General features: G+C 42.6%; 4 protein-coding genes across 4 annotated transcripts in view; 2 read left to right on the forward strand and 2 right to left on the reverse strand.

Moving 5' to 3' along the window:
- Positions 1 to 24,459: 24,459 nt before the first annotated feature.
- LOC133901318 (pentatricopeptide repeat-containing protein At5g10690) lies at positions 24,460 to 31,138 on the reverse strand. The gene is made up of 12 exons (XM_062342633.1): positions 30,793 to 31,138; positions 30,506 to 30,703; positions 29,171 to 29,303; positions 28,378 to 28,469; positions 28,116 to 28,277; positions 27,943 to 28,011; positions 27,311 to 27,443; positions 26,997 to 27,229; positions 26,129 to 26,206; positions 25,595 to 25,663; positions 25,327 to 25,503; positions 24,460 to 24,890 (listed from the first exon to the last, which is right to left on the reverse strand). The coding sequence occupies exons 1-12, from the start codon at positions 31,012 to 31,014 to the stop codon at positions 24,603 to 24,605; spliced, it is 1,854 nt and encodes a 617-aa protein (XP_062198617.1). The 5' UTR covers positions 31,015 to 31,138; the 3' UTR covers positions 24,460 to 24,602.
- Positions 31,139 to 31,251: 113 nt separating this feature from the next.
- LOC133901319 (transcription initiation factor TFIID subunit 10-like) lies at positions 31,252 to 35,160 on the forward strand. The gene is made up of 6 exons (XM_062342634.1): positions 31,252 to 31,566; positions 31,649 to 31,713; positions 32,780 to 32,842; positions 33,897 to 33,954; positions 34,054 to 34,104; positions 34,865 to 35,160. The coding sequence occupies exons 1-6, from the start codon at positions 31,408 to 31,410 to the stop codon at positions 34,943 to 34,945; spliced, it is 477 nt and encodes a 158-aa protein (XP_062198618.1). The 5' UTR covers positions 31,252 to 31,407; the 3' UTR covers positions 34,946 to 35,160.
- Positions 35,161 to 67,241: 32,081 nt separating this feature from the next.
- Positions 67,242 to 69,019, forward strand: LOC133901250 (transcription factor MYB36-like). The gene is made up of 3 exons (XM_062342548.1): positions 67,242 to 67,527; positions 67,625 to 67,754; positions 67,896 to 69,019. Exons 1-3 carry the CDS (start codon positions 67,392 to 67,394, stop codon positions 68,653 to 68,655), a joined length of 1,026 nt encoding a protein of 341 aa, XP_062198532.1. The 5' UTR covers positions 67,242 to 67,391; the 3' UTR covers positions 68,656 to 69,019.
- Positions 69,020 to 69,399: 380 nt separating this feature from the next.
- LOC133902169 (glutamate receptor 2.9-like) overlaps positions 69,400 to 72,089 on the reverse strand; it is a 5,332-nt gene continuing 2,642 nt past the window's right edge. Inside the window, exons 3-4 of the mRNA XM_062343767.1 lie at positions 70,749 to 71,456; positions 69,400 to 70,100 (exon numbers count right to left, since the gene is read on the reverse strand). Of these exons, the coding sequence (XP_062199751.1) occupies positions 69,558 to 70,100; positions 70,749 to 71,456 (1,251 nt within the window). The 3' untranslated portion in view covers positions 69,400 to 69,557. The remainder of the gene's footprint in view (positions 70,101 to 70,748; positions 71,457 to 72,089) is intronic.

A 72,089-nucleotide genomic window follows, 5' to 3' on the forward strand; every position in this document is an offset into this window, starting at 1 on the left:
TTTACATTGATTTAATTGCTTGTATACTTATATGTATGTACATTGAATTAATTTTATGAGATTCAATCTAGCTATTTCTAAATATATCGGAACATCTTATGAACAATACAGAACATCTGATCAGTAGGACCAAAACTCCCAATTAGAGTTTATTTTGTATCTTGCTAGATTTGAATAATCTTTGTCACCCTACGGTTGTAACCTTTATATTTATTTAGGGTTATTGTGCACTAGTTGAGCCTATCATATTTAGGTTTTTTTACATATGAAAAATCCATTAGTTTATTTTCGCTACAAGTTTAAGTCAACTATTGAACAAGGGGACGAAGTTTTCAAAAATGCCTATTCACCCCCTATAGGCGACATCATTGTCTTTTCAATTGGTATCTGAGCCAAGTCTCTCGTTTAGGGTTTTACTGCCTAGAGAGTAAATATATCGACTAGTAGATTAGTGCATATAGAACCACTCCTATTGGATGGCTCAAATTATTATGAGTGGAGTACTTGCATGCTTAATAATTTTAGGACAATGAGTCCTCGAATAGAGCGAGTTGTAGATGTGAACATATATTTCAACTCTTGTGATCAATTCATATTATTCGATGAGGAAGCAAAATGCATACATCACAATGCTCAAGCTACTAATGCCTTATTAAATGCTTTGAGCGAAGAAGTATTTGAAACGATCATGGTTCTTGAAGATGCTCACCTCATTTGGATAACTCTTAAGAAAGATATGATAAGCCTAAATGGGATGTAGGTCTTCTTTCGGAGATATTATTTGAAGAGTGCTCTACTTTATCATCACATCATGAAGAGCACCAAATTACTTCCTCCTTTGTTCAAAAGGATTTCAATTTTGTATTCTCCTCACTAACATACAAATCCAAGCAATGTAATGATATGGTGAGTGGGATTAGTAAGTGTCTAATCTTTCCTTTGGACTTTAATAACACTAGAAATGAAATTTTCGTGTCTACTAATGTTATTAACCGTTTGCATATCATCTTGTATTAAATGCATATTTATCATGACGCTATAGTTCTTTGTCCTTATAGTGATGCATCTATTTCCACTAGTACTTGTGAGACTAATATTTTGAAGAAAATAGAAGCATATGGGAGACAAATTAGGTGGAGAGGCCACAAAGAAAATCAAGAAGAATGCTTCACCTAGGAGAAGATCAAGGACAAGTAATGATGAGGACATCCCAGCCATCCGTAACCCGAGTGCATCGGTTACGCCGGCTGTGTTACTTACACCATCGGTTACGCCACAAGTTACACCAAGTCCAACTAAGGTTACACTTCAAGAGACAAGTGCAACACCGGTTACACCAAGCAAAGCCATGGATACACGCGCTCAAGCCTATGAAGGACCCGTTACATGCAGCCGTACAAAGTTACTCCAACAAGAGGTGCATACTTTCCTCTCTCGGTTACACCTTGATATTGATGAGAATTATATACTGCCTAAATCGTGTACTCTTATGTTACTTAGGTTTACACAAGAGGCGACAATGTCGGGTTACATCGAGGACGCTGAGGGTTACGCCAAGAACACCAAGGCGGCTGCTCCCGAGGAGAATGGGTTACGCGCCAAGACCCAGTGTTACACAGTAACTGCTCCAACTTCCAAGGCAAAACTGTACCATCTCGGAAAGAGACGGGGGTCATAATATACATGGTTGGAAAGTGCTTCAAGTCTAGTTTCCAACGCAACTGACGGCACGTCATTTGGACTTCCGAGCTAGGAGTAATGGCCATTTTCGTGAAAGACTGCGCAGAAGACCCCGAGACGCGCGGGAATTAAAGACCATCTCGGGAGTGCTTCACCTGTTGGCCTTCCACTTCCCAATGTGGAGACTTCAGTTCATACTTATCTTAGAGACTTGTTACTAAGTATAAATACCCCTATGTACTGCTGCAAAAGAGAATTAATTTTGATCATTTTGAATGAACACATAACCTGTATAGTTTGCAGCCGAGCTGCTGAGTGCCTTGCACACCCTTGTTCTTCCTTGTTCTTCCTGGACTTGTGAAGAGATCCCTCTGGGGTCCTCTACTTCGTGCTCTACGGTTTCCAGTACGGCTGCACCGTTTTGTGTGGATTAGTCCCGGTTTGTGGTTCTGCGGTCGTTCGGAGATCGAGTCGAAGTCTTCGCGGTTTCGGTGCCTCTCTCCCCTTCGCTTGGTCGCATCCAACCTTGGCAGGTATAAAGCTAGTTATCCTCCGCTGTTCGCAGCAAGTTATCTTGTGATTTCCAACCTACTGTCGTGAAGATCGGGCCACCCCGAGGAGGTTTCCATCGGTATCTTGCTGTTGGTGATCTCCGACCCTTATCATGTGGTAATCAGAGCTATCGTTGTCACGGTAGGTTTTGTTATCACCTACTTATCTATCTATTCGTTTACCATCTACTACTGCTTTTATCCATCACATATATTTGTTTCGCCATATCCTACAGTCCACTAAAAAGCCACAAAAAAAAATCCTATAGCCATTTCGTGGTACTGTTACTTTGTGTTCGTTTCGTTCATCTTGTTGCTAGTCACCATCTTTGTTCTTCCGCCGTACTCTTGTTTAACTTTTATCCGCACCCCTCATATGTCATCGTGTGTTTGCTGAAAAAAAAATCTGAAAAAAAAGAGTGTGAAAAAAGTATCAAAAAAAAAAAAAGAAGAAGAAAAAAAAAGAAAAAAAGCAAAGAGGGTTGTGGTGCACTGACAGCAGCATTTACACATCATTTGAACGGTTACGCCACTTTGTTACAGTACCATAGCCTCCCTTGAACAGCCACCTATAGCTCCACAAAAAGCTGTAAACCGGACCTCTCGTTTCGTAATCCTTTCGACCGCTTAATCACAGCTGTGTTATACCACTTTGAGCACATTCACGGTCCTTGAGAACGAGCAAGAACTTGGGTAAGCAAGAGGTGAGATTGTGTGTTTCCACAAATTTACCTATTCCACTTTTTCTTGCAACTAGTCTAACATGGCAGGATCCAATTCGAGTGTTCATGGTGGGAACCACGGAGATGAAGAACCCCCTGCTGCACGGGCTGAGCTACGCCAAATAACCAACTCGCTCTTGGAGGTGATGGAGAGGATGTTCAACGAACGTCTTCCTGCAGCGGGTGGTCGAGGTCCACAACATCAACATAAAGACAATCACCGTGAAGAATTTTGTGATGAAAATTCTGGTTTTGGTGCTGGATTTCATGGCCGCGACGGCAATGGTCGTGGTGGTCATGGTGGAGGGCGTCGTGCTGATTTTGATCAGCGCGGGGGTGGACGGCGTGCTGAATTTGATTATCAGCGTGGAGGAGGACGTGGACGTGATCGTCGTGTACATTTTGATGATGAAGATGAAGTTCATGATGAGTATGAGGAGGGATTTGATGATAATGAAAATCCTTTTGGTCACCATGGGCATTTTGGACAGCCACATGAACATCGTCGTGGTGCTGGTCATGATGGGGAAAATCATCGTGGTCGTCGCAATAGAGATGATCCGGATAGCATTGCTCGTGTAAAGATAAGTGTCCCAAAATTTTCAGGGAAAGAAAATGCTGATGCTTATCTTGAATGGGAGGAGCAATGTGATCAGATTTTTAGAGTGCATAATCTTTCTGATCAGAGGCGTGTCAACCTTGCTTCTGTTGAGTTTTCAGGTTACGCTCTCACATGGTGGAACCAAGTTCAAGAAAATCAACGTGTGTTGGGACGTGATCATATCAACACATGGGCTGAGATGAAGAGAGTGATGAGAAGACGCTTTGTGCCATCAAGCTATCAGCGTGACCTCCGCAATAGGTTACAAACATTGAGACAAGGATCAAAATCTGTTGATGACTACTTCAAGGAGATGGAGTTACTCTTGGTGAGATCTGGAATTAGAGAAGATGAAGAGTCAAAAATAGCAAGATTTTTGAATGGTCTCAATGAAGAAATTTCAGGTTTTGTTGAGATGTTTCCATATCATAATTTGCAAGACCTTGTTGATCAAGCTATGCGCACCGAGAGGAAAATTCAGCAAGAGGGACGAAGAAGGTCTTATGGGAGCCAATCAATTTCAGCCCCATGGCGTCAGCAGCAGCCCGGTACCTCTGTTAGTGGGGGAAGATCACAAGGAGTTGCTGCTAGGCCTTCTCCATCCATTGGTGCTGCAAAGACAACGGTTTCTACTGCTTCTTCACCTGCAATTCAGCAAGAACAACGACGTCCTGCTGCAAGTACAGCAACCCCTTCTGTTGCATCAGCTGCTGCTTCTTCTTCCCATACCCGAGGCATTGTTTGTCACAAGTGCCAAGGTCGAGGACATGTTGCTGCTCAATGTCCTAGTCGAAGGACCATGATTATGAATGAGCAAGGTGAATGGGAATCTGAAAGCGAACCTGAGGAAGAAGCTCCAATATATGATGAAGAAATTATGCAAGATGAAGGTGATGAAATTCAACCTGATGATGGAGACAATAATTGCTTCATTTCTCGCCGAGTGCTTAGTGTTACTGCTGTCCAAGAAGAGAATAATCAGCGGCACAATCTTTTTCACACCCGGGCATGATCAAGGACAAGTTGTGTCGAATCATTGTTGACAATGGCAGCTGCAATAATATTGCAAGTCAAGAATTAGTTGAAAGATTGGGACTGAAACAGCGGCGCCACCCTTCTCCATACAAGATACAATGGTTAAATGATTGTGGTGCGCTGCGTGTAACAAACATTGTGACCGTTCCCTTCTCCATTGGGCGGTACAATGATCATGTGGAGTGTGATGTGGTTCCAATGAAAGCATGCCAATTGCTGTTAGGAAGACCTTGGTTGTATGACCGAGATACTCAGATTTGCGGTCGCGCCAACAAGATTGTTCTCATGTACAAAGGAGAGCGCATCACTTTGCTTCCTTTGTCACCGGAGGAGATTGTGAGAGATGATCTGAAAAGAAAACAGCGAGCGAGCGAGAACCACTTGCGAGTGACCCACAAACATAGTGAAGGAATGTTTCCAAAGCCAAATAAAACTCCACAGCTGCAAAGAACCGAGCCAAAGGGAAAAGAGGGTTTAGTGATGATGGCTAGGAAGGGGGATTTAAAAGAATTGAGTGAACCCAATGCTGTGTTCTATGTACTCCTGTACAAGGACAATTTTCTTGTCACTAACGACTTACCCTCTACTTTGCCTAGTGCTGTTTTTGATGTGTTACAGGAATATGAAGATGTGTTTCCTGAGGAAGTACCACCAGGGCTGCCACCAAAGAGAGGGATTGAACATCAAATCGATCTTGTTCCTGGTGCTCCACTTCCTAACCGTGCACCATATCGCACCAACCCGGAGGAAACAAAAGAAATTCAGTGCCAAGTGCAGGAGCTCATCAACAAAGGTTATGTAAAGGAAAGTCTATCACCTTGTGCTGTTCCTGTCCTTTTAGTTCCAAAAAAAGATGGCTCTTGTAGAATGTGTGTTGATTGCCGAGCCATTAATAACATCACCATAAGGTATAGACATCCCATACCTCGACTTGATGATATGCTTGATGAGCTTAGCGGTGCTATCATTTTCACCAAAATTGATTTGAGAAGTGGCTACCACCAAATCCGAATGAGAGAAGGAGATGAATGGAAAACAGCCTTCAAAACCAAGTTTGGGCTGTATGAATGGTTGGTAATGCCATTTGGTTTGACCAATGCACCTAGCACCTTCATGAGATTGATGAATCATGTGCTTAGAACTTTCATTGGCAAGTTTGTTGTTGTTTACTTTGATGATATCTTGATTTACAGCAAGTCTCTTGATGAACATGTTGAACATATAAAATGTGTGCTTGCTGTTTTGAGGAAGGAATGCTTGTATGCTAACCTTGCCAAGTGCACCTTTTGCACCGACAAGGTTGTGTTTCTTGGTTTTGTTGTTTCAGCTCATGGCGTGGAGGTGGATGAGGAGAAGATCAAAGCTGTTCGTGAGTGGAAGCCTCCACAAAATGTGAGCCAAGTGCGAAGCTTCCTTGGACTTGCTGGCTTCTATCGTCGGTTTGTGAAAGATTTCAGTTCTATTGCTGCCCCCAATCAACGAGTTGACAAAGAAGGACATTTCATTCCAATGGGGGGAAGCACAAGAGAAGGCATTTGAAGAGATGAAAAAGAAGTTGACATCAGCCCCACTCCTTGCACTTCCAAATTTTGGTAAGACCTTTGAGATTGAATGTGATGCAAGTGGTGTAGGGATTGGAGGCGTGCTCATGCAAGAAGGAAGACCCATTGCATACTTCAGCGAAAAGCTAAGTGGTCCAACTCTGAATTATTCAGTTTATGATAAAGAACTTTATGCTCTTGTGAGGAGTTTGGAAACTTGGCAACACTATCTATTGCCCAAAGAATTTGTGATACATTCAGACCATGAATCTTTGAAACATTTAAAGGGCCAATTAAAACTGAACAAAAGACATGCTAAATGGAGTGAATTCATTGAGTCTTTTCCTTATATTGTCAAATACAAGAAAGGAAAGGAAAATTTTGTTGCAGATGCTTTATCTAGACGTCATGCTTTGCTGTCCCAACTTGATGTTAAAATTCTTGGTTTGGAGAACATAAAAGATTTGTATGCTACTGATTCATTCTTTGCTGAACCATTTGCAAAATGTTGTGATGTCAAGGGATGGGAAAAGTTCCATTTACATGATGGATTTTTGTTTCGAGCTAACAAACTTTGCATTCCAGATTGCTCTGTTCGCCTAATGCTTTTGCAGGAAGCTCATGCCGGAGGACTTATGGGCCACTTTGGTGCCAAGAAAACGGAGCAAGTGCTGGCTGATCATTTCTTTTGGCCAAAGATGCGGCAAGATGTGGAGAGACATGTTCTTCGTTGCATAACATGCCACAAAGCTAAGTCACGCTTGAACCCTCATGGTTTATACACCCCTTTGCCTATTCCTAGTGTTCCATGGGAAGATATTTCTATGGACTTTGTTCTTGGTTTACCTCGAACAAAGAGGGGGAGGGATTCAATCTTTGTTGTGGTTGATCGTTTCAGCAAAATGGCACACTTTATTCCCTGTCATAAGAGCGACGATGCTTCACACATTGCTCAATTGTTTTTCAGGGAAATTGTACGTCTACATGGAGTGCCACGTACCATTGTGTCTGATCGTGACACCAAGTTTTTGAGCTACTTCTGGAAGACCTTGTGGGGAAAACTTGGAACAAGGCTGCTGTCCTCTACAACGTGTCATCCTCAAACTGATGGGCAAACCGAAGTTGTGAACCGCACGCTATCAACTTTGTTGCGAGCTGTCCTAAAGAAGAATCTGAAATTGTGGGAAGAAAGCTTGCCTCATGTGGAATTTGCATACAACAGGGCGGTACACTCAACCACAAAATTTTGTCCATTCGAGATTGTCTATGGTTTCAAACCTACTGCTCCCATCGATCTTTTGCCTTTGCCTATGCAGGAACGTATGAACTTTGATGCAAGCAAGCGAGCTGAATTTGTAAAGAAACTTCATGATCGAGCAAGAGAAAACATAGAGAAGATGACCAAGCTGTATGAGCAGCGTGCAAACAAAGGGCGCAAGAAGATGTTGTTTGAACCAGGAGACTTGGTTTGGGTGCACCTACGCAAGGACCGCTTTCCTGAACAACGCAAGAGCAAGTTGCAGCCCCGAGCCGATGGTCCATTCAAAGTGCTTCGCAAGATCAATGACAATGCATATGAAATTGATCTTCCAAGTACTTATGGTGTGAGTACAAGTTTCAACGTCGTCGATCTGTCTCCTTTCTTTGGATTGGAAGAGTCGAGGATGACTCCTTTTCAAGAGGGGGAGGATGATGAGGACATCCCAGCCATCCGTAACCCGAGTGCATCGGTTACGCCGGCTGTGTCACTTACACCATCGGTTACGCCACAAGTTACACCAAGTCCAACTAAGGTTACACTTCAAGAGACAAGTGCAACACCGGTTACACCAAGCAAAGCCATGGATACACGCGCTCAAGCCTATGAAGGACCCGTTACACGCAGCCGTGCAAAGTTACTCCAACAAGAGGTGCATACTTTCCTCTCTCGGTTACACCTTGATATTGATGAGAATTATATACTGCCTAAATCGTGTACTTTTATGTTACTTAAGTTTACACAAGAGGCGACAATGTCGGGTTACATCGAGGACGCTGAGGGTTACGCCAAGAACACCAAGGCGGCTGCTCCCGGGGAGAATGGGTTACGCGCCAAGACCCAGTGTTACACAGTAACTGCTCCAACTTCCAAGGCAAAACTGTACCATCTCAGGAAGAGACGGGGGTCATAATATACATGGTTGGAAAGTGCTTCAAGTCTAGTTTCCAACGCAACTGACGGCACGTCATTTGGACTTCCGAGCTAGGAGTAATGGCCATTTTCGTGAAAGACTGCGCAGAAGACCCCGAGACGCGCGGGAATTAAAGACCATCTCGGGAGTGCTTCACCTGTTAGCCTTCCACCTTCCCAACGTGGAGACTTCAGTTCATACTTATCTTAGAGACTTGTTACTAAGTATAAATACCCCTATGTACTGCTGCAAAAGAGAATTAATTTTGATCATTTTGAATGAACACATAACCTGTATGGTTTGCAGCCGAGCTGCTGAGTGCCTTGCACACCCTTGTTCTTCCTTGTTCTTCCTGGACTTGTGAAGAGATCCCTCTGGGGTCCTCTACTTCGTGCTCTACGGTTTTCAGTACGGCTGCACCGTTTTGTGTGGATTAGTCCCGGTTTGTGGTTCTGCGGTCGTTCGGAGATCGAGTCGAAGTCTTCGCGGTTTCGGTGCCTCTCTCCCCGTCGCTTGGTCGCATCCAACCTTGGCAGGTATAAAGCTAGTTATCCTCCGCTGTTCGCAGCAAGTCATCTTGTGATTTCCAACCTACTGTCGTGAAGATCGGGCCACCCCGAGGAGGTTTCCATCGGTATCTTGCTGTTGGTGATCTCCGACCCTTATCAAGTAAGATGTGCTATACATGCAATATGGACATTATAGCATCGATTGTCCTCAACATGGAAGTGAAGCATCCACTTCCTCAAGATGCTCATCCTCTCACTCCGACACACCAATATGCCTTATGGCAAAAGGTAAAAAGAAAACGATAAGTGAGGTTGATAGTGACAATGCTAGTTGTGATGCTAGTAATAGTAATGAGTTCGAGTTGAGCAAAAATGATATGCCTATAATGATTAAACTCGTGAGCTTAATAGAAGGACAAAAGGAAAACCTCAATAGGCAACAGGAATACCTCATAGAGAAAATTGAAGAACTTAAGACCTTGAATAAAGAGCATGAAAATCTTAGAGAATCCAATAACTCTTTATCCAATCTTTATGGGAATCTTCAAGTTAAACATGCTAATCTAATTGATAAATTAGATGATATGCCTCTAGTAGATTTAGATATGTCATGTCCTAATTGCAATATTTTATCTAAGGATAAATTCACTATATCTCCTATTGATGATGTTTGTACTTCTAACTCTATTTTTTGTGTAGTATCTTTGGAGAAAGAAAAAGTTGAGCTCAACTTGAAAAGCTAACTAGCAAGTATGTGGAACTACAAGAAAATCATTACGGGTTCTTGTGCACTCATGAAAATCGTGTGGCTTCTCATACTAAGCTAGAAGTAGCTCACAAGGTTATTCTTACAAAGGTAAAATCATATGAATCTCGTGTGGACAATAGAACACATTCTTTATATAATGTAGATTTAACATGTGCTAGTCCTAGCAATTCATCTGTTATAAATTCTGTAACACCCAAAAATTCAAATTTTTGCAATAATTTAAAACTTTCTTAGAATTAACTCAGGTGTTGCAACTTAGCTCAATAGGAAATCAATTTCTAAAATTAACATGGCCTAGGACAATTGTTTGATTGCATTCATGCCGTTGTAGATGCAATAAGGTTTTATTGGGTTGAAAAAGTTTGCAAAATTTCGCTAGGTTTCGCCGCTTTAAAACCCCATTGGAAAATTTGTTGAAATTCAATTGGAAAAAGTTTTGGAAAATCAGAAAGCGCTCTCGGGCCGAATCCTCCTTCTCCCTCGGCCCAAACCCCCTCCCCCTTCTCCTTTTTTTTCCTTCCCTCCCGCGTGGGCCGCCGACCTCCCCTTTCCCCGAGCCGGCCCACCGGAGTCCTGAGCCAGCGCCCGCTCTCGCTGCCGTGTGGGCCCGCTGAGCCCCGAGCCGAAGCCGCCTGCGCCGAGCCGAGCCCCGCCCACGCCCCGGCTCCTCTTCTCCTTCCTCCGGCCGTGCCCAAGCTCCAACGGCCGTCGGCCGTTTTCCCTCCTCGCGCGACCTCTCCTCTCCCAACAACTGCCGGATCCGAGCCCTAAAGCCCCATTAAGTTTCCCCGGCCATTGCCCCCTCATTTTCCCCTCTCCATTGCGCGGTTAAAGCAAGGAAAACCGTCGGCCATTAATCCATGGCTGCCGCCCCCTTTCTCTTCCAATTCCGGCCACCCTACTCCTCCTCTCCTTTATTTAAGCCACCAGTCTCTCCGTGGCAAAGTTCCTCGCATTTTTGCTTTAGCTCCCACTCTTTTTCCTCGCCGAATTCGTCGTCGCCGTCCTCTTCTTTGCCAACTCCGGTGAGGAGCTCCGCCGACACCGTTCTTCATGACCGAACAGCCTCCGGCCAAATTGACCCGTTCATCATCTTCGCAGGATCCTCCGGAGTCGGTTCCTCGGTTTGCCGTCGTCTTTCGGTCGCCGGAGCACCCCTTCCGCCGCCTAGCCGACCGCCATTGCAGTACTCGTCGTCGCCCGACCACTCCAGCGCCTCTCCGGTCTCCTTGACGCCCGGGGTGAGTTCGTCGCCCCTCCCTCCTTCTCTTCCACCGCTCGTCGGAGCCTCCCGCTCACCGGCGCGTGTTCCCGGCCAACTCCGGCCGTCCCCCGGCCGCCCGCCGCCGGCCCGTAGCCGTCCAGAGCCATCGGTCCTTGGTGGACCATGGGCCGAAGGATCTCGGCTGGTCCACCGCTCGGTGGACTCGGTCCACCGCCCCTCTTTTTTTTCCACAAAATAATTGATGTCCGTTTTATGACATCAGCATTGCGCAATAAACCCGTTTTCAGTATAAAAATAATCGGTTTTAATCTCTGGTAATAAGAATAATTTGCAGAATAGCCCCTAAATCTTCAAAATCTCATAACTTTTTGCTCGTAGCTCCGATTTAGGCGATCTTTGCGCTCATATTCTCGTAGCGACGTGTAGAATCTGTTTATAGGGTTTTTCTCTAGTTTTAGGAATGTTTGGTGTACTGTTCTCATGTTAGATTGTGTGCTCGTGTAGACGATTCAGTCCAGGAGTTCGACAACTTTCAAGAGGAAGATTTTGAGGGACCTGTGCAACACTTCGACGAAGGCAAGTGTCTTGACCATGTTGCAAACCCAGCTTTTACATCAAGTAGTCTTTCTCAAAATATGCATGATGCTTTACAAAAATGGGTAGAATAGCAAATACTAGTGTTGGATATAGATGCTTTATCCATACAAGATCATCATGTTTTTGCTTAGCCATGCTTTAGATGAACATGTAGCGTGTAGGATGATAAATCTTGAGTTATGAACTAAAAAGAATTGATATAGGAAGAATATCATGGAAAATTAATGTTGTTAAGGGAGTTAACAACGGTGATAATTGGGGTTCTGGGCAAGAAAGGGGTACTTTTCCCGACATGGTTGGTTGTTTGGTTGTTGGGTAGTATACCCTTATGGGGTTATTGGAGGTCTTGCCCAGACCATTTTAAGGACCGGTTCGTGGAGCGAACACCCATGGCAAACAAGGCAACCACGAGACCAATATGGTACGGCTTGGCCTAGTAACTAGATGTTCTCCCAGGGTTGTATGAGCCAATCGGATGTGTAGATAAGGAAGGGTTACTTCCCGATTCTACCCGGCACAAGAGGGGGCCTCTGGGGTGGAGGGTTACTCCACTTATGTACGGCGGTGAAACCTCAGTGGGCAAGTGCATTCTGGGAGACTCTCTGGAAACGCCTCGTAGTGATCTCTTGGCGCACACCCCGGAAGTGTGTAAGGTACCATCAGGTGCCGGCAACAGAGAAGATCACGACTCGTGGGTAAAGTGCACAAACTCTGCAGAGTGTCAAACTGAATATTCAGCCGTGCTCACGGTTATGAGCAGCCTGGACCCTCGCATGATTAGTCGGGGTGGGTGTTTTTCTTGGTCTGGGAATTGGGTTGAATTCCCGGAGGTTAAAGAAAACCTTTGGCATCTTTTCTCGGTTAAAATAAAAATTTGTTTCCGTAGTTCAGGGCTAAAAACCAGCTTTTATGCAAATGAAACCCTAGATTAGGAAAACCTTGTCTCAAGCCACCATATTTGATTCATTTGTTTTCCCCCACTTGTTGAGTATTGGAAATACTCACGCTTGCTGTTTCAGAAGGTGACGCATTTGAAGATTTTCCTGAGGATGACTTCCCCGAGGATGGCGCCGAGTTCTAGGCTTGTGGAACCTCTCGGTCGGCTGCCTGTTGGTTTGGGGCTGTGCCGTTCCCTTTTTCCGCTGTGGTGTTCTTTTCTTTAGACCCGTGGGTGGTCATTTTGTAATATTCTAGCGTTGTAATAAGAAACACTGTGTCTGTTACACTAATGAAGTCGCTATATGTATGAATAACTGATCCTGGCATACATATAGTTTACATCTGGTTTTGGTCTTTAAACCGGGTGTGACAAATTCTATATCCAATGATGATTTTTCATTTTATTCTTTGTTGTTATAACACTAATGTGTCCATTTCTCCGCTTGTGAGTTTAATCATATAGAAGAAATTAAGAAGCTCAAGGATCAAGTTAATTCTGTGAAGAAATATTTGATCATATGCTTCAAAGGGTGGACCACTCTAGATGAGTTGCTTAAAGACCAAATGTAAGACCCCCATTACCGGGATCACCTGTGCCTCCTGTATCATTCCCTAGATTACGTAGCTGATACGCACAGTATAACAGTTGTTGTATCATGGTCAAACTTCATACATAAATAGTAAGGTTCTGGGTACAAAAGGCTTACAACACATATCGTATATTATAAGTCAGGCCTAGCGGCTATCAAAACACACAACGGAAGCAAAAGCCCAAGTCACAAGCAGCGAGGGTGCAAACGTGACTTCAGAGACTACTCTTCATCTCTAGCTTCACCTCCGGTGAAGTCGGCATTAGCTTCTTCATCTGAAGGACAACAAGAATGAGTACGGAAGGTACTCAGCAAGCCCTATACTACTTCAAGGTGTTGATAGATGCATAAATGGTTTATTCAAGGATAAAGTTTTATGGTTTAGATTTAAGTGTAAAACAGTTTATGCAGATATCCAATTGTATCAATCATGATCAACTTCAAAACATTAAGTAGCTCAAGCCGGGTAACAAGGTGTATTTGGGGTTTTTGGGTCCTGGGAGGGGCTACACCTCACTCCGCAGTCCCTATTATCACATCTGGTGTACCTCTAGTACCACACAGCTTCTGGCGGATCGAGCCAGGAACTCATCACATGGACATCTAGTCCACATACTCAAGCATCAAGACACACGCACCCGGAGTCTAGTCAAAAAGGTTCTGCCTTCGCCTGTCTATGACCGTCTACACGGCTATTCGGATAGATTTACACTCTACAGAGGTTGTACAGCTTTACCCACGCGATATGCTCAGCCTCCAACCATAGCTAGCAGAGGAGCGAATCATACCAAGACTCTCCAAACACCTTTCCTGCTAAGCTTTTCCACGAGACACGTCAAGTACCAGAGTTGCATGTTCTGAAGGCCAGCATCCATTTTTAAGCCTAAGCTGGTCCCTAAAACCTCCAAACAGTGGGACAGATGGACCCTTGTCTACTCGTTGCTCTCAACCTCCTGGTATGATGCCCAACCCAGTCCGGTGAGGGAGATGTCAAGTCTTGCCCATACAGGACGCATGGTTGCACGGGGTGGCTAAGGTATGGCTGCGAAATGACTCGGTCCTTAAACGGCCAGGGAAGGTATCTTTCGGCAATGAATACCACAAAGTTAACTCAATCTCCCAAGGCCATCCTCATCTAGAGTATTACTCCACCTGCCCTCGCTAAAACAGTTTTCACCCATTTTTACACGTCACCCTCCACATCCCACACGACATCAAGGATTTCACAACCATCAAGGATTCATGGTATATGAGTTATCATTGATACAGTAAATCTTATTTCCGAGGAGAGGTGTTTTAAAAGCGACGTCTCCAAGGAGACATAGTAAATCCTAAGCATTCTAGATATCAAGGCGTCGTCCGACGTTAATATAGATAACGAAAGGTAATCCTAGGGTGATATGTATTCTGGATGATAATATTCAAGACATGGCATTTGTTTGATAGGATTAACTATTGCAAGTTGTAAAAGTGTAATACATATCACATGCGAGAATAAGTTCGGTTTTAATTGATCATGTATATTATTTGAAAACCATAGGTTCAGTATGATCAAGGAAATAGGACTTGCCTTCCTCGGAGTTTTCCTCAAAGTCTTGAATAAAATCAGGATCCTCCTCGCTTCTGACGCTTCCTACGCAGAACTCGTAGAGTCATGCTTTTCTGCAATTACGACTATGATTAGCAACGAACTATACTAGAGAAGAAACAATAAACACCAAATGGAAAGAAAAATGAGTTCTAATGGATATCATAATGTGACAGATGAGTAGATCTCGATTTTAGAAGGATTTTGGTGAAAGAATCATCAAAATCGAGGCTAAAACGGAGAAGTTATGACTCCTAAAAGATTAAACCGAAATTAAATCAGAAAATTACCAAAAGTTACTATTCATAGTAGGACCCATGTCAACAATAAATGGGGCCCACTGAACAATAGCCCAGTGGGTTTCAAATGAACAATAGGGTGTTACACAGAAGTATTGGCGACCTAACAACTCTACATGCACTGACTGGAAGACACGCTCCTAGTACACTGGGTCGTTGTCTTGGAAATCTTCAAAGTTTTCTACTGAGCAACATATATATTGTGGGAGATAGCAAGAGTGAGCACATGGAGTACTCAGCAAGTGTGAAAAAGATAATGATATGCAGGCTTATAACAAGAATATGCTAACACATGGTATATTTGCGTAAGTGTGAGTAAAGAAAACGGTAATGTAATTCAAAAGCATTAAGCAGTTGTTAAATGAATATAACTCAACAACCCGACAACTAACCTTCCAAGTTTAACCATCCCATAAACTATAACCAACTAGTACCACCTGTATTATATCATAACCATCTAATCAAGTGAGGATCCAAGACTCCCATAACCAAGGGCATGGTTGTTATAACAATTTTACACTCTGCAGAGGTTGTCCAACTTTTAGCCACGAGTCATGATACCCATGTTGTCGTGTTTGTAAGACACTAAACACACGCCAGTGATGTGTCGCCAGGAGATCACTATAAAGAATGGTCCATCAATTAGGTCATGGTACCCCAAATGAATGCCAGCCAAGTGTCTAATTAATATGTTAAGCCTTATGCATATCGGCCTCACGTTTGAATGGTATTTCTTGGTTGTCGCTCCTCGAACCGGTTCTTATATGTGACACTTAGGCAAAGACTATCTAACAGGGAAATAACCAACAAAATCTAACATCTTTTCTTGTCACGTATCCACAATCCCACTAGATAAAACACCATTATCAAACCAACTCCTTGCCCAAGTCCTAAAGTTCCATGTTACTAAAACAAATTCATAATCAGTATTGCATATGTCCACTAAACATGATATGACACTTCCCAACATCCCAAAAGCAATTTTACTCTACAAGTCCGCCTTGTTATAAAATGGAAATCTACAATTGGATTTATTTGATGGAAAACATAAGGTAAACCCTGGTAACTACCACTTAGGCTTCAAGGAATGTAAAGGAAGAACTAAGTAAACCCTAACATAGGTAACATATCAAGTTGATAGGAATTGCATGAAATTTTGTAAAACAAAACATTTAAAACATAGGTACAAGATGATCAAGGACATCCGGGTAAAGGCCTTGTCTTTGTGACTTGGTGGCTCAAGTGCCATGACCGGGTGTCGACCGGGAGCATATCCTTTGTGGAGCTCCAACATGGACTAGGGGTGGTATTAATGCCATCGATACCACAAGATAAACATCATTATACCAAGTTTTCTCTCTCTACCTTATTTACGTTTTCGTATTTACATTCTTGTAATTTACCTTCTTAGATAAGTTGCAAGCGTTTTGATTGGTAGAGTAGACTCACTAGATAAACCTAGAGCACATTTAGATAGAAATTGATATAGATTTATCTTGTGTAGTTTTTGGAGCCGAATAGATTTTAAGTGTCCTAGTTCACCCCCCTCTTAGGACATCATCGATCCCTTCAATTGATATCAAAGCTAGTGCTCACATCTAGCTCTTCAATTTGTGTTAGAGCTTCACAACTTTCATAAGGTTTTGCCAATTCAAGTGGTATTTGAGCTTTAGTCTCATTGTGGTCTGTTAGGCTTCTCTGTCTAATAAGTTGTGACATCCGGGGTTGGAATGGATTCCCATAGTGCTCCACTTTTTGATGGAAAAAACTTCCCGGTGAAAAATTCTAATGACTTGTTATTTGCAAGCCTGAGGGTTGGATGTTTAGAGAATTACCGAGGAAGGGATGAAATCTCACATCGCCAACAAGAGGGAGACAAGAGGACAAACCAAGGCATTTGCAAGCATAGGAAGATGGGTGAGTGATGATTAATATTCAAACTCAAGTGATGAGAGCATCATCATCCACTCCTCCAAGAGAAACTCTTTCTCAAGGTTGTCATCATGTAAATCGACACACAAACTATCTCACAAGTGCCTTATAGCCAAAGGTATGAATAACAATATAGGTGATAATGAATCTGATGAGGATTCTCCCTTCTATATTGAACTCCTTCAATGAGCAATAAAAAGGACATTAAGAAACAATCTAAAAAGCTTAAGAAATTCAATGCACTTGATGACATTCATGCTACTTTTATTTCTAATTATGAATAATTATTGAGTAAATTCAATTTGCTAAACAAGGGGCATGATGAGTTTAAGGCTAAATTTGAGTGCATTGAATCTCAAACTAAGGGGGAGTCCCTTAGTTCAACATCCACAGCACCGGACCATCCGGTGAGGCAAATCTTCTTTGTCTCGACTGTGGTGGCTTCTTCATATATTACATCCATGAGACCTACTAACATATATTCTTGACAAATATATTAGTCCTATTAACTATGTTATCATTAATTATTAAATTCACAATTATAATTTAATAAGATCATTTTTGTTACAGAGGATAAAGCCTCAGGCTTGCAGCCGAATCCCACGCCGACGCTGAGATCCATGGTCGCATCCACGAATTAAGGATGTTAGAGCCATATAGGCACGTGGGCTCATGACCCAAGGGGCTGACTGAGTGATGGGCCATGTACTATGTACAGGTAGGTAACCGACCGAGAAGAATATACAGTTTTACCCCTAAAGGGCAAGCCACTAATGGATATCTGTAATATAGGCCCCAATGGTATTATGTTAATCTGACATTCCGATAATGATACAAAAGGCTCTTTTCCCATCAAGGAAGGGTAGATCTCTTTTCCGCACTCCACAAGCCATTCTCAGACTCTCCATTCTCTCTACAAGCTTTCCTCACCCTTCTGAACACCATTCATTGGTGGAGAGGAGGTCTTGCATCATTTCATAGCTGAGCTTGATCAGCTACGACTAGGAGTGAAAATGGCTCGGATAATTTCTGATCAATCCAAGTCGGAACTGGAAACGTTTAGTTTTTTGAATTGGTATCGGATATTTTTGGCTCAGAATCAGTATCAAATATTTTTTTAGAATCAGCATCATAATCGGTGTAGCAGTTTTTGACAAAATCGGCATTAGCATCGGATATCCAGACTACCTGAGTTTGGATATTATCTGAAACCCAAGGGCTGAAACAGTGTTCTAATGCTCTAAAAATTCAAAACATTATTGAAATAATCATGATTTTTTTTTGAAAAATAAATATGTTGTAGAAGATTCTATAATCTAGCTCTAAAAAAATTCAACTCCAAATATGATATGTACAATGAGAAATAAAAAAGAAAAATATGGGAGGGGTGCTTTTTACTTGGTGATGGAAGCTTATACTTTACAACCTTCAAAGACCAGGAAGTGATGCAAACTCTTGCAAAAAGGTTTGCGAATGCCCACACGCAGTCTGCAAAAGGCTCTTTCAAGCCAGATAAGAATAGGGACGAGCTCACCTTGGCCCTGGGAAATAAGGAGCACGGTGGCGTTGATGTGATGGGTTAGAAATATGGATTCTCAGGCGTCATCGATAGTTACAAGAGTTGAAAAAGATCCCAAGTAGAGTAAGCTAGGATGATGAACATGTTTGAACTTGCACTACAACATGATAGGAAACTGACAGACGTAAGAATAAGACAAGCAGTACAAGAAGCCATCAGGCTTGAACGGGGCGCAATTGGGAGCGAACATGAACAACCAGCAGTGTCTCCTAATGTTGTGCGCTCCAGCCCCGGTGGTCATCAGAGTAGTTGTGGATCCACAGGAGTTCCAGGAGCTAACTCCATCACTTATCTCATGGACGACATCACAGCATGGACACCGTGTGAACTACACATTGGTGCTAAGAATATTACCATTAAGGTGGCTTTCGACGTGGCTTATCATTGTGGCTCCTATGAACTTTTGCACAGACGTCGGACACTAAAGGGCTACACCATGGTTGAAGTAGATGAGGCAGTTGACTATTACCGTCAAGTTGAGGTGGACTACCCCGCAGAAGAGGGGTCAACACTATAGGATAGAAAGAGCATTGTTTCATCGCATGGAAGAAGGCCTACATAATGTTTTCACCAGGGATAGCTCTTGACAACCTCTACTCTCCACGACACCCTGGGCCGTCGTTGCCTCATAGATCCCCCTCTCATCAGCCATCTCCTAGAAGAAGTCCACCTCCTCAACCATCGCCTCAAAGAAGTCCACCGTTCAAGAAGCCAGCACTATCAATAAGCCAACCATCATCTCAAAAAACACGATCAGGTTTCACAGCATCCAAGAAGATGACATCACCTAAGAAGTCAGTAAGGATGTCTATTCACTTAATCTTGAGCAAACCAAAAAGATTATAGACGCAAGTGTAAAGGCTTTTTTCCATCCTTCAGTACCTCCATCGAAGCTTGCTGTGCCTGAAGATAGCATTATTTTTTTTATAAACATAGCCAAAGTTAACAGATGATGGTGGCTTTAAGTAAGCCACTGACTGACTACGAATGCATCAGTAAGAAGCAGGCCAAGAGCAAATTAGGTCCAATCATTGAGGATGCTCCAAGCATTAGGGGCTTTCTAGCTACTTCTAGATTAACAGCAGAGCAACTAGCACAACTTGTTGTGGGAGCAGAAATTCCAAAATTGGTTGTTAGATGGTTGTTTGAGTTGGGCAAACCTTTGGTCAAACCAGATATAGAAAATAATCTTACAACTCAAATACGTCGATTACATCTGTGGTACTTGGAGCAGTCCAGACAGAGTATACAAGCGTTCCTCGTAAGATACAAAGATGAATATTTTCTCATTCGTGACGACTCCTTTTGGGTGGAGTTCAAGTGCTTGTATGAATTGTACTAGGAAGATGCTCTCGATGTGTCCATAATCAGAGTGTAGACTCTGTAAGTAACTTATATATATAAATCACATTATATGATCTTGTACCTTGAAATTTCATGGCTAACTTTCTCTATTTCGTAGAATGGAGATCCACACATGTAGACAAAAATTAGATAATAAAATAGGATTCATCGATCATGGGCTTATCAAAGAGAAACTTGTATAGACGAATTCAGACTTACTTGAGGACTACTTTGTGAAGTGTCTACTTCATCACTAATACAAGACCTTCATACTCTTACCCTACGCTTTGAATATGTGTTTGCATGTCAGGGTATTTTTTTTATGGGTAACTCGATTCTAATACTAATTTGCTATGGTGACATATTTGTGCAGTTTTCATTAGATCATCCTTATCATCCACCTAGACTTGAGCAAGATTATTATCTTGGAGTCACAAAAGAGAGATCAGTTAACTTACCAAGACCTCATTGACATGCTAAACAAGTAAACTCGGTCATTTAATCTTCGTATCGATTGCATCTAAGTTTAATTGGTATTCGTATTCACGTACAGGACGTATACAAGATATTGCAAAGAGTGTTATCTACTTTCCATACAGGAAGCAATATGATGTAAAAAACCAATTTTTCAGTACACATGGAATATTCATGTCTTGCATTTCCTACTAAATAAAAAGGTTCAATTTATTCTATCACGGATCCTTTTCTCTTGAAGTGTATGATGCAGCCACCCGGTAATAATCTCTGCGGGTTTTATATTCTTAGTTTCATGCATACATTCAGCGGAGACGGAGACACTATCATATTTAATGATGTTAAGGTATGAAATTACATATCGATGCCTTTTTTTTCAATTTTTATACGTGTTCAAGGACTAATTCTTTCGATTCTTCAAATACAACACTTCAAACACCGCACCTGCAAAAATACATACCATTCAAGAACAGATCGTCGGCTTCTTCATTGAACATGTTATCAACCCAAACGGCGAGTTTAATGAACCAATTGTGTCGTCACCGCGAGGGACCTTCAGATGATACTATATCTTCTAGTAGAGAGTATGTGATAAGAAGAAAGTCTACCAGAAATTTTGACAGCGTATATATGTTCAGATAACACCATATTTCTCAATATATATATATATATATATATATGTTTACTTGATTAAATACGTGTCTCATTGTATGCATATATTGAGAGGAAGGGAGAGAGAGACAGAGAGAGGAGAGAGGGAGGGAGATGGAGGGAGGGAGGGAGGAGAGAGAGTGGTAGGTAGGAGAGAGAGAAAAATCACTGTCGGCTCAAGGCTTCAGCCGGTAGTGACTTCACGGGCATCACTGTCAGCTGAAGCCTTGAGCCAGCAATAATAACCACTTTCACTGTTATCGTGGTCCAACTGTGAAGGGAATTCTGAAGTAGTGATATTATCTTAACTATTATATAATAACTTCCTAGTATGAATATGTTCTTTACTTTTACTATGATCTTACATACAATTTGAGTGGTCTTTCATATTCTGGTAAATATCCATTGGACGTATTCGTTTTTTATCCATATTCATTTTGTACTCGTTTCCAACATTATCCGTAAACATATTTTTATCCGAACTATCCGTATTCAAATCCATTTTTAATAAAAAAAAATATGATTTAAAATATAGTAAAACCTGGTTCCGCTCAATTTCGAGCTGTTTATCCCTAGGCCCATGGACCATGTAAATACGGCTACTGATCCATCCACCGATTGGTGCAGCCCTGCGTGCACTGTAAGTCATGCATCACGCAGCCGAGCTCTGGGGAAACGATCCAGCATGGACCATGCAAATTAGTACAGCCACTGGATCGATCGATCCGTCCATCGACTGGCATAGAAACCACCCGGTCGAGTACGAGCGAGCCACTGCGCGGGGGGCACTCGTGTAGTCGTGTACGACGTCCGACTACCGCTGCCGCCTGCCGACCGTGCGAGCACCGCAGGTTCACGTGCGTAGGGGTGGAAATGGATGGCAGGAAATCCGAATTATCCGATTCCGTATCTGTTAAAATGCGAATATGGATATCCGTATCCGTATTCGTTTCTGAAATGGATACTAAAATGGATATATCCGAATTCGTTTTCGAGATTCGGATTCAAATGTGGATATCCGAATTCGAGATATATCCGATTCGTATCCGTATCCGCCAACCAGGGAACTAAATTTTGCTAAAGTTTTAGAAATTTCAGATATGAACGAAATTCCAACCCAATCAAATTGGAACAATTTCAGTCAAATTTCATCAAATTTCAGTTAAATTTGATCAAAAATTTAAATTTCCAACATGAATTTTGAACAAAATTTGTAAAATTCCGGCCCAATCAAAGTAGAACAAATTTCATTCGAATTTTATCAAATTTCAGTCAAAAGTTTTCAAAAATTTAAATTTCCAACCTGAATTTCGAAGATCGAGTAGATATCCGAATGCGGATTCGTATTCGAACTATCCGATTCGTATTCGTATTCGAAGATATCCGGATCCGTATTCGTATTCGGATTAAAATATGGTAAATCGTACCATCCGAATTCGATTCCATGCGTATCCGATCCGTTTCCATCCCTACACGTGCGGGCGGGACGTACGAGTTGAGACTCCTGCGCGCGCCGGTTTCGGTGGCCGCGCAGAGATGGCAGGCGGCGCGGTTATGGACTGATGACTGGCATCGGGTGTGAGGCTTTTGAGGAGCGTAGATGGGCTCATCCGGTCATACTTGTAGCTACATATCTATGGTGGCAGCCGTGTATATTTACTAATTTAAAAGCAGTTGTTCTTTCAAAAAAAGTCAGAAATTATCTAAACGCTTGGTTTTTTTCTAATTTGTAGTAGCTTTTGGCCAGCTAAGAAAACGACTGTGACTAAAAGTTTAAGAAACAAATTGAGATAAACTTTTCTAGCTTTTAATATATCAAACTAAATATTTATTGTAAAAATTAATAACTAAAACTTAACAGTCTCTGTCGTTTTATCAGTTAGCTAAGTTTCAGAACCACATTGTACCACATTGTATCTAAACGGGATCTTAGTATTAGGGGTGGAAATAGATGGCAGGAAATCTGAATTATCCAATTTCGTATCCGTTAAAATACGAATATAAATATCTGTATCCGTATTCGTTTCTAAAATGGATACTAAAATGGATATATCCGAATTCGTTTTCGAGATTCGGATTTAAATGTGGATATCTGAATTCGAGATATATCCGATTCATATCCGTATCAGCCAACCAAGGAACCAAATTTTGTTAAAGTTTTAGAAATTTCAGATATGAACGAAATTCCAACCCAATCAAATTGGAACAAATTTCAGTTAAATTTGATCAAAAATTTAAATTTCCAACATGAATTTTGAACAAAATTTCTAAAATTCCGGCCCAATCAAATTAGAACAAATTTCGGTCGAATTTTATCAAATTTCAGTCAAATTTTTTCAAAAAATTAAATTTCCGACCTGAATTTCGAAGATTGAGTAGATATCCGAATGTGGATTCGTATTCGAACTATCCGATTCGTATTCAAAAATATCCGAATCCGTATTCGTATTCGGATTAAAATATAATAAATCGTACTATCCAAATTCGATTCCATCTGTTTCCATCCCTACTTAGGGCCTGTTTGTTTCAGCTAGAGATTCTGAAAAGCAGCTTATAAAAGCTGGATTGTGAAAAGCTGGATTGTGAAAAGCTTTTAGACTGTAGATTCTAAAAAAATTTAATAGACAGTTTAGTAAAATGGACTTTCATAATCTATCAAAAGCTGAGGAAAACCAGCTTCTCAGATTCTCACAATCCAACCAGCAGATTTTAAAAAGCTATAACCAAAAGCTGTCTGTTTATTTCAGCTTCGGATTATAAAAGCTGAAAGCCAGAATCCGAAGCTGAAACAAACAGGGCCTTAGTATTACTCGTTGCCACGAAAACATTTATCTGAAAGTAGTTGTCACCGCATGCTTCCCAATGCTACCATGTCTGCTGCGCTGCACGCAGTTGATGGGACCAAACACTGAACTGGACAGGCAGAGCTGGCTACGTACCGCAGTAGCTTTGTCCAATAATGTCACACCAGGAACCAAAACTAGCTAGCTAGGGCTTTCCAGAAATCATTTCCTCTACTCCGGAACGCAGAGGAACAAGTGATGCTTGCATTGCAGCACATTCTTCAGGATACTTGTCAACTCAACGAGAAGTTTACAGCAGATGTACACAAACACAGGAGTAGCAAGCATGTCGAAGCACATTCACTTACGCAAGCAACCTCAAGAAAACATAGATGTTGAAGCAGACTGAACTGATCTGGGCATTTGTTTGCGCCGGTCATGGGCGGATCCACCACCATGGGGGCAGAGGGAGCTTAAGCCCCTTATGCCGGGATGCACTTGATGAGAGCTCCTGCGCTCCTTTCAGTTTTTTTAATACCTAAGAGAAAGAAGAGAAGAATGAAAAAGAGGAAGAGCCCGGCTCTGTATCTGCCACCGACACCGGTAGGCCTTTGAGTTGCACTATCGGAGCAAATCAAACCAACGCGAGGATCTCACATTGGTACCACGCAGCAGCAGCAGCTTTCTTTTTGGTCCCCGTAGGGATCAAAGGCTGGACAAAGGTCTTCTTCGCAGTCTGGTGATATGGACTGATCGGGGATACCAGAAGAAAAAGAAGCCAGGACCAAGGTGGTCTCAACCAAAGGCTGAGCGCGTGTTTCGGGTCCACGGTCACTTTTGCTGTGTGCATCAGGAAACATAGATCAGCCTAGCAAGCTCTTATGGCAAAACTTTTGCTCTGCTTGTTGAATTGGACAGTGAGAGACGATTTGACCATCGCATGCATGACTGTTTTGCTCGGCACAACGATGTGGAGCCATTGAAAGAGAGAGACAAAAAGGAACATAAAACTAGCTACAGATTCAGCCACAATTGCAGGCTTCAGCGTCTTGCTTGAGTGTTACTTGGGACATGCCCACACCGTGGATGTCTGACGAGTAGTCGCCTGTGAACTTCCACAAAATGGCAAGAGAGAAAACACCCAAGGGTCTTGAGCTGGACGTGTAGCTGCCTTCGTACATGTTACCGCTTTTTACCACCACCACCATTTCGGACTTCTCTCTAAGGAGGAGATCAATGACATGCTCCACAGAGGTTGAAGTAGGCACACAGAGCGGTGCTCTCGCCATCGAAAGAAGAGGCACATCCAGCTGAAAGGGAAATGAAGTTGTCTAGAATCACAGGAGAATACTGGAATATCAATTATATGGCAATGAAATGGGAGTACCACAACTTTGTTATAGCATGGCACAAAGTTTGATACTGGTGGAAAGTATTTTGAGCCATTTATTGTGCATTTATGCTCTTACATGGCACAAAGATTAATATACCTTAACATTTTTCATGAACCAATATCACATTTCTAGTTAAATGACCAGCATCACATTTTTTTTTTTTTGGTACAAATAGGAAACATGGCCAAAATCACTAAGAATCAATAACAAACCGTCATGACAAAAAAAAAATCCTAACTCCCTGATTTGTCAAATACTGGTCCCTGCCACTAAACCAGTCCCACACGTTTCATTAGCTTCCGTACAAGGAGTGACACTACCTTGCTGATGCTGATTGAAGGAGAAAGCATACCTTGGTACAATCGTCGCGGTGAACAATTCCAACGCAACCTCCCCAATCATCCACAAGGGGAACCGCACGATCTTTCAAAAATCGCATCACAACCTTCCGCAATATTAAGTCAGCAGGTAAAGGTTGGGATTCTTGAAATGGAATCATATACTTCTCAACTGGATCATTCAAGATAATCTACAATTCCAATGGACAGAACTTCAGATTTGACCAAACAGAGTTAAGCGAAGAAAGGGATAAAAAAAAAAAAACGTAACAAGCATACAACCTGTGGAAATATATGAGGTCTTAGAAGAGAGTTGGTGAATCCAGATAAGCTTTCAACTTTAACTGCAACCTGTTAGCAACAGCAAAGAAACTAACTCAAAAAGATCATGCTTTCACTTTGAAACATTTAAGTTTATAAAAAATTGGCAAAACAAAAGAAATATTCGTAATATGCTCCTAGATCCTGGCATTAGTCCCAACATCGAATTAAATTCCCAGTTTAACGCATTCAGATACATAGCCACATGCAACTATATACTACGTAATTATCATCACGCCTTTCATAAATTTCAACGTACAAAAACCACCATATGCAGCAGCTATTGTCAATTACATGTTGGCACTGTATTTCAAAAGCCAGAATGGCACTGCATATAGATTAAGGAGGGAAACATAAAAAAAATCACAAACTGCATTTTTATACAGAAACTCAATGCGCTCTCTGTGTGAAAGGAAAGAACACCCTAGTTCTATGCCTGGAATGAAACGATATAGTATGTAAGAGATAAAATCCAAATAAGAACAAGAAACATACCAGACCTACTCTACTTGTCCAAGAGAAACATTCCTTCTCGTTCACTATTCTTCTTAGAAGCCCTCTAGCCAAATCTATCTGTAAAAGATTTAATCAGACAGCCATTAAGTAGTCGGGACATCTGAACATGACCTATTGAAAATGTTACAACTAAGCAAAGGCAGACATTCACAAGTACAATAATCTAGAGAGAGATGAGCATAATCATGCACATGGTGCAGCCACCTTGAATCTGGTACATGGTCAAATCTGACAGCATATAGGTCGGAGGCAGTTTAACTGATCACAGAAACAAACCTGTCCTTTCTACAACCCTTAGTTCCCCCTACATTTTTGATATCATATAATACTAAGCTTCATAAGATCATGCAATTAAGAAATGATAATCATATATTCATATTGTATCCATCTAGTGTCATACGACAAATGGGAAAACATGTACTTATAGCAGCATAATGAAACCTCATGGACCTAGGAATTAAGAGACCACTTCGACAAAGCAATTTATATGTTATCATTTCTTCATAAGAGCTAGAGACAGGGAATAATTTGCTGATTGTATACTTTGGTGGAAGGGCTTAGAAATAAGTTTGTCATCGGATAAGAACTCTCACTTCAACAGTAAATACCTTTTCATAACAGATACTTCTATACATCCCTAGCAGGGGTTTCAATAGTAAGCACACAACACAAAAGACACTAGTGTTTCGTTACCTAGTATGTGTCTCAATTCCAAAGGACTTATAATTTTGCTTATCCTAGTCAAAATTTAGTAAAATTAATAGCCAAGTGGCCAAAGCATTGCATGGATAATGAATCAAAATCACATTGTCAGACAATGTAATTTCATCCTAGGCTTCATTTATACCTGATTGTTATTTATAGCAGCTTCCATTAATAGCTCATCTGCCTCTTCTTTTGCTGCGCGGCTAATGGATCCAACTGAATCTGGCCACATGCGCTTGTTCAATCTCTCGACCATATCAACATCACCTCTGGTAGCAAAAGCTCTCATAATTGAAAGATAAAGATGAGGCTTAGGTGTAAAATCTTTGTTGTTGCCAGCCTGCTTAATTATCTCACCAAAAATGCAAAGGGCCCCTACAATAATCACCGAAAAAGTAGAAAGCATATTAGTGTTACTGAGAAAATTGTGGCAATAAAAAAATACTTAAAGCTTACCATCAATGGACCCACAAGCTAGCAAGGCATCTATCATAGCAGTGTATGCAATCCTATCGATTGAAAGAGGTGAAGATTTCATCTCCACAACAATCTTCAAAACTGAATATAGATCTCGGCTATTTCCTAAACCCTGCAGCATGCTTTAACAACTTGTAAAATTAAGAGCTATTAAAAAATGATAACAAATACATAGATCAATTGAACTACCTATACATGATAGGTTGAGTCAAAGATCAAAGGCATCTTTCCGAAAGGCAATCCTAATTCTCAATATTAAGTCTCTCAACATATTTTATAAAAAAGCAATATCTTCCTCTTTTTCGATGATGTCAAAGCATTCTCGATAGTTAAATATGTTTTTTGAACGAAAATAGTAAAATAAATGAAGTAGTGTAACAACCACTTCAATAATGTTGTCTAATAATGTCAAGTTGCCAACAAAAGAAGTAGGGTGTAGCCACCATTATTATCTATCATTAAAAGTAAAAATAAATGATGTCATGCAACAGCCACTACAATAACATTGTCTAATAACGTAAATAAACAAGTAGAGTATAGTCACAATCCTGTAATTATTATCTATCATCAGGACAGGACACCAGCTGCTATGAACCTAGCAGGCATCATACCTTAAGTAATGTTGTGTAGGTAACAGCATCGGGGAGTAGTTCAGGATTATTATCCCTGTTAGCTTCTTCCTGCATTGTAATATAATCAACTAATTTTCATTACACAATGCAACTACTTGTATAGCAAAACAATTTTGTGGCTAAAACTGGCCTTTCCAACACTTGTGTGACACCTTCATGTCTTCGAGAAATTGGATAGCTTTATCAATCTCTGCTGATTTTACACAGGCAGAAATGATGGTATTGTAGGTCAATCTATCAGGCTTCAACCCTTGACGCAATATCTCATCTTTGACAGTCAAAGCTCCAAGAGGGAAGTTGCTCTTAATGTAGCCCTGGAGTTTGTTCAGTTCAGAAATTTATGTAATTACAATGGTGATTTGATGAAAACGAAAATACCATATTAACAATTAAGGGAACTATGTTGCATTCTACCTTCATCAGTAAGTTGTATAGTAAAACAGAGTGATCTTCATAAAGGACTTTGCGAAAACGGGCGACAAGAGCATTGGCACGCCTCATATCTCCTGCATAAATTGCAGTTCAATTCCATCAGTAAATGGTCAGCTCGTGTATGTGAGTAAAGAGTGTTGGTTGAATGTTGTGGCTACAGAAAAGCAATTTGTGATGAAAATGTGCACATGAGTGCAATCGACCAACACCCATTCAAACTTAATCTCGGCTATACTTTGGAGTTCAGAAACAATGGAAAAACTAGATTCAAGTCATAAGTAAAGAGAGTTAACTCTTTATTGATGACCCGCCTTATTATACTTATATCAACCATACTCATTAGCAACGAAATGCACTTGTATTTTAGTTTCAAAAAATGCTGTCAATGATCCTAACAATGAGGATTACTGAGAGAATAATTTTGATATTGATTTACATTTTAGTACGGTGTAAATAAAACAGAATGGAAACCCATCAACACTTACACTAAGTAGAATTTTAACCAACACTTTGTATTTCTTGGCCACGAATGTGGGATCATGTATCAATTTAGACACAACGAATATTATTTTCCTGAGAATAAGGCAATTAGACTTTGAATCTTGGACTGCTGATCTGATTCTGAGTTGGGTTTTGTAAATAAGCTTTTTAATCAAGAATAAATTGTTCAAATAAAGAGGTGAATTATTTTCATGCTGGAAATGTGATAACTCTAGTACTCTTCTCACACTTTAGTACTATTACTGGAACATGAAAAGATCAATCTTGTACCAACCTGCTTCAATAAGGGCATTTAGAAAACCACAAATAAGATGTGGAGAGAGTCTAGGGCTCCCGACAGAAGTATCTTTCTCGATTGATTCCAGTATTTCGAATGCTTCATTAATCCTTCTCGCTATTCCTAGGCCCTTCAATTGAATAGCAATGTAACACATTAACATTTGCACCATAAATATTTCCTTACTCCTTAATTGGACCAATTGGCAGAAAACACATATTTGTAAAAAATAAATTTGGTCACATATTATGCTAGCAAGCACTTTAAAAAAAATATCCTGAAATATCAATCCATTCATTGAAGGATGCAAGAATAGAGGGTGAACATCCTGAATGCAGAATAAATAAGAAGGCAGTTGGTGATTAAGGGTTTGCACGTTGAGGGTTCAGACAATCTGAGATGGAACTTTAATAAAGTTACAGGGGGCGGAAAAAAGAGTGGACAACATATATTAGTTGGGAAACTAACACCTGACTTTCAAGAACAATAACGAGCCTACGTTGAAATTCAGATTTGAAGAAAGTGTCTTGTGACAAATCGGTTACTTAAAACTTTGGTTAATAGAACATGGTATAATATGATGAATTTGCACGATCACACACAAGCTCACAAAAGCACCTAGTACCTAAGTAGACAGGTCTAGTACTGAAACTGATCCTAGATAGGTCTAGTAGGCCTTTCTGTGTAAAATGCCTTGCCATTATCATAACCGAATTGCTTCTTCGAGAAATTCAATGGACTCCTCCATTGATTTCGGGCTTCCCATAGGTACTGGTAAATTCCATGGATATCCACCTAAAGCAAGCATAGGAGATCAACATGTGAGGGCTCCTGATTCCTGAATTTACCAGTACCTATGTATCACCACTGAAAACAAACGCAAGTTCCCTTGAGCAGTTTGGGATATCCACCTAAATTTTAGAAAGGGTGGTTTTTCCTTAGTCTACCAAAACTGGTTCTTCAGAAGGGAAAAAGAATTGTCGCATCATATCCTATCGAGGGTAGAAGTACATAATTACTGTGTTCTGTTCAACATAGGGAGTAAAGTAATGCTCCTTTGTTGGACGAACAGGCATTCTATCAATGCCAAACGGCTAAACTCACTAGATACACATTTTTCTTATAGATTATAAGGATAGATTATGTTGTTGGAACTCACATAGCTCTTCTTCAGTTTGTCTCCCCAAATTCACTACTACTCACTATCAGTAAAAACAAACGAATTGACCTCATGGATTTTTGTGCAACCCAATTTGAGCACCAACGTCTCAGGACTCCCAATGCAACGAGGTAAGAGCCTTAAGGCTGCGTGCGCAAACAAAAACCGCACACCTTGAGCAGGATGCCGTAGGAGACGCCGTCGACGCCGCACCCCCTGGGCCCGCGCATGTCCTCGAAGAGCCGGAGAGCGCGGTCGACGTCGCCGCAATGAACGCAGGCCTCTAGCACCGCGTTCATGACGATAGTGTTGAGCGCCCCGCCTCCAACCCCGCGCGCCCGCCGCCGTGCCGCCTCCACCTCCTCCATGATCTGCGCAGCATATGCGCGTTAGCACCGGCCAAACGCACAAAACAGCATCATCGTCGGCGAGAGGAGGAGGGATAGCACGCGAGGCGAACCTGGGAGAGCTGCCTGCGGCGGGTGAGGTCGACGATGCGGGCGGTGAGGCAGCGGAGGTCGGTGGACGTGGAGGCGGGGCGCGGGCGGGGCCGGCGCCCGGGTGGACGAGGGGAGGAGAAGATTCTGGAAGCGTCGAGAGGCCGGCGGAGGCGGGGCTCGCCCATCGCGGGCGCCGGCGCGGGCGAGGGGGAGAGGAACCGCGGCGGCCTTATCAGCATCATCTCTTCTCTCGCCGCTGCCGCCGACCGCCGCGTGTCGCCCGACTCGCGAGCGCGCGGGCGAGTGGATAAAGCGGGGCCGCCGGTTGCGGTGAACTGGTTGGGCCGCCCGTGGTGCTCGACGCGATCGCCGCGGAATTATTGGCCCAAATGCGGCCTGTTAAATCGGTTGCCCACCTCTCTTACAAGTGGGCCCAGTTGCGTCCCGCTGCCCCCCGGCGACCCTTCTCCTGTCGAAGCCGCTGCCGTCGTCGTTACTGACACCTATCACCGCTTCAGAGTCGCCGGCAGCGACGTTCTCCCACTGTGAGCGCCGCCCGCACCTTTCGTCCTATCGATCCGTGCGCTTATTACCCTTCCCAGCCGCACTTGCGGTGAAGGCGGCGGGACGCGAGGATGATGGGCAGTAACTGCGGCAGCGGCGGTGGCGGAGGCCCCGGCGGAGGCATGGGTCCGGGCATGGGCGGGCCCGTGGGTGGAGGTGGGGACGGGCGTCACAACGACGAAGCGGCCCTCACTGAGTTCCTCTCCTCCCTCATGGACTACACCCCCACGGTACGGTGCCCCCTCCCCCCCCCCCCCCCCCCCCGGGGTCTCCATCGGCTTAGCCCTGATGCTTGGTTCGGTGGCGCGGCAGATTCCAGACGAGCTGGTGGAGCACTACCTCGGCCGCAGCGGCTTCCACTGCCCCGACCTCCGCCTGTGAGTGCTCTTCCCACTCCGATCTCTCTCTCCCAAGAAGGGTTCTGCCTTCCCCAGTATTGGCTTGATTGGTATTCCCTCTTTCAGAAATAGTAGGCATATTTCTTTTGGTTCGGTCTTCAAAGATGAATTTTGGCTAAAGTTTTCTCATAAAATATATCATTTATAGCTACAAACCTATATAATGTGAAATCATTTTGAATTGTGAATCTAGTTATATAATTTTTATACACTAGATATTCTTATAATTTGATTAAATGTTAATCAAAGTACATAAAGTTTGACTTTTCTAAAAAGAAATATGCCTACTATTTCTGTGACTCAGACTTGCTCACCACCCTAGAATCATTGAACTTAGGGATAGGAATTGCTTGATTTCTTGCACGTAGGGCTGTCAAAAAAGCTCGAAGCTTGCGAGCTACTCGAGTTCGACTCATTCTAGGCTTGATTCGAGCTCGGGTCGATCTCAAAACGAGCCAAACTCGAGCCTGGGTCAAGGCTCGTCAGCCTCACGAGCTCAATAAGACTCGAGTTAATGAGTATTACGATTTTTATTTGAGTTTGCCACTCTACCAAGTCTATACAGCCTTAACTTTCTTTATGTATATCCAAGGCCCAAAGAGGCATTGCAAGGACCGGAAAGGAGGGATCATCCTCAAGCCTACCTAGGTGACTACATCATAGCAACCAATCAAGACGGCAAGACCTACTCGAGCTTTCTCGATGTGTCTTCCTTTGCCGAGATTAAGCGAGTTGAACTCGAGCCTACTCGAGCCCATCCCCAAGCTCGGCCGCCATCGTAGACTTGATCTTTTATCAAGCTCGAGCATGACATGGCAAGCTCGCTCAAGCTCGGCTTATTGACAGCCCTACTTGCATGCATGGTTCCAATGGAGCCACACCTAAATGATTTGTTGTTTGGGCTCTAATGGCGTTAAGATTGTCGGTGGCGTGTTGCTACTCTAGTCAGGGAGGATCCTATCTGTTTCCTCCCTTCAACTTGGTGACCATCGGTTCACGTTAAACTCACGAATTCTTTGCTATCGTCTGATTTCATCTTTTGCAGAACGAGACTGATTGCTGTAGCCACCCAAAAATTCCTTTCTGACGTCGCAAGCGATTCTCTTCAGTAAGTAAATTTACAGTCTCATTCTTTTTATCCCATATCATTGCATATCTTCTGTGCAACTAAATTTCTTTTCTATTAGTTTCTCAGGTTTTAATCAAAATAGATGCCTCTGTTTGCATATAGTACTCTTGGTGGATTATTCATTCATTAATGGGATTTTGGAATAATAAAGTTTTCCTCTTATCAGAACATTTCGAGCTCCTATTTATCATTCAGATCATGTACTTCTACTTGTCCATTTATATGTTGTATTTATGATAGTTACAACTCTGCTGCAAGCCTTGAAGTGTACCCAGATATGCAATCATGAAACATGAATTCACTATGTGCTGTTGCACTCTTGCAAACTACCCATGCCACATTAGTGTTGGATTTTCAGCCCTTTTGTTACTTATTGGTAGAAAAAGAAAATATTTTCTCCAATATACTCCAGTAGCATCTCCCGTAACCAATATAATATGACATCTCTTGATATATGCTAAACTATCCCAGATTTTCCTGGATCCCACTGCCTATGCTGCACCCTTCCCAGAGTTTTAGCTCGTTAAAGGAATTATCTTTTTTATGTTTAGATAAAAGCTGAGAAAAATATATCAAATCCTGGGCACATACTTTGATGTGCCTAAATTACATGCATGATTTGATATCTGTCCTCCTCTGGTAATTAAAGTTGTGGCCTTGTGCTTTGATGTTGTTATCTGATGCATTTGGTGTGCTCCAAAGATCAGAAGTTATTTGCGTGAACATGTAGGTTTGAGGATCAAATGTTCTCTGTTCTGTTTTGGATTATTTTGTGCAAATTTGTTTGCTTGCATCTTTTGTTGCGATCTTTTTGCCGTATAACCTTTTTTATTCTAAACTTCATACAAAACTATGTAAAGGATTTCTTTTGAATATGCATTGGATTGATGATATAGGATAAATTAATTCACTATTGACTTCATCTTTGTGTGAATTCAAGCTGTTTATGGTGTGGGTACGTCATAACTCATAACAATCAAAATATACCTTGTGAGCTAATTTCACTATTACATGATTCTTCCCCTTAAACTAGGCACTGTAAAGCCAGGGTAGCAGCACCTATCAAAGACAATAAGAGCAAACAGCCTAAGGTGACTTTACTTCGTAATTGAACTTCTTGTGTTATTCCTAGCATAAAATCTTCCTTACATTCCTACTGCTTACTGATTCCACGTTTTATTTATCTGCAGGATAGACGTCTTGTATTAACAATGGATGATCTTTCTAAAGCCTTGCGTGAGGTAAACCAGTTTCCTATTGATTCCAAACTTTTTCTGGGCTGTAGCTGTACATTTTTCACATGTTTGAAGTCAGTTGGGCACATCTTGTATATTCTTGTGAGGGAAAAAAGGTCAGTCAGGCACACATTATTGGGTTTGCACACAGAACAGCAATAGTTCTATTGGGACTTGAATCTCTGCACTGAAACCTGTATAGATTCACTATGGTAGAATGAATTTAGTTGACCCTTTTTAGACAAAAATGATTATAGGTATACAAATTCAGTTTTATATCATCTATGATCCTCACAACTTTCAAAAATCATAATGGCAGACTCAGCTGTTTCTGACAGTTAAGAGTATCTTATATGAACAAAGACATCAATGTTACAGAAATTGGTCTTGAAGCATATACTGGACAGGCTGCACACTTGTTGGTTTATAATCACAAATGATTCCCTTAGTTTCTCCTTTCAAGAATGCTAGACCAGACACGACCCATTCCAGCAGCAGGGCATCAAGTCCGTTGTGACCTGTATCTTTAATAACATCGAGCTACATAACAATATTTTGTTATCGATATGCCACAGTCACTAAAACATAATAGGCCACAGGGAGATTAGAATACCTTGTTTATCCTTACCTGAACTGATGAAACCGATTATCGCTCTAGTTTTCGCTGCAAGAAAGAGGACCGGGTTGTGGATGATACTAGTTAGTAGTTACCACATTAATATATACTTCAGTTACGATACTACATTCACATGAATTTTTCTTGCAGCATGGTGTGAACTTGAAACACCCTGAGTACTTCGCAGACAGCCCTTCAGCAGGAACGGCTCCTTCGACAAGAGAGGAGTAGATTTGATTGTGCCAGCGTGGACCAAGTGGGACTTGGAATCATAAAGGGAGCATGACAAATGAATGGCCATGCCGGTGTTCTTGCCCAATTTGATGTAACGGTGCACTACATAACCTCCAAAAGTGTGTATTTGGTTCATGTTCGTGATGCATTATTGACAATTAGCTTGTGATACCACCATCGGCTGCTTCTCTACCAAGATCCTATTATCTGCCTATCTGGTGCTGGTCGATTACCATAAACACTGGTTGATGTCACCGACAAATCTATACTATATATTAACCGGCCAAGATTTTGAAGTCTCTCAGTGAGCTAAGGTATTGTAGCTACTATAGCGACTACTGTAGTATCTAGTGTAGCATTTAATTCTCTTATGTACACATATAGATGTGTATATATATATGTGTATTGATAAATTCCAGCAAAAATGTCGAATGGAATATTAGTTATATTAATAAATTGGCTGAAATAATCTAAAATGTAAAGAAAATATCTAAAACTTAAAAAAACGTGAAATAAATTTTGTTAGGTTCAAATTACTTTTGTCTACATATCGAATGAAATAATAGTTATATTGATAAATCGATTGAATAATCTAAAATATATTATATATTAACCGGCCAAGATTTGGAGGCCTCTCGGAGGGCTAAGGTACTTAGCATCTACTGTATCATTTAATGAAATTGGCTGAAATAACCTAAAATGTAGAGAAAAATGTCTAAAACTTAAAAAATATTAAATAAATTTTGCTAGGTTCGTATTACTTTTGCTTACATATCGAATGAAATATTAGTTATATTGATAAATGGACTGAAATAATCTAAAATGCAGAGAAAAATATCTAAAATTCAAAAAAATATGAAACAAATTTTGTTAGGTTTGTATTACTTTCGTCCACATGTTAAAAGTATGTGTGTGTGTATGAAAGTACTACTGTTTTCCTTATAATTAAATAAATGTGTTAAATATTGATAAATTCGTAAATAAAAATTGATATGTTCAAAACTGGTGAATCTAAATTTTTTAGTCTTCTTTTATCATACTCTGAGCAAAAAAAACAGGCGCGGCCTAGGTGTGCCAATCAACCTAGTTGACTTTTAAAGCTCTCATTTTAACTTCAGTTCGTGGTAGTTGGGTTTGCAACAACTTTCTCAATGGAAACTCTGCAGGGAGGCCTGGAGAAGATGATCTGGGGATCAGATGTGTCTATATTTTCTCCGGTGTTTGCTGTAACAGAAGCCTAATGTGTATGCACTTCATACCAGCTTGATTTACTAGTTAATTTCACAAAATGCATCGCTGGCATCAGCAACAAACTGAAAGGAGTAACGCATAATGGCATATCATGTCATTAATTTGTCATCTAGGGCGATAAATTAAATCAGCCATGAACGTCATCCATGACATTGTAAAACAAATGATTGATCAAAGAATGATTTGTTGATGTTTCGTTCAATTATATATATTTTTAATATAATTTTGATAGACAGTTTGCTAGCAAAAATAATTGTAGCACGAGCCTTCAGGCAGCCCTTCCATGGGGTCACTCTCAGGCCATCGCTTTGGACGCAGAGCAATAGTATCAAGCTCCAGCCATCTCTTTAGACGATTCGTACAGACATGCAAAGGTCGCCTCATACTTCCATCAATCGTACCATACACGCTTGACTTCGTTTTATAAATTCGCCAACATGAATAAAACTTCTTGCTACAATTTTTTTTAACACAAAACTTGACACTTCATCTTTTCAATGCAGCTTGGATTTCTGAAAGGGACCAGCCCTAGTATCATATTTGGGCCACCAGCCCACCATCAGCCCTAGTCTGGCCACTCTCCAATTTATATATGCATGCATGATCATCAACATGGATATTTTTAGTCACAAGTTCATCGGGTCTATCTCAGTGTTTTCACTTGCATGAACTGAAAAAAGGGGAAAGCTTTGACTTCATCACAACTTTTTTTTTTGGCTGACGGTCTAGGAGGGATTAACAAAAGATGGACGGCGCAATGATATCATTTAACAATTTAGACAGTAACTGATGTGTAGTATAAAGTGAAAATCATTACATTAGTGCCGTAGAAACTTGCATAGTTGGAATATTCTTCTGCGATTTACCGGTATCATTGGTTAACCGTTTTTCAGTAGTACGTCAAGTTGCAAGTTGATTTCGCGCACAAGACAAAGAAACTTTGGTCGAGTTCTGTTCGTTTAACCTCGAGTGTCACATCCAAATGAGTGAAACTGCATAATTAACGCCATAAGTGTCATGATGAAAGTAGTTGCTGTTGTCGATCGACAAAACTAGAATATCATAGGTCAAATGGATAATTTGAGTGTCCGAAGCCCCAAAAATACAAATTATGATGTTGAATTATATTGTGCCAACATTTTTTTTTTCAAGACAGGACAAGAGACGGTCAACTATAAACTCTCGATATGCTTGAGTTGGTATCACAGGTGGTAGATGTCAGAGCCGGCTAGCAACGGGACATAGAGAGAAGGATTTTTTATTTCACTCAAATTGTTCACTTGGTCACTTTCAATTATTTATTACTGTACATGTTCAGTGAAAAGTACACTGCGACTATACCCCACTTGTCAGCGAGTATATATATCATTATTTCTACGAGACAGAAGACGATCGGTTTCTACCTTTATTTATATGTAACCAGCTCTTCTAGCGCCATTGCTCTTCCACCGGTCAAATCATACATCATATAAAAAGGAAAACAAGAGCTTTTGCATTTCCTGTGTTATCAATCTTCACTAATCTTTTGAATGCCCATTTGCTGACTACTACTCGAAGCAGTAAGAGCCTACACTACTGTAGAAACTTTCTTCACTACCATCTTTAAAACCCCCTTCATTATCGATTTTGGAGTCGGCAGTGCGCAACAGGCAGTAATAGTCGAGGACTATCATTGCCAGCTCGGTGGATCAGCAGTGAAGGGGGTTATCGCTGAAGGATTTGACCGGCAGCGATACCCAAGACATCACTGCCGGCTTAAGTCTTTAGCTAACAATGATTCGCTGGAATCACTGCCGGCTGAAGGTTTCAGCCGGCAGTGTTTTCCCTCTCCTCCCTCCTCGATACTCCCTCTCTCTCCTCGATCTCTCCGTCTTTCTCTCAATACATGCATACAATGATACATATATATACTGTAAATCAACAATAAAAGCACATTCATTAATACATAGTAATGAACCCGTATTACAAGTCAGGCATCGATAAACACACATATATACATAATAGTTATCATAGGTCATCCTTTGAAAAGTCGATCGGTATCCCTCTACCTCTCCTACGATAAGGATCGTGTCTCCGCACTGTCGACTAATGGCATGTGTACATCCGGGGACGCCAGGGCCGATGGTGGTGGAGCGAAGGACCTGACCACGCCTAATCGACCGTAACATCGCCTATGCTCCAGGCTTGCCAGCGTGTCAAAGACATCAAAGTTTGACGCCTGGACGCCTCTATGGTTTGAGCCTTCAGCCTCCTCCGTAACACACTGATGGGCCACCCTTTTGTCCTCCTCCTCCAGGGCACACTTACAGGACACTGCTTCTTTCTCCTCTACAGTGCACAGCTGACGGGCCAGCCTCTCTTCCTCCTCCTGAGCACGCTTACAAAACACTACTTCTTGCTCCTCCACAGTGCACAGCTGATGGGCTAGCCTCTCATCCTCCTCCTGGGCACGCTTACTGGCCGTTGCTTCTTGCTCCTCCTTCTCATCATCGTTGGAAGGTCATTCTATCAAAGAGTTGTCCGACGATACCAACTTTGCATCATACATAGTAATTCATGTTATTCATTAATAAATAATAATTAATGTCATTCATTAATATTTTGTCAATTGGCAAAATATAATACGTTGTCAAGCCTCTTGTTAACCTTCCTTCTTGTCGCATACTCTCTACTAGAAGGTACAGTGTCATCTGAAGGTCTCTCACGTGTGGGCGGCACGACCGGTTCATGAAACTCGTCATTTGGGTTGATAACATGTTCCAAAAAGAACCCGGCCATCTGCTTTTGAAGGACATGTATTTCTACAAGTTGTAACACACTTGTGCGTAGTTTGGAGCACTGCATTTGAAGAATCGAAAGAATTTATCCTTAAACACGTGTAGAAAAAGAAAAGATGGCATCGATATGTTATTTCATACATCAAGGTCATTGAACCTAACAGCATCTCTGTCCGGGCTAAATGCGTGCATGAAAGTAAGAACATGAAACACACAGAGATTATTGTTGGGTGGCTGCCTCATACACTTCAAGATGAAAGGATTCATTAGTAGAATGAATTGAACCTTTTTATTCAGCAGGAAATGCAAGACATGAATATGGATTGTGTACCAAAAAGTTAATTTTTACATCGTACTGCTTCCTGAATGGAAAGTGGATGACACTCCTTTTGCGGTATCTTGTGTACGCCATGTACGTGAATATGAATACCAATTAAACTTAGATGCAATCGTCAAGAAGATTAAATGATTGAGTTAACCTATTTAGCATGTCGATGAGGTGTTGATAAGTCATCTTATCTCTCTTTTGTGAGTCCAAGGCAATGATCTTGCTCAAGTCTGAGTGGATGACAAAGAGGATCTAATAAAAACTGCAGAATATGTCACCATAGTAAATTAGTACTAGAATCAGTTACCCATAAAATGAGGACACCATGGCGCGCAAACACGTACTCATAATTGTAGGGTAAGAGTATGAATTTCTTGTATTGTTGGCGAAGCAGACACTTCAATAACTAGTTCTCGGTGAAGTCTGGATTATTCGTTATAAGTTTCTGGTTCACAAGCCCAGGATCGATGAATCTTACTTTCTTATCTAAGTCTTGTTCGTATACTTGGATCTTCATTCTACAAAAGAGAGAAGTTAGCTATGCAATTTTAAAGTACAAGATCATATAATGTGAATTATATGCATAAGTCACTTACAGAGTCCACACTTTGACTATAGCCACATTGAGAGCATCTTCCTTGTACAGTTCAAACAAGTGCAAGACATCCAACCAAAAGAAGTCATCCCCGTTGAGAAAATATTCATCTCTGTATGTTACGGAGAACGCTTGAAAACCCTGCCTGGACTACTCCAAGTACCACTGATGTAATTGGCGCATTTGAGTTGTAAGGTTTCCTTCTATATCTGGTTTGACCAAAGGTTTGCTCAACTCAAATGGCCATGTAACATCAAACTTTGATATATCCATTCCCACAGTAAGCCGTGCTAGTTCCTCTGCTGTTATTCTTGAATTAGTCAGAAAGTCTGAAATGCTTGGAGCATCCTTAATGATTGGACCTAGTTTGCTCTTGGCTTGCTTCTTACTGATGCGTTCATATTCATTCGGCGGCTTACTTGAAGCCGCCCCCGTCTGTTTGGCTTTGGCCATTTTCATGAAAAATTTTAAGGCATCTTTAGGCACAACAGGCTTCAATGAAGGTGGTGGAGGATGGAAATGAGACGTGACACTGGCATCTACAATCTTTTTGATTTCCTCAGCAGTGAGTGAATAGACATCTTGGGTTCCTCCAACTTCTTAGATGTCACTGACTTCTTAGATGATGTCGTCTGCTTGGATGTTGCAAAACCTGATATTATTTTTCGAGCTGATGGCTGGCTTCTTGATGGTGCTGGCTTCTTGAGCGATGGACTTCTTTGAGGTGATGGTTGAGGAGGTGGACTTCTTTTGGGAGATGCCTGAGGAGAGGGAGATCTTCGAGGTTACGGCAGCCCAGGGTGTAGTGGAGAGTAGAGATTCTCGAGAGTTGTCCCTGTTGAAAACATTATGTAGACCTTCTCCCACAAGATGAATGTGTGCTCGTTCTCTCCTATAGTGTTCGTCCCCTCCTCTGCGGGGTAGTCCACCTCAACATGGCGGTACTGGTCAACTACCTCGTCTACTTTGACCACTGTGTAGTCCTCCGATATCGGACATCTGTGCAAATGTTCATGGGAGCTATGGGGATAAGCCACGCTGGAAGCCACCTTGACGGTAATATTTCTAGTACCAATGTGTAGTTCACACGGTGTCCGTGCTGTGATTAGATCCACAGCATAAGTGATGGAGTCAGCTCCCGGAACTCCTGTGAATACATAGCTACTCCAACGACCACCGGGGCTGGAGAACGCAACATTAGGAGATGCTTCTGACCATTTCTATTCGTTCACAATGGCACCCCGTTCACATATGAGGGCTCGTTATACTGCTTGTGCTATTTTTTCTTCTGTATATTCCCTCCCCTTTTTTAGTGCTTGTTCGAGCATTTCCATCATCCTAGCTTGTTTTGCCTCTCGTTCTGCATCTCGCTCTGTTTGGAATCTCTTTCGACTCTTGTGTTGACGTCGCCTGGGAATCCATATTTCCAACCCATCACCCCAACACCTCATATGCAACCACCGTTCTCCTTGTTTCCCAGGGCCAAGGTGAGCTCATCTCTATCCCTGTCTAGCTTGAAAGATCCTTGTGCAGACTGCTCATGGGCTTCCGCAAGCTTTTTTGCAAGATCTTGCGTCACTTCTAGGTCTTTGGAGGTCGTGAAGGATAAGTTTCTATCAGACGAGTAAGAAGCACCCATCCATGGAAGTGTGTCGATCATTCGCTCCAGCCCTCCATCTCAGGCGTGACACCTCTCTCTCTCACACACACACAGTTCATCTAGTTGTTGTTGCCACTGTCTTTCTTTCCTCATGTACCCACGATTGCCGACTTTGTGGGTGTACATGTTCTTCTTTGAGTTTGCTTTGTTCACCTCACTCAACCTCTGTGCTTCTTTCAATAACTCTTACTCCGCAAAGGCTTACCAATGATCTTTCAGTTGTGACCATTTGCAGAAATCTAGTATTGTACCTTTCTGCACATACGTTTTGTTCAGTTTCCCCTTTCAGTTCTTAAATGAAAGGCCCATGATCATTAGCGTCTTACACTTAACTACTTTCATATCTGTCTCTTTAGGAAAGTCAAACTTCTCTAATATCTTGGGCCACAAGATGTCGTTCTTGATCAAATCAGGAACCACGTATAGATCACCTCATTCGCCAGTCCACAATCTGTAGCTGATGCGTACGTGATCCTTAATAGCAATCCCATAGACTGACTTGTATGGTCCCAGAGCTCTCTCTGGTGCAGTTGGCTCCCCTGCTGGTGAGACCTCCGTAATCACAAATCGTCTCGTAGGCATCTTCGAAGGACCTCAGACACTATGCCGCTCTTGGGATTGCTCATTGTCGTGACCCTCTAGAGCATCAAGCGCATAAGTGAAAAAATTATTTGGAACCTATACGATAATATATAGAACAGATGCATTCATCTACTTATGAATTACCTCATCGCCTCCATAGATGTCTGTTTAGTCCAGGTTGATGTAGTGGCTCGGGCTACCTTCTTCAATTCTTGATGGTGGCACTACATCTCCTTCTAGCACCTGGGCTGGATTGGTGGTTGGTGATGCCATCCCTTTCTGAGAGTTTTGCATACAATGACGATGAGTTGTTGACTATTCTACATATAAAGAGCAGAGAAAGGAGAGAGATAGAGATAAAGTCGATGAGGGAGGGATAGAGGTTGTCAAAAGAGTGAGATAACCATGAAGGAGTCGATAGATAGAATGCATGCACATATAATATTGTAAATGAGTATGTTATGACCATATTTAACAAAAAAAGTCACATCTTACATAGCAAAATAGGCATAAAGGTACTAACAGTTGACACAATGATCTTATAGGTCACATCATCTTACATAGCAAAATAATGATGATTACAATCAGAATTAAGATTATGACATCTTTACACGTGAAATTACACTTCTTCTTATTTTCGAAGTTAACTAATTTTAGCTCAGCTTGGATGACTTGACTGTTATGCTGCAACAGTTTCATGTTTGGACTTGTATCCTTTATAACATACTCCTTTGAATCCATTAATTTGTGCGTGATATTCCTCACAACTAGAGAACACTCCACTTTACCAACCACGATGAACAACATACCATGTCATAGAAGTCCTGAATTTCAGAGAATATGCAAAAATAATATACTACAAACCACACTAACACAAAAGAATGTTCTTACAAATAACTATTAGGCACAGTGTCTTAGCAAATGGCCTTATTAGAACTTCAGTACTAATTACCTATTTAGAGAGAAAACATTCTTCTCAAATTAGCATTTATGTACCAGTCCTACTAGTTCAGAGAGCAGCTTCTCTCAAAACGAGCTGGACACCCAATCTGAGGTTGACCTCAAGAGTTCTCTTTTAGGTTGGGCTAAAAGATGATTCAGTTACCCCAACAATCACCACTAGAACCCCCTCTCCTCTCCTCCTCTAATCTAACATTTCAAGCTAATGTGGTCCTCATGACCGACTAGTTACCCCAACAATCACCACTGGAACCCCCTCAGAGCTCAAATTGGTCAAATACGGTACACAATTAAAGCTCAGAATGGCTGGTACCTGCAAGACGGCAAGGGTCTAGGCAATAGGATGCACGGGCTAGGCGTCGAGTAGGATGGGAATGGCGCCGAGGAGGACGACTGTGATGGCGCCAGGGAGGAGGATGACGTCGTCGAGGAGGACAGAGACAGCGGGCACAGGCTCATCGGTGCGATCTCATGGTCCTCCGGTGGCGTGGGCTCCTCGGCGTCAGGAGGCATTTCAACGGACGGCACAAGAAAGTGGAAAATTTTTCTAAGTGTCAAAGGGCGTAGGGCGTCGAGCCATTTTATAGGGAGGACTTTCACTGCCGGCTCAATATGACCACCGGCAATGAAATGGTACCTTCACTACCAGCTCAAGAGGACTACCGGTAGGGAAACTATTTTTACTGATGGCCCAATAAGTCCACCGACAGTGAAAGTAGAGCCGCGGGGTGCAAAAAAATTATTTTAGCTTCACGCGTGCGCAGAGACTAGAACCCACAACCTACACCAAGTAAGACCGAACAAACCGCTGCGCTATTCAAGTGATTTCAATTGAGTTTGTACTATTTATATTTATTAACATTCTATTGACCTAAAATCCTAATACATATTTATTTAAATTTGAACTTGCTATATAATAAAATAAAGTTTTGTATATACCTAAATTTCCTGGTTCAATTTTCTAATTCAATAAATAATTAAAATAAATATGTTCATACCTAAGTTTCTATATTTGGGCCTACTAATTAATTAAAAAATATAATTGGAGCCATCGATAATATATTTTAAATCATTAAATATTAAAAATAAATATGCTAATAACTATAGGTAATTCATTAAAAATATAAAAAATAGTAATACATAGCAATAGTGCTAGCTTGTGCTATTGCTAATTCATTATTAAAAATCAAAGATCAATATGCTCAATAAAAAAGACATCTTCCACCATAAACTACAAATTGAAGCTTCCATAACAAAAGTGAGGTATAATTGCATCTAAAATAAATTCAGATATAGTAATTAATACAATTTAGCTACTTTGTCTTAACAATTCACACTTCATTACGATCACAACGTACATAGGGAGATTCATCGGTGTCTTCTATGGGAACTAAGTCGATGTTCTCTCCGAAAGAAAGTAGCGCGTTAAATTAATTGTAGTCTTCCTCGTCAACAATATTCTCTACTCCGATAATCCTTCTTTTTCCTTCAAGAACCACATGGTGTTCCTCCTTGTTAGCCGGGTCCGGATCCTTTACATAGAAGACTTGCATAACATCATTCGGATGTACGAAATGTATAGCCATTTATATCATATCCTTGGAATGCGAGGATAGTTGATGGTCCGTGAGTCAACACAGTCAACTTAGCACACTCTATCTGCTTATACATCACCTGTCTACATAACCAGGTGCCAAAATGATCTTGGTGCTCTCGTGCGATCCAAACATCGAACTTCCCTGGGTTTCTGGTGCATATCATCTTCTAATATTCTTCGACATATGGGTACACTATAACGGATTGTTGAGAGCTGCGAAATGTGCTTGCGTGAATGAAATAGGGTCATTAGTACGGAATGAGTTTGTACCTATCATCCATTTCCCTTGTAGCCTCCCCTCATGGTTAGATATAGGCACACCAATCGATTTGAGATTTATGTAGTCAACGTAGAAATCAATGACCTCCTCGATTCCCCAGCCCTCGTCCATGCAGCCTTCTGGCCGATTTCGGTTATGAATATATTTCTTCAGAACTCTCATGAACCTCTCGAAAGGGTACATCTGATGCAGAAACACATGGCCAAGAATATGTATCTCTTTCACAATGTGAACAATGAGATGCACCATGATATAAAAAAAGATGGAGGGAACAACACCTCAAGCTGGGATAGAGTCTCGACCACGTCTTCCTACAGCTTATCTAGCTTGGTCGAATCAATGGCCTTCTATGATATCGCGTTGAAGAACGAACATAGCTTTATGATTGAGTTTTGGACCTTCGGCGGTAAAATACCTTTAATTGTAATTGGAAGCATATGTGTCATCATCACATGACAATCATGAGACTTCATGTCAGTTAATTTCAAATTTTTCATGTTTACTAGTCTCTTTATGTTGGCAGAGTAACCGGATGAAACTTTGGTTCCATACAAGCACTTGCACATTGCAATTTTCTCCGCCTTGCTCAGATTGTAGCTAGCGGGACCAAGATATTTGTCACCTTCTTCCATATCTTCAGGATGTAGATCATATCTGAGTTTCAAACATTTCAGGTCCTTCCGTGCTTGGAGTGTATCATTTGTTTTATCAGGTATATCTAGTAACATACCAATCAAGCTATCACAAACATTCTTCTCAATGTGCATGACATTGATTGCGTGTCGAACCACCAAATCTAGCCAATTAGCTAAGTTATAAAACAAATTTCTTTTTGAACATAGGAGCTCTAAGATTAGATTTCAAAATTGGTGTGCTCCCGCATCCCTTTCTAAGGATAACCCTAAGTCCCTTTACCATCTCATATACATGTCTCCCAGTGCAATGCTTAGGAGGTGATTGAGTCTCAACTTTCCCATCAAAAGCTCTCTTATTGCTGTGGTACAAGTGATCCTTGTGAAAAAATTTATGATGATCTAGGTACACTATTTTTGGCTATTCTTCAACCAAAAGATCTCTGTTTCATCCAAACAATGCACACATGCACAGTAGCCTTTGACAATCTAGCCCGATAGGTTACTAAGGGCTGGCCAATCCTAGATTGTTACGAACAGCATTGCGCATAGGGTAAAATTCTCTCGTTTATATGCATCTCATACCTGCACATCATTGTTCCATAGTATTATGAGATCTTCCATTAATGGTTTTAGGTAAACATCGATATCGTTGTCAGGTTGCCTCGACCCTGGTATCAGCACTAGCATCATAATGTACTTCCACTTCATACACAACGAAGGAGGAAGGTTGTAGATACATAGAGTGACATGCTAAGTTCTATGACTACTGCTCATGTTACCGAATAGATTCGTCTCATCCGTACTCAACCCAAATCTTATATTCCTCACATCTTCTGCAAAGAGCTTCTTGTATTTCCTATCGATGTTTCTCCACTTCGTAGAATCAGCGGCATGTCTCAGCATCCATCATCCTTGCGCTCCTTGGCATGCCATCGCATAAGTTTGACATGCCTTTTGTTCGCGAATAAACGCTCCAAACAAGGGACTATAGGAAAATACCACATCACCTTGACGGGAGGCCTTTTATTCTTTCCTTCAACATCAATATCATCATGGTCACGCTTGTACCGTGATACACCACATACGAGACATGCTTCCAAGTATGCATGCTCTTCGCGATACAACATGCAATCGTTTGGACATGCATATATTTTCTGCACTTTCAATGAGCACACAACCTGCTTAGCCTGGTACGTGTTTTCTGGCAGCATATTTCCCTTTGCAAGCAATTTCTGTAAGAACAGTAACAACTTTGTGAAGCTTGTATCAGACCACCTGTTGCTTACCTTTAATTGTAGCAATGAAAGCACGGTATGTAACTTTGTGTGCTCCTTCTCGCAGCCCGGAAACAACGGTGTTTTAAAGTCCTCTACCGTACGCTGGAATATTTAAAACTCTCTTTCATTGGTGAAGTTCCCTTCCCCATCTCGCAACATCTACTCCAGATCATCGGCATCGGCCTCAAAGTTGGCGTCGACCAACATCTCCTCTAGATCATCATTGATTAACGTACCTCCAGCAGGTGATATATCGGTGTATTCATCAGCCAGCATATCGATGCATAAGTCTTCATCTTCTCTGCCAATGTATTACCCTTCCTATATGATCTCAGCTTCATCGTGCTTGATCCAATGAGTATATTCGGGCATAAAGCCCCTTGGCATCAAGTGGGAATGTATCTGCTAGGAGGTTAGAAACTGCTTTTTTTTCTCACAATCGACACATGGACAACACATGTATTGAGATTGTGTATTTGACTTGTGCGCCGCGGCTTGTACTAGGAAACAATCTATGTCATTCTTGTACTCTGCGCTCACATGGCTCGCATAGTACATCTATCTTCTGTCTATCTACAATTATATCATTATTGTAAATTCAAATTCATAACATCTAGAAGATTTTGCGATCACTAACAAATAAATTACCTTATCATCTCCTACAGGCAATTGGTCCGGATTGGAGGAGCTACCTTTTGCACTCGCATCCGCTTTCAATGAGTATTTGTTGGTACCATCCCTAGAGATTTTCTTTATTATTCAACCCATTATATATGACTCATTAAGGAAACATGAAAAATAAATATGATCATACATAAAGTTTCTATATTGGAGCTTGCTAATTAAATAAAATATAAAAAATACAATTGGATCTGGCTACATACCTAAATATCATGGTAAAATTTTCTAAGTCATTAAAAATAAAAAATAAGGGATAATATCAACTTTGGTTTTTAAGGTAACATTTTGAGTTAAAATGCTAAATATAGGATTTAACTTGGGGATTTCAATTTACTTAAGCTCAAGAGGCTCCTAAAAGCTTGCTTGCTGTTTGGGAAAAATCCAGGGTTTACTTGCCAAAAAATAAAAAAAAGAAAAATAAGCAAATGGAGAGGAAAGAAGGGATTTTGTTTGGATAGCTAGAAAGAGCTCTTCTAGACCTTCTTCTTGACGAAAAATGATCTTGAGTGGTGGAGGAATTAAAGGAGGAGAAGGAATGAAGTGGGTGCTGTCATGTGAGAATTTATGAGGGGAGAGAAAGTTCTGATCAAATTGTTCGTTAGCTCGAGTTTGGAGAAGGTGAGAAAGGGAGCATCACTGCCGGCTCATTTAACCAGACGGCAGTAATGTTATGCTATCATTGCCGGTTGATGGATTAAACCGGCAGTGATAAGCGAGCAGGACATTACTGCCGTCTCAATCCATCAACCGGTAGTGATGACACTTATCACTACTGATTCATAAATCACGATGACTGATTCTTTCTACGCGGCTTACGAACTGGCAATAATGCCACATCATTACCGTCTCATTAGAAATCAACAGTGATGAACCGATATATAAGTCTGATTTTGTAGTAGTACTCGTAAGGTGATGATATGATGATATGATTGACAATATGCCATGAAGTCGTATGCGAAGCTAGGTCAGCGGGTGCAGTTTTTACCTGGTTCAGACATCAAGTACCTTCAGTTCTAAGAGATTATTGGCCGTACGGATGCAAGGACAACTGCACAGCGATTGATTCTCTGCTTAAACTTATCCTAACAATCGATTCACAAAAAGAAAAGAGCTTATCCTAACAATGATATACTTTTATGCTGCCATTATTGACAAGGTCACGAATGACAGCATGCTGATGCCTGATAACTGTTGACAGGAACTAACAAAGCACCATGGGATTCTTAAATCCAAGGCAAAGACAAGGAGAACAGGTTCAGGTTCAAAAACACCCACATCTCTCGCTTGCCTTCGGCACACCTTATCCAAGTCTTCCCAACTTTTAATCACTTTTGAGTAAATAACACGATCATTCTGGCGTCACATTCCTTTTTGGAAAGATGGTAATGATCGTGGCTTTTTAGTGTCATCTGTCTTTTCCTCTCGTTTTCAGGCCCAAACTAGGTCAATGTGAGGCTCTTTTGTGCCGTCTGGTATCCAGGAAAGTGCCAGGAGCTGCATGGTGTTCTCATTTGGGGGTTCATGCGTTGGTGGGTAAATTGGTGTGAAGCTCCATCCACTTGCATGTGTAGTGTAGGCGAGGCTACAACCATCCACTCGATCTTGATACTTGTTTATCTTATGAGAATTTCGAGCTACGGAAGGTACTGATCGACTAGTCCAGTCCCATTTGCATGTGGGAACGTAGGAATTTTACAGGAAATCAAAACTCTTGTCCAAAGTTCGTTCAATCCTAACAGCCCTCAATTACATATCATGGTTGTTACATATCTTCCGAGTGAAAACTCAAACTTTATCGCTCAGGATTAATTCTTTTGTAGGCACTTTTTGATGACCCTCAAAATTTAAATAATCTCAAAGCAAACACGGTGGAGGTAAATTTGATACAGGCAAAAAGATTACGAAAATATTCGATCGAGAGACAAATAGTAAAACCAATATACAATATATCTTTTATTTTACTGAAAACAAAATAGTGCAATTAAATCTGACCACAATTAGAGCACTAGTGTTTGATCGTTTACCCCAAGTACTTGCAACAGCTATTGATGTTGGGTGACCAGAAGGAGAGAGGAGAGCTGCTATATATCGTCCATGTTGGCTTGAATTTGATTATTATAATTTGAAAGCTAAGTTGTCGATGACAGCGATTACAATTTACAACAACACTGTGGTGACAGATTTGTCTCGGTATATGGATCACCATCCCCATCTAGGTTCGTCGTCTCCTTTGACGAAAGTGATAGTGATCTTGTCGGATCTTCTCGTTCTAAAGGCAGAACAGCTTGAAAGAATAGTCGCACTCATATGGCCGGTCTATGTACGTCGGCTGCACTAGGCATGTAGCAAGTTGCCTGAGTGGCAGACTTGGGTAGTCCTTTGATTCTCCGATACAAAAGCAGTTTTTTCTTAGAAACGGTATATGGTCCTAGCTATTGACTTCTAATCGTGAGAGGTTTTTGCTTCGCTGAAAAGCAGATTTAGAAAAGATATGTTTGGCGTAGCTTTTGCTTCTCCATGGGAAAAGCGAGGGTAGGAACCCCTCCAAATAGGATCTGGTATTGATATATATAATGTTTTCAATGCCATTTTATACAACTAATATTTTAAAAGTGGATGCATAGTATAGTTGTGTCTGTGTGTTGTTACGGAAGGCCATTGTAGTACCCCAGATTTTTAGCATTACTAACAATGAACGGGACGTTCACACGGTGCTGTGAACGTATTGGACGTGCCATGATGCTGGTAGTAGCTTATATATCTATATATCATGCTTTTCACGTTGATCGATAGTTGTGAGCTCATTGCAGCTCTTTGGGTGGAACCCTAAGCTATTTGACCCATATCTTTTGCTCATCTCGCAAGCACACACATGGCATGTATCATCTCATTCATTCATTACAAAGTCCATTTATATACGGTTACAAATACAAGTCTTTGATCATATTACAAATCATGAGTTTATATTTACAATCTTGATCAATTATATGATTGCATTCATATACATTCATACACTAGGAGGAGAGTAGAGTTCTTTGGAATGTATGCTCCTCTGTAGAGAGCATTTTGTTGTAGGAGGCTAAGCATGAAATCCTGAATCAACTATTTCTTAAATCCCCTACACATATTTAATAGCGACTATTAATTATCTCACATTTAAATATGCATGGCATTTTAGAAAATATTATAGAAAATCAAAATATCATTCCAAAAATCCCAATTCAAATCATTTACTTTTCAAAACCATGCCGCTTTACAGAAAAGCCCTCAAGTCTCTAAAAATAGCAAACCGACCATGTCAAGGATCTCCATGCAAATATAAATTATTTGCCAAGGGCCAAAATGCAAATATTCCACATTTTTAGTACAAGAAAATTTTGGCCAAGAATTCTTGCACAATAAATAGCCTCCAAAATTCCTAACATCACAAGTTTGCCACTTGGAAATTACCAAAATGCCCTCAAGTGCCATGTAACTGGTTTATGTATCACTTAGCCAAATCACCAAACCATGCAAGGTGACACCAAGCATGCTAGGTGTCGCATTGCTTAGGATTCGAGCCATGCAAAAATTAGCTAGATGCATTATTGCATAATAGGAAAACATGAGCATTTCCATCTATAAATAGGAGAGGAAGGCCACCATGGCCAAACTAATGCCATTAGGGCCAAAGAAAGGCCAAGATGAGCTCATCCTCCTCTTTCTTCCTTCTTTTTTCTTTCTTCTTTTCTCAAGGTCTTGGCTAACCTAATTATGGCGCCATAAAGGAGAGCAAGGGGGAAAGGGGGAGGTTGAAGGAGTCATCAAGAGCATCAATCATAGTATCATCATCTTGATTGCAAGTAAATTCTAGTAGGAGATAGATGCTATTTATGCTATTTTCATTATAGAGTAATTAAACAAGCAAATAGCATGTGTAGGTTTCAATTCAAGCAAATGCTTGTTCATACTAGCATGCATAGGAGTTGCTTTAGTCCTAGGAAAAGCATGTTCATCTCAGATCATTACATGCTGAAAATCAATTTAAATGAGAACATCACCATCTAGATAGCATCACCACAAGGACAACAACTAGATGCATGTTGATATTAACAAGTGAATAGCATCTAGGTGTATAGATCATCACAGCAACAGTAGCTATAGGAAACATTGCTCTTAGCTAGGTTTTTCATGTGCGCGCACGCACGTTGGGGTGGGGGGTGCTAGCTATATTATTGCATTTCATGACATTAAAAGCATCATCTAGCCTAATCAAAAATCATAGATCATCATTAGAGTATCACAAAGCATCATGTAGGCATCATTGAGTGATACTCATGGGGATTAGCAAAAGGGATAGAGTCGGGCTAGATAGAACCGAACCAGAAAAGCTCCATGACAACGGCAACCACCGGCGACTGGAGGAGTGACAGGGAGCACCTCACCACCATCTCAATGGCCGTGGTGGTGGTAGAGAGACTATAGGGCCCCACCAGTATAGTGACGGCAGCACGACACTATGGCTGAGCCACCCCACCCAACTAATAAAGAGGAAGGAGAAGTTAAAGCTGAGGCCAGGTGCATGGTGGAGCTCCCTATGAGCGCCACCGTGTCACCAAAGCTGAGGAAGAAGCCAGCAGGTGGTGATGGATGTGAGGCCCTATGGCTCCACCTAGCTATGCCGAGGAGATGAGGAGGAAACTGGCACAAAGAAAGGGCTTCAATGGTAGAGGAGCTCATTGATGGCAACTAAAGCGCCAAAATGGCCATATCCTATGGTTGGTCAAGCTAGGGTTTAAACGCTAGGTCACCCAATTGGCCACGCCAATAGCTAATCTGAGTTGCAATCAAGGGTGAAACAGAGAGTAGAAACTAGAGAGCCATATGAGGTGACCTACGTGGTGGAGCCAATGAGGTCACCCAGAAAAGAAGCAAACAAGGTGTAGGAGAAGCACATAGAAGCCGAGGCACGAACGCGAGCGCAAGAAAGGAGAAGAGAGGAGGCAAGCTCGGTTGGGCTTGACCAAGTGAAGGACTCGATCGAGTTGGACCTGACCAAGGGGAGGACAAGGAGAGGAGCTACGCCAGGTCGGTTGGGTTGAGGGGGAGAAGGAGGTTGAGGCCAGGTGGATTGAGGATGAAGGGAGAAAGGAGGAGGCCGGATGGGCTGAGGCCGTGAGAAAAAGGAGAAGAGACCACGCATGTCGAGCTAGGCCAAAAGAAGAAAGGGGCCGAGCCAAACTGGGTTAGGGCCAAGATTAGGGCTAGGCCTAGACCGAGTCAAGTCTAGGCTTTGAGTCCAAATGGGCCAAGCCACACTGGGCCTTTTGGGTTGAAATTTGGACCATCCTTGGGCCAAGATTCCCTTATACCTATTATTTTTGACCAAAATATTTTTATACTGGAAACCCATTTAACTTGATTAATAAATATTAAACTATTTCTTTAACTAATAAAAAATGTTAGAAAAATAGGATACACAGGTTTAATAAATTGTTTTCAACTCGTGTTTCCACAAATAACCACATACTTCTACCATATCAAGAGGGGGACCTTTTAAAGCATTGATTGAGAGTTGGGTTAAGTTCATTGACCTAGTTTTTCCATAATCGCAAGTTCCTTAAGATAAATACATCTTAAGCGAACACTGCTCTTATCGAATCCTTCAATTCAATTATTTTCAGGCTTTGGGACTAACCCGGAGTTTCAAACTCAATATGATATCTAGCACTCCGACAATTTTCTTGTTCTAGGAAAGTTTCAATCCTTACTCATGTTAAGAAGCTATTTTCAAAGAGAGGCTTTGAACTTATCATATGACTATCATTTGCATGCATGATCACATTACTCTAGCAAACCAAGTCAGAGAACCTCATGAATCATGGCTAATGACTATGCAACAAGATCAATGAATATGATGATGAGTGCTAGTGAGGCGATGTGTGTTATGCTTGTCCTTGAATGCATCACTAGTGTTGGAGCAAGAGTTCGTTTTGCCCCAGTAAGTACGGCGAGAGTTTCTTCTATGGAGGAGACTCAAGCTTGGAGACGAAGTTTGAGAGGAAGGAACACCACAAATATATTGATTATAGAAAATGTATCACTCTGGGAGGGGAGTACCACAGCGTTCGCTGTGGTGCGTTTCTATTTTTGCTGTTCTGTCCCTCTTCCAAAGGACCATGACCTCCTATTTATAGGGCCATGCGTAGCTTGGCGTACAAGTTATCATAATGTACAAATATCCAGGATCTGGCTAAATTACTAAGTCTTATCCCGGATAACTACATTCTATCCTGTCGGCAGATAAATATCCACCACGATAATTATCGTGGTACCTGCACCCTAAAGAGGGCGAGCCGGTCGCCAATTGCGGCCCAACGCCGCACTGTCAGGGGTGTCAGGATAGGTATCATCATACTGTGGTGTCAAAGCAGCGCCCATTAGCCTAGGCCTTTAATGCCGATCACTTCTTGGCAGACAAAGCACGACCGCTACTCCCCTTTCGGCAGATTCTCCCAGTGCCTGCTGACTCACCTCGCTACCTTCGGGAAGGTGGCCCGATCATCCCGAGGCGAGGGCCTCGGGAGGCATATAATAGGGAGGTGAAGACGTTGGGAAGCGGGACCCCAGAGGACCGGGACTTAGGGAGGTCGAAGCTTCGGGGGACTGAGGCTTCGGGAGGCCATGTTTTGGAAGGCTTCGGGAGGTCGAACCGGCGAAAGTCAAGGGAGAGCTTTGTAGGTGCGAAGGGGTACCGTGAAAGGATCTGATGATATTGGAGATAGAGCTTTTAACAGAGGGTTCAGAGATCAAGGCTCCGGAGGGACCTGGATGGTGATCTTCGACCGTTACCCTCAGGCTGGTTTATTTTCTCCCCAATAGTACCCCCTCATTCTCGGGCCCCGATGTTTCAGAGGGGGGAGAGGATGAAGAGGAAAAATCAACCCCATCCTGGTATCGTATCAAGAATGCTTGATGGCGATTCTCTGTCCTTCAAAGTCGCTAGAGTAGAGGTTTTGTGTGGGTTTGGAGAATCCCACATGTTCACCTGGCGGGACAAAACGTGTCACTGCCGCGTTCTGACTAGATAATGTGAGGGGTCGCTAGGGTCTTGTGCCCGCGATCCTATCACGCGCCAAAAGGGGTTCGGGTCATTAATGTGTCATGGAGCGCTGCCACGTGTTGGAGGGAAACCGGATATGGCCACGGCCCTGTCCCCTAGGTGTTTAATGGGAGGACACAGTGACGCTCACCCCACTTCGTCTTCCAGACCTACGTGGATGTGTGGCTCGGGTATAAAGCCGGGGTTACCCGGTTGGAGTCTCCATAGCCCCATGAGCAGCAGTTAACCTTGACTTGAGTATGACATTGTGTTCCTCCTCATCCTCCTCAGAGACATCGATGATCTCTATGTCTCCTTCGGGAGCCGGGCTACTTTGGTCGTCGGCAGAGGTGTCAGAGGTGAAACAGCTTCCACCTCTGCAGGGGAGGCGGTTGTCCTCTGCTCTGGCCCGACCTTTGGCCGGGGAGGGCATGCCTGTCGGGATCATCAATATCTTCGATGATGACGAGGAGATCGACTAGGATCTCCTGCTAAGGGAGAGTGAGCCGGCGTCTGTTGGCCTGGCGGCGAAGTAGGAAGAGGCCGGGAAGGCGAGGGAAAGGGCCTCGTCGGTAACCTCCTCGGACTCCTCAGCGTCCTTCAACAGCTCAGGAGCTGGCTACTGTATCGACTTCCGCAATGGCAGGCCGCAGATGAGGCGCATACGCCATCTCATGCGTGGCCCCTGTCGGGACTCGTAGGAGATGAAGGCGGTCACCGGGATGACGTACTTGGTGACGCCGTGATATATCCATGTCACGACTGGACTTAGTCACCTTGTACTCTTTCTCGCCTTGTTTTGTTCTGTAGGGATCCATCTTCTTCGTGGCAATTTCTGTACGGTTGTTTTAGTTTGTATCCCCTGGATGTACTAGTTGTTTAATAATATAATGTGGATCTTCGGGAACAATCGTGTCTCCCTCCATATCGCAATGCGAGAGGACCTTTCGAACAAGTGGCTGCGTGTGTGCGTGCTTTCATGCCTCCAAACCATACTTCTTCGTCCCTTTCGAAGGTGACGGCTAGTTTTTCTAATGACTGGTGGATACGTATGGTAACTAAGGAAAATTGGGTGGAGTAGTGGTGACCTCGTCATCCCTGGTTACTGTGTACTCCTCAGGCCTGGCTACTGCATACTCCTCAAGCCTGGTTACTGCGTACTCCTTCCTAATTTGTTCCAGATTTCCAACTCAGCGAAGTCCCTCTGGAACCACTGGAGATGAGCTCCGGAGGTGATCCTTGACCCTTCGGGTTCCTTAGCAACTGCCTGGGTTGAAGGTGATGATGTGTCAGAGGCGCAGCTGAAGGCTAGGAAAGAGAGGTGGTCCGCGACCCCCTCAGCCCTTAGCCATTGCCCAGCTCTGGAGGTACTCCATCCAGAGCCTGGCGATGGCGCGTTGGAGGCAAAGCCGAAGGCTAGGCGGGAGAGGTAGTCCGCGACCCCCACGGCCCTTAGCTGTTGCTTGGCTCTAGAGGTACTCCGTCCGGAGCCTAGCGACGGCGCATCGGAGGAGAAGCTGAAGGCTAGGCGGGAGAGGTGGTCCACGACCCCCTCGGCCTTTAGCCGCTGCCCAGCTCCAGAGGTACTCCGTCCAGAGCCTGGCGACGGTGCGTCGGAGGCGAAGCCGAAGGCCGGGCAGAAGAAAGGATCCGTGACCCCCTCGTCCCTTAGCCGCTGCCCGGCCTTGCTGTCTCTGCAATGGATAGTCGGGGGTTCTACTATGTTTTCCGTGCCATGAGGCGCGGGCTTTTATTAAATATTAGTATAACCCTCATAAAATAACATGTAAAAGGTGTTTTTAGAGGAGATGGTAGGGTAATGTTGTTACCTTTTACCATACATGTTTGAGTCACATGATCATACCTTCCCCTGTAGGGAGGGGGATCTTGGTACCTTTTCGATCTGTGTGCGGTGTTCTTTAGAGACCAGCGGGTTTCGTACCCTTTTGGCACGGAGGCATTAGCTTTCAAGATGACGGGGTACCTTTCCCACTAGGTCTTTTCAGAATCTTTTTGCCCGGCGGAGTTTTCGAAGAAACATCTACATTGCGGGGGTTTTCAGAAGTCTCTCTGTGGTGCGGAGATTTTGTAAGGCTCTCTGTCGTGCGGAGGTTTGGAAAAGCTCTCCATTTTTACCAGAGATTTGGTAAAGCTCTCCGTTTTCACCGGAGCTTTTTGGTAGAGTTCACCGTTTTTACCGGAGGTTTGGTAAAGTTCTCCATTTTTACTGGAGGTTTTTTTGGTAGAGTTCACCGTTTTTTCCGGAGGTTTGGTAAGGTTCTTCGTTTTTACCAGAGCTTTGGCAAAGCTCTCCGTTTTTACCAGAGGTATTGGTTAAGTTTTCTGTTTTTACCGGAGGTTTGGTAAGGCTCTCTGTTTTTGCCGGAGGTTTTTGGTAAGGTTCTCCTTTTTTACCAGAGGTTTTGGTAAGGTCCGTTTTTACCGGAGGTTTTGGTAAGGTTCTCCTTTTTTACCAGAGGTTTAGTAAAGCTCTCTGTTTTTGCCAGAGGTTTGGTAAGGCTCTCTGTTTTTGCCGGAGGTTTGGTAAGACTCTCCGTTTTTTCAAAGGTTTTGATAAGACTCTCCGTTTTTGTCGGAGGTTTGGTAAGACTCTCCGTTTTTTTCAGAGGTTTTGGTAAGACTTTCGTTCTTGTTGGAGGTTTTGGTAAAGTTCCTTGGCATGTATTAATGCCGAAGGTCCTACACACTATCGGAGCTACGAAATACCTTCCAAGAAACCTAGGCAGTCTTGCCTTCCAGGTGACCTAAGCATGCTACGCCCGTAGTGAGTAGGCTTGTCGTGCTCCCAAGGAAACGCCCGGGGTGCATCTCAACATTGTCCACCAAAGATGTGCCCTAGCGCGTGGCTTTTATATGATCAAAGCTATGCAATGCCTTCCAGGGCACCCTGGGCATAATCTTCCTTGCAGGTGACCTAGGCATAAGCGGCGCCCGCGGTATATAAGCATGTCATGCAGAGAGGATTCCTTGCGACAGCATTCCTCAGAGCACCGCATCCTCACATCAGGGCAGTCCCCTGATATGCGGCGTCCACACACTATCTAAGCAACACAATACCCTCCAAGAAACCTGGGCAGTCTTGCCCCCCAGGTGACCTAGGCATGCTATGCCCGCGGTGTGTGGGCTCCACTTCCTACTAGGGCAAAGTCTACCCTCCGGGAAATCTTTTCAGGTGACCTTGGGTTTAGGCAAGCGATGCTTACTGGTGTGTGGGCTTGTCACGCCTCCGAAGAAATCCCACGAGGGTGCCGCAACTACATTACCAAGGAAGTCCCTTGATAACCGGCATCTACATACTATCGAGGCTACATAATACCTTCTAGAAAACCTAGACAGTCTTGCCTTCCAGGTGACCTAGGCATGCTACGCCTGCGGTGTGTAGGCATGTCGTGCAACGAGGATTCCTTGCGACAGCATCCTCGGAGCATCGCAACTCTGCCACCGGGGACATCCCCCGGGGCGTGGCTTCGACACCCAAGGCAATGCAAATGCCTTCCAGGGCACCCTGGGCATAATCTACCTTGCAGGTGATCTAGGCATAAGTGGTGCCCGCGGTGTGTGGGCCTCACTGTCTACCGAGACTATGCAATGCCTTCCAAGAAATCTAGGTAGTCTTACCTTTCAGTTGACCTAGGCATGCTACGTTCGCGGTACGTGGGCTTGTAACGCCACCCAAAGATGTCCTACAAGTGGCGCCGCAACACGGTCTATCAAGGAAATTCCTTGATACGTGGCAACTATGCTTCCGAGGCCGCACAATACCTTCAAGGAAACCTGGGCAGACCCGTCTCCCAGGCGACCTAGGCATGATGCATCAGTGGGAGTGTAGGGATTTTGCATGGTTATACTAGCTAAGTGTTGCAGTCTATTGTTGGCAATAAGAAGCTATTTGTAGTGTAAGCAAAGCTAAGTGATATAGCTGTTCATGCTAAGTGAAAATGTAACCTAAGTTTTACTGCTTCTACCTAGTAGCTATCTATTGAAAAAGACTTCTAGCAGTAAGGTTGGAGGCCTCCAACAGACTCTAACCTTGCCGTATGAAAGACGGATCACTAGGTAAACTATTTGGTAGCTTTAATAGGGGGCGTACCTTTGTAGGAATAAGGTCTCTATTGTGAGGCTTGGTGACCTCAAAGCCTATGGCTAGGCCGGGAGAGAAGGTGCTTGACCCCCTCAGCCTTTTAGCCCTTGCTCGGCCCGGAGGTAAACTGCCCGGAGCCTGGCGACGGCATGTTGGAGGCGTAGCCAAAGGCTAGTCGGGAGAGGCGGTGCTTGATCGCCTCGGTCCTTGGCCATTGCCTGGCTCCGGAGATATTCCGTCCGGAGCCTGGCGACGGCGTATCCCCGACTCAGTTCTCGTTACTGGATGTGGTACCGTTGGTAGTAGGGTTGGTAGTGACGGTGTAGGGTTGAGGGGCCGGGGATTTGCCTGGGAGTTTGCCCCAGGCCTCCAAACCCTGCATCGTCCCTCGCCCGCTCCTTCTGTGGCCAGGTATTCTGCTTTCCATCCGATGTATTCCTCCCGGAAGGTCATGAGGGTGCGGCAGTCGTTGGTGTTGTGGCCGCGCCCTAGTCTGTGCAGGATGCACCCGTGTGCCTCCGGGGGCGCCGGAGCTTGGAGTTGTCGTCAGGGTCACTGCCGAAGGCGGTGTGTCCCGGAGCCGGTGGTCTCCCCAGGGGCTTCTTCCCCTTTGGGAGACCATCGGGGCTGCCCGGTGAACCGGGTTTTGGAGCCGAAGTGATTCTGACTATGCCTCACCGGACGAGGTGCGCTTGGGGTTCCCTGCGCCGTTGGTGTTGCAGCATCGGAGGCGCTGGTGGGGTCCGCGCACCCTGGAGCCATTCGTCTCCTTGGAACCCTCTTTCGCCTAAGGGGCCCAAGGAGGGCGCTGGGTGGACAGACTTTCCGAAGATGTTGGCTCGCTCGGGGTATCCCAAGTGTGGTTGAAGGGGACGCCTGGGAACCATGCCCAGGTAGGAGCACTCCTGGGTTGGACCGCCCAGAACCATTGGAAGGCGGCCTGCTTGGCTGTGGCTTCGGTCGCATCCTCTCCTGAGGCAGTGAGGTCTTCGTCACGTAGAGGCTGGAAGGCCTCCGTGCCGTCTGGAGTTCCTGTACCGACCCAGGGTTCTGAGTTGGCCAAGGTTGGAGGAACGCCGTCCCATATAGTAGCGGGGCTGCAACATGCATACAGTGCATATGGCTGAGGCCATGCATATGGTTGCATGCTCGCAACGGTGGGTATGGTGGTTTTAGCCGATCCTCTGGTGGTTTTCCTGGTGGATTCCTACCTCTCTTAGCACTTCTTTTTCGAGTCTCCACGGACGGCGCACTGTTGGAGCAAGAGTTCGTCTTACCCCAGCAAGTACGGTGAGAGTTTCTTCTAAGGAGGAGACTCAAGCTTGGAGATGAAGTTTGAGAGGAAGAAACACCACGAATATATTGATGATAGAAAAATATATCACTCTGGGAGGGGAGTACCACGACGTTCGCTGTGGTGCATTTCTATTTTTGCCGTTCAGTCCCTCTCCCAAAGGACTATGGCCTCCTATTTATAGGGCCATGCGTAGCTTGGCGTATAAGTTATCATAATGTATAAATATCCGGGATCTGGCTAAATTATTAAGCCTTATCCCGGATAATTACATTCTATCCTGTCGGGAGATAAATATCCATCGTGGTAATTATCGTGGTGTCTGCCCCCTGAAGAGGGCGAGCCGGTCAATTGCGGCCCGGCGCCGCACTGTCAGTGGTGTCATTATAGGTACCATCATGCCGTGGTGTTAGAGCGGTGCCCATTAGCCTAGGACTTTAATGCTGGTCACTTTCTGACAGGCAAAGCACGACCGGCGCTCCTCTTTTGGCAGATCTTCCCAGGGCCCGCTGACTCACCTCGCTGCCTTCGGGAAGGTAGCCCGATCATCCTGAGGCGGGGGCCTCGGGAGGCATAGAACAGGGAGGTGAAAACATTGGAAAGCGGGGCCCCGGAGGGCCGGGACTTAGGGAGGCCGAAGCTTCGGAGGACCGCGGCTTCGGGAGACCGTGTTTTGGAAGGCTTCGGGAGGTCGAACCGGCGAGGCCAAGGGAGGGCTTCATAGGTGCGAAGGGGTACTATGAAAGGATCTGATGATATCAAAGATAGAGCTTTTAACAGAGGGTTCAGAGATCAAGGCTCCGGAGGGACCTGGATGGTGATCTTCGATCGTTACCTCCAAGCTGGTTTATTTTCTCCCCCAACAACTAGTATCACATTGCTTGCTTCGTTAAGTTAAAAAAAACCCTATGATTGAATGTCCAGCGCCATACAAGCACATTAACTACATACTCAATTGAGTCGGTATTAACCAAGTATCACCTATTGGCATGTCTCTGTGAGGATAACATCCCCTCAACAAAAAGATGATATGTTGAGGTAGGATATATGAAAAGATGATATGTCAACTATTATAGTATTGCTACCGGTAGATAAGGACATACACCCACTAGTCCATCGAGTGGGATATAGTTGTTGTTGTCAGCCTAAGCCCACTGACTGTTCGAGTGTTGATATAGTTGTCGCTTGTCTACCCTAGTATTGACTTCAATCATGCTAGTCTTGGATTCACTACCAATATGTGTGGAAAGGTCTTGTTGGCTTTACCATGTCATGCACACATCGGTACGTGATACATAGATTGTCAAGTATGTCGTTTTGTGGGTAAAGTTATGCACTTTTTATCAGAGTCTTGAATGTGATTTCACTCCCAGCTTCAGGGTTATGGAACGATGTTCGCTGCAGGAAAGGGAACCGCTGGTAGGTTCTATCCTATGATGTTCAATCCAATAGTTAAACTTGATTAAAACTTAATGCTTTACAGTCACACTCTTGTGAAAGTCATTTATGAAGGTTATCCCTTAGATGATATTGAGAATACAGTAATAACACTGTAACTCTCCTTGACTCATGAGATTGTTGATTGATATTATGAATCTTGCTGAGCACCTTCCAACTCATACCCATAAACCTCCTTGTTATAGAGGGTCAAAAGGTAGATCCAAACGTCAGTTATCTCAGAGTCAGGAATAAGGGCAACGCCAAGCCAAAAGTATGGAACCAGGAGGGAGAAGTCCAACAAGAAGCGTTCTATCAGAAGGAGTACGAGGAAGGTCAACTTGATGAGTTGAAGCTTAGAGTGAGAAGGTGGAAAACTTGTCTCGCTCAAGAAGAATGACCGTGTGTATGAACGCTATGTTTTGTACTTAATGATACTCTAATTATGGAGATGTCTTAAAGTACTTTGGTGACTTTTTCTATGGATCTAGTACATTGTTTGTACTATGCTACTCTACTATGTCAAACTTTAGCAATTTTCACTTACCAAAGTGATGGTCATAGACAAAGACTTTCCACATTGAAAGTGGAAAAAGTTGGGTCGCCACAGCCATAGTTCGAGTGATACTAACTAGGAATTATGTGAAACTATTATATTTTTTTTCATAATTCGATCAATCAATGTGCCGGCCCGACATTATGGATTCCTTTGATATATATAACCAAGTAAACCAACTGCAGCAAAAGTTCCACAAAAAATACCATAAGTTTCCATGTAGAAAGGTATGTAGTTGTGTGAGTCAACCCAAGCTCATATTGGAACAACAACATAACAATTTTCTTGAATAAGTGTGAACCCACACGATTCAGCGGAATATACATCGCTGTGATATATGAATCATCAGATCAAGAGAACGTAACGAAGAAAGGAAGCTACTAGCTAGTGCATGCATAGACTACACAACCAAAGTCCTTAATGGCCGGCTCCACTATGCACAAACTTTGCGACATTTTCCTTGGCAATCTTCTCCAAAACGGTCAAAACGGCAGAACGGACGCCACAGGAACTTTCTGCGCCGGACCTTATTTTCTCACTGCAATTCTCGTGAAAAGGAGGCTTCAGCTTTCTGCAGCGACTATTGGTAAAGGCTAGCTTTGATCTCTGGTCTGAAAGGCTTGAGCATTCCCTTCTTTTTCACCAGAAATGGCTAGGCTAGGGGTGAAGAATGTTTCGTGCTTTCACAAATGACGGGCACACTAGTTGGTCATTGAAAGGAACTTCACATGGACCGACTCTCATTATGCAGGTTTTTAAGTGTGTGTGTGTGATGGCGATCAAGTATTTGAATATTATAAATCTAATTATTGTTTCTCGATATGCTTACGATAGGGTTTATTACTACAATTTGTCGATCCAATGTTGTAAGTGTAAACTCCTTGAGGGATTTGGCAATTTGCTGGTGGTCATCTTTGCGCGGAGAGGCGAAGCCACATTTGTGGTTGGATGGGTGGCCGTCCTACCTCAGCTGGTGACAAGTAGCTGACCGAAGAAGTTTATACCAATGGCGTAGTTTATTTTATAACTCGTCTGCCCTAACTTTGGAAACTGGCAAAAAATGGTGCCATTAAGAAATTAATTCCCTATTCTCGCTCAAGGACGGCGACGGCTTCATGTTCACGCTCCAGAGCGGCGGCCTCCTCTTCCCGGGCGTAGCAGTAGGGGGCCTTGCGCTCATCAGTGGCGGTGGCCTCATGCTCATGGGCGAGGGCGGCAGCGTGCTCACGAGCAGCGGCGTCGACGGCATCATTGGCCATGGATGAAAGTGGTGGCGACGGCTTTTAGTGGAAGCGATAGGTCACAGGATTTGTGGAATCTCGTGATACCATGATAACAAGGATTATCACGTGTAAATTACGATTTATTTAATATGTAACAGAGGTTACAAATATATAGACCTGCCACAAGATCCGATCCTCGGTGATTTATAGAAATAGGATCAAGAGAAGGAAAGTGTGGCCGTGATCGCAGGGGACGTGGGACAGCCGGATCGGCTTAGTGCATGGCGCCGGAATATCCGGTGCAGCCAAGATTGTGGACACCGGATTATCCGAGCGGCAAATAACATCCTAACAATATGAGTTCATTCATACCTCACTTTTTTCCTCCTACTTTTTCCTCATATAATAAATATCCTTAAAATTTAAATAATTTACTCACTTTTATCATCCACCTTTGTCCTCCAGTCTCTTTACTTTGTTACCGGCTACGGATATGAGACCTATTTTACTAATAAAAATAAAATATATATAAAAAAAAATTAACTGATAATCTCATCATTCTTTTGTGGATCCTATCTAAAATCAGTCTACAATATTGCTACTTATGTACTTATTCGACGATGCTCCTATAGCATATCTACATCTTCATACCTTAAATTTATGATATTATCATGTTTAATATTTATATTTTTGTTACAACGCTCAGGTACTTAACTATCTACATTAATTTGACATCAAAATATGGCACTTCTAATTGTTGCCACTCTTGCGTTAAGGTGTTTGTTTCGCCCACGCTCACATAAATCGTGTCATAGTCCAAATTCAAGATATATATCATACTGTTTATGGAAAAAAAATGCCAACTACCCTAAAATGATTGTTGGTGTGGCATCTATAGTACAATTTGTGAGGGAAGATCCGAATCAATGTGGCTGAGTCCTCAGGAGCTCCACAGATGGCTCTCGTCAGATAGAATAGACGAAACGGTGGAAGCGCTAGGACTACAAAGGAGCAAAATATATAGTCATTTTTACTTCTTGCTTTGCGCACTAACAAACATGCATATAAACAGATAGGAATGGAAAAGAAAATATGTATACAACGGAAGACTAGGAAAAGCAAAATTTGCAAATATTGATGGAAAAATGATACGACATTTCTTAGTGGTAAAAACAAAAATAAATACCGTGAAAAGTTCGTCCAATATATATGTTATGCGAATTATTGGCTAATATATAAACACTGCCTACGTGGCGCCCTTATCACTATATATAACCTGCGCCCAATCAAAATATCCAGCCAACCCTTGCATAGCCGAATAATATATAAGAAAATGGTTAGCTAACCTGCTGCAGATACCAGTGTATATATGTATATGCCAGATTGATCACGAGAGGTGTTTCCCAATGATAAGGAGTTGGTTTTATACATGTGCAGTCGACAATATATATATTAATACTGTTGTCGATGCGTTATTGGTGTACGGACACAGCTGACTTTTGCTTCATCAGTATCTATAGTCCTATACGTAGGCTGTTGTCAAAATAAAGTTTTGATAATTGTGAATAATTTGATGTAGAGATGCTGTTTTGTTCTCTCGGAATAAGAAATGTAATTGTGTAGTCAATTCTAGACCGAGTTGTTTCCACTATTTTGCCCATGCCGGTTATTACTCTAGCTGTCAATTACCGCCTTTGATCTAAAATTTAAGTTGTATAGGATATTGGCATGATATACACATTACTAAAAAAAAGTTATCTCTGTCCTCTTTTTACTACTGGTTTAAAAATAACCAGCAGTGATAAGACAGTTCATAAGTTGAACTGATAAATCTAACCGTAAATCCTTAAAAACTGACAGTGATAATAACTATCACTGTCGGTTCAAAATACACTATCACTGTCGGTTCATATGCTCACCGACGGAGCAATAATTGAGCAAATATGAACCAATAGTGTTAATTATTATCACTGTCGATTTGTATTTCAAACCGATAATAATAATTCTTCTATAAATCCTGAGCATATCTCCCTCAGTTGCGCCCCATCTCACTTCGCTCCCAATCTCCATAAGCCACTTTCGAGAGGTAGTAACGGTCGAAGTGGTGTGATGGTCACCGTCACCACTGCGACCACCTCTACCCCTTGTGCTCGACCTCCACATCCTCTGAGCTCGTCGCCATCTCCCATGCCCGAGCCACCTTGCGACCACCATCCACCAAGTCCAAAGCCGCTCCCGAGGGGTAGTGGCGGTTGGAATGGTGTAATAGTCACCATTGCCACTGCTGTTGACTCTACTCCTTGGGCTCATCTTCCATGTCCTCCGTGCTTGTTGCCATCTCACTGACCTTGCCATATTGCGACCTCCTATCTCCTTAGCTCGTCTCCCTGTCTCCCAAGCTCATAGCCCTATCTCCCCATCTCCCGAGCCCATCGCCACGTCTCCTAAGTGTGGCAAGTTGAGTAGCTACATTGTGGCAATAGACATATTTAAATGAGTGGCAGAAAATACATTTGCTTCAGGATGATTATGTTTTTGTCATTTATTTAGATGTATTATTGTCACTCGAATAGCGTAAGATGTAAAACGGATGGCACAAGACGGTTGTACCAAGACCTCTTCGACGTTTACAAGTTGAAAAGCTCCAAGTACAACAGCTTTGTAACATCCGTTCCTATTTGACTAAGTTTGATATGTAAAATATTCTACCATGAATATTTTAGTATGGGGTCTCTATCAACTTAAGCAGATCCTATATTGAAGAGTTTATGGTAGAGTATTTTTTTAATGAATTATTATTGCCGGTTCTTAGCTTGAATTAGTAGTGATACTTACTATCATTATCAATTTATAAGTCGATTGTGATAATCCATAATTAGAATTGGCAATAATGACAGTTTTCTACTGATAGTGATAGTTTGTTCTGTAGTAGTGACAAGGTAACAATTTAATTAACAATTTCTATGAAAATATGATTTATTTAAAAAAATCTAATTGTTTCATATATTATTTTTGCCTCTTGGCCTTGGCTTCTAATTTAAATAAACACTTGAACCGGCAATTTGCTTGCCTCAACCAAAATCCTGCAATTTGAATGTAACTCAGCTAGTGGTTGACTAATGACCTATCGCTTTAGTAAGCCCCAGTGGAAGAAATTTTTTATCGATCGACACAGGATATAACTTTTGGAATCTAAAATCTAAGCGCGTACCCTGTCCTACAAAAGACTCTCTCCATTATAATAACACATGTTCACTCTCTCTCTTTTCTTTAGCTTAACCATTGAATTATGAAATAGATGATATAAATAAAGTCTTTCTGAACAGAATCCTATAAAATTTGCTTCCTATATAACAATTGTCTAATGAGATCATAGACCATCCATGTCTTTGTGTTCCTTATATGTTTTTTTGGAGATATTTGTATGTAACTTGCGCGGATACTTTAAGAGATACTAAATTGAATGTCAATTAGGGTCTTGCAAGTTGCAATGTGTTGTGATTGTATAGAGAATATGTGCAAGAAAACCTAAATTTTGCAGTAGCGGAAATAGTACCTTCCGTAACTTACATTGGGTGCACAACGATTTTAACATACTGATTAGCTCTAAGTCTTGAGAGTGCACCCTGAGATAACATAGCTAAGAAATGAACTGAGGCAATGTGAAATTTGAGTTAATTATAAAACTAGCCCCAATCATTTAAAATGAAATTTTTTTTATCGGCGTATAACAGATACAAGATACTTATGCATCTACAGTATTTAAGTAGCGACATGTGGTTCATAACATTTGCAATATCACATCTAGTTTACAGTATTTTGCAGTATGCATCGACATATAACCTAGAAACAGCTACAACAGTTCATCTCCCCAAATACTCCAACGAACTAAAAGTATCTGCCGACTGTTGTATAGCAATTCCGAAAAAAAAATTATTCCACATCGAGGCCCCTTCCTATAAATGAAACGCCCAGCCAGCACAGCCTCAAGCTCAAGGCATCATCAGCCACGCCGCAGCAAGCTAGCTGCAGTGCTGCACCGCCGCGCGCCATTTCCGAGCCACTCGAGAGCTCGACCTGACCACCGCGAGCGAGCAGCAAAGAGAGGGGAGAAGAGACCGATCAATATGGGCAGGGCGCCGTGCTGCGACAAGGCGACCGTGAAGAAAGGGCCGTGGGCGCCGGAGGAGGACGCCGTGCTCAAGGCCTACATCGACGAGCACGGCACCGGCGGCAACTGGATCCAGCTCCCCCACAAGATCGGTACGTCTCTGAGCTGTCTGACCGTACCTTAGCTGTGGTGAACTTGGACTGGACATGCAAGAATGCTAAACGAGATCGTTTGCGGCTTTGCACACAGGGCTTAACAGGTGCGGCAAAAGCTGCCGGCTGCGGTGGCTCAACTACCTTAGGCCAAACATCCGGCACGGCAGCTTCACCGACGAGGAGGACAGGCTCATCTGCAGCCTCTACATCAGCATCGGGAGCAGGTGAGCATATGCATAATTGCATAAAATTCAAACACCTTTTCAACTACTGCAACTTAGAGTTAGTAGATCAATAATCAGCTGCGCCTAGCTAGCTGAGGGATTCTTCCACTGATCGATGATCATGTCCATGATCTATGGCAGGTGGTCAACGATCGCCGCGCAGCTGCCGGGGAGGACGGACAACGACGTCAAGAACCACTGGAACACCAAGCTCAAGCGGCGCCTGCTCGGCGGCCGCGGCCGGCACCCGAGGGTCCTCCTCCCGGACGTCCCGATCTCGCAGCCGCGGAGCTACCTCGCCGCGTCGGCTCTCGAGAGGATGCAGCTCGGCATGCGTCTGCACCAGCGCCACGCGCGTCTCAAGAGCGGCCCAGCCTTCACCTTGTACAACTACAGCAACCTCGGTGCGCCGCTGTGGCCGAGCCCGTCCCCTTCCGCTTCTCCTTCACCGGCGGCGAGTGATAGCTCGGAGAGGCAGCTGCAACAGCTACCCGTTGCTACTTCCACTAGCTACTCCTGGCTCTGGTCTCTCACGCAAAGTAGTTACACAGGACCAAGCGTGCAAGAGGCCTTCAACGGCACTTGCACTCCGCCGCTGTCGACGAGCACCGGCGAGACGATGGCGGCTTTTGGCGTGGAGAGCTCGAACTCAACGCCGACGGCGAGCTCGGCCTCCGCAACGTTTGGCTGCATGGATGATGAAATCGACATGTTGCTCGGGCAGATTCAGTGCTTCGGAGAGAACGACCACACCGGCGAGGAGGCGGCCGGGCTAGACCGCTTCTTCTTGGGAGCAATGGATCATGAGACGGAGGACGGCAGCGTTGGTTCTTGGAGCTCCTGCTCTACTCCTACAGTGGACTCATTGTTCCAGGACTATGTGCAAGGGTACAACCAGTAGCTAGAAGCTTGCAAACGTGCATTACATGTTATGTTAATGTACCTGGATGAAATACTTTATGGTTTGATGACAAGAGTAGATAGTTTCGATCTGAGTATCCGGTGCATCGATTGTTATGTGTATACGCATGACAGTTCTGTAGTTCTCTCTTATGAAGATTTGAATCTTCATTGCATATCATCCTTTGTCAAGTTTGGAGGGTACATATCATTCTAGCTAGGGATACACATTGATTTCCTCCAGAAATTCAGGATCAAAACATCAATTTAGCATGCAGTTCTATACTCTGTTTATGTGAGGATGTACTTACTATACAGTAGTCTACTTACGTATGAAATGCTATGTTTGCTTAGGCGTCTGTCCCATGCACCTTATCAATCATCAACAAGCATTAGTTCAGTAACAGTATTAGACCGATTGTTCAAGAGTGACCAGGCAAAGAGCTATAATGGAAAATTGATTGGTACTGAATTTCATAATAAGGCAATTTTCATGATTGGTGATTTGTAACAGAGTTTGGAAACAGCAACAGTTGGTGGTACCTTTCAATGGGAAGTATTTGGTAATTTTGATGAAGTTCACGGGATGGGAAAAACAACATGACACAAATTTTACTGTTTATTTCAGAACATAGGCATCAGATAGGTTCTCCCACCGTAAGTTTGCAATGCCGAAATGTCTCATCTAACTAACAGGAATGTTTACAATGTCGAATTGTCTAGTTAACTACTCATGAAAACAATCAGCAATACACGTCAACACTTGTATTCATGGTGGAACTAAAAACAGACGGCATATTTATGCATCAAATGAATCAATTACACTGAACAGTATAGTTATGCGATGACCATAGAGTTCTTTGGCCCTCACATTTGACAAGAGATTAAAAAAATGCTGCTCAACTACCCCTCAGAATGCATGTAAGCAAACGATAGTGGATCAGGATCCTGAACTGAAACTTCCCTGCCTGGCGTTCCTTCCCCTTCCGGTGGGCTTCCCATACCAGTCTCTGAATCGAAGTTCTCCATGATGTGATTAGATGTGCTCCATGGGCTCTCAGTTGTACGATCAACATCTGCCATTCTGGGTTCATCTATATCTGGAGTATTAGAGCTATTATCATTCTCATGAAAGATCTTAAAGAGAATGGCAGGCAATCCACGCCATGAACTCTGACTGATGGCACTGATCAAATCACACCAGTGATTATAAAGGGTTATGCCAACATGCAGAATCAGAGCCAACATTGAAGACGCCCCTGTGATGATGAACAGCCCAAGAAAGCTGTGCAATGTTAGGCTGCTTGAAGTTTGGGAGTCATTTTTGTCAGGGCAAATTGTATCACCATACAATTGTTGCTCCAGTTGGGCCATCTTGTCGCTTGATGCTAATTGCAATATTCCCCTTGAAATCTCATGTGTGAGTGGAGAGCCTCGGGGGAATGCCTACAGAAATAGAACATAAATGAGGAATGAGAAAGACATCGATGGTTGAAGTACAAGCACTGCATAACTCCGGGGCAATTATGTTAATCATTTATAAAGGCCTTGCTTAACAGTGACAAAGTTATATTATATGGATTATTTATATAATCCCTGCATAACACTAGGGGTAATTGTATTGAACATGATTTTCAATATTAAAATAGTTAACAATCTAACTACAAAACACACTGAACAAAGATCACACAGTTTAGAGCAAAGCAAATGACAATCTAGTAAAGAAAATTTATTCATGTTATTGAATACTCCTAGAAGCATGTATGCCTTCTATTCCCAATTGGAAATTAATAATATGGCACCACATTCTATAAGGCATGATCTTGAATTTTATTCTCAAGAAAACATATCTGATCACCCATTTCATCCTTACTTTGGCATGTTTATATCTGAAAAAAATCAGGAATTTCAGAATAACAGTCAAAGACTACAATAGACTCAAATCTTAGCCAAAAGTTTGCTTTGATGACATCAAAATATACAAAACATGAGCTAGTAATACAGCATATGCTACAGTAAAAAGCAACAAAAATGATTCAGCATCTAGTTGTGCCAAAAATGTGCCACTGTAAACGATAAGGAAAAGACACTTACATAACCAAATCCATCGAACTTGTAAGTTGGCCCAACCATAGTGTAGTTGTGGCAATACTTTGAGAGAAACACTTTGAGGTACGGTATCTCATCAACAATGACGGCAACTCTTCCGGTTGATAAGGCATCATTGAACTCCTCAGGAGAGTTGAAGGCAATCATCTTTGATTCATTAATTTTCAACCGTTTCAAAAGCCCAGGCAAGAAAGAATCGTTGAGGTAACCAACATAGGACCCTTGCCTGATAACTTCATCTAAATTGGTTACTGCTGGCCGAAGCTGTTCTACTGTGAGAATTGAGCTTAAGCTTGCAGTGTAACTCTGCTGCAATATTAGCACCACAAAAAGCCAAACTAATACTGCAACTCTTGATAAGTTGTTCACGATCCTCTCCCTATGAGCAAATACAAGTGTCGAGAATGAGAAGTAGAAGATAGATCCAAATTGATTGCCTGGAGATCCTCTAAATTCCCAATTTGTTCTGTGCTCAATAAACCAAACTATAAAGCCTGTGAAGACAAAAAATGCCCCAGTTCCTAACCATAGATCAGCTGTTAAAGGCTCTAGGAATGTCCATGCAGTCTTCTGTCTCTGGTCCCGAACTGGAACCAGCATGCGTACCCCTGACTCGGTATAAGGAAGAGTGAAGTCCACATATAAAGAACGATTGGCCAAAATTGTTATATCCCCTACTACTGCATCATATTCCTGCCAGCAATTCACATAAAATTGGTTGAGAAACTTTAGAGTAGAGGCTATGAATGTTTACCACTTCGCACATATTTTTACAAGTAGAATAAATTGCTAATCACCTGGGGAATAATAGTTACAAAAAAGCATTTGACTATGACTTAAGAGGGGTAATAATTCTTTTTCAGTATTCTGTAAAGAAGAAATTCTATGCTTTTGATGATAGGAGTCTGTGACCAACTTACTAATAGTTGATTAGATTAATACCAGGGAGACTGCCTTATATTCGGAGTTTTCAGATAAATCGCCACTTACAGTGTTGCAGTTAGCTGACAATACACATTCACTAAAACAGAAATACACATCTAGAAAACTTCCCAATCAGATAATTGCACAAGAGCAGGAATATGGCCCAGCGCAAAACAAAAAAATTGTAAGTGCCAAGGAATACTGATGTTTTGTGTATATGAATTACGCATAATCATAGTATAGAAATATATAATGAAAAAGTGCATAGACATTAACTATAAATGGATAATCCTACATATTTGCATGACCAATGATCAATAAAATAATCACATACTACCAGTCATGTTTACTCAAGAAGAGCAACAAGAACAGCATTTTGCAATAAGGCCAGATCATTTATAA

Source organism: Phragmites australis, chromosome 20, assembly GCF_958298935.1.
Source record: "Phragmites australis chromosome 20, lpPhrAust1.1, whole genome shotgun sequence".
Lineage (NCBI taxonomy): Eukaryota > Viridiplantae > Streptophyta > Magnoliopsida > Poales > Poaceae > Phragmites > Phragmites australis.

Excerpts from the sequence above, each read along its gene's own strand:
- LOC133901318 (XM_062342633.1), bottom strand. The coding sequence starts at position 31,014 with ATGATGCTGATAAGGCCGCCGCGGTTCCTCTCCCCCTCGCCCGCGCCG. Across the intron at positions 28,012-28,115 it reads AATTTCTCGAAGACATGAAG|GAAGAAGCTAACAGGGATAA; the intron begins GTGTCACACAAG and ends ATTACAATGCAG. Across the intron at positions 24,891-25,326 it reads ACCGCGACGATTGTACCAAG|CTGGATGTGCCTCTTCTTTC; the intron begins GTATGCTTTCTC and ends TTTCCCTTTCAG.
- LOC133901250 (XM_062342548.1), top strand. The coding sequence starts at position 67,392 with ATGGGCAGGGCGCCGTGCTGCGACAAGGCGACCGTGAAGAAAGGGCCG. Across the intron at positions 67,528-67,624 it reads CCAGCTCCCCCACAAGATCG|GGCTTAACAGGTGCGGCAAA; the intron begins GTACGTCTCTGA and ends CTTTGCACACAG. Across the intron at positions 67,755-67,895 it reads TACATCAGCATCGGGAGCAG|GTGGTCAACGATCGCCGCGC; the intron begins GTGAGCATATGC and ends GATCTATGGCAG.
- LOC133901319 (XM_062342634.1), top strand. The coding sequence starts at position 31,408 with ATGATGGGCAGTAACTGCGGCAGCGGCGGTGGCGGAGGCCCCGGCGGA. Across the intron at positions 31,567-31,648 it reads TCATGGACTACACCCCCACG|ATTCCAGACGAGCTGGTGGA; the intron begins GTACGGTGCCCC and ends GTGGCGCGGCAG. Across the intron at positions 34,105-34,864 it reads TTTCTAAAGCCTTGCGTGAG|CATGGTGTGAACTTGAAACA; the intron begins GTAAACCAGTTT and ends TTTTTCTTGCAG.